The following is a 72089-nucleotide window of genomic DNA, read 5'->3' as shown; positions in this document are numbered from 1 at the left end:
GGGAGATGGTCCCGGTCAGGAGGGTGTATCGATTTACATAGCAGCAAGGAGTGATCAGGAAGCTATATCAACTGTTTGAGCCTTAGACACCTCTCAAGGTGTCTCAAGGAGGATTTCATTGCCTTTTATGAGGAAAGCTAGGCTAGTCCATGGTGACAAGGATATTGCCCTGTGAATAAGTGTGAATGGGCCCTTGTTTAGTTCCCCATCTTTAACATGAAACCCTCCACCCCAGACATCAAGCTAATGCCCTCACCCTTAATCTTTGTTTGGGGAGGGGGGAAGGAGTGGTGTTGGGCTGGTAGTGAAGCAAACTGCCTGTCATCTAGTGAGCACTTAATAAATGCTTATTGACTGACCAATTGACTCACTGGCCTCTGGTTAAGGGTCTCTCTGGATCACCTCACTCTTAATTCATAATAAGCATTTCCTGTGCCTATTGTTTTATGCTCTCAAGGACAGACTATAAATCAAATAAAGGTTATTTGTTCAATAATGACCAAACAATCCTGGGGTTCAGGGTTCCCCAGTTTTCCAAACTTTAGCCTTCTCCCATCTATGATGTATAAGAGTGAATAAGGAAAATGGACATAGACAAATACCAAGAGACAAGGTCATTGTCTCTTCTACTTAACTACAACCCTAGCCTTTCATTTAAATACATGGTCAGCCAGAGCTTGAAAGGTGCTTTGGGATCACCTTTAGAGGAATTTTCAGGAGAAGGAGAGTGAAGGAAAGTGTTAGTGTGTGTCTATGATAAGGGTGGTAGAGAAAGGATAATGGAAGCTTTGAGTCCTCAAGAAAAAAGGATACTTCAGTAGGCAAGACTCCATCTGAGGGGGAGCATGGGGTCTCAGTAATTTGTAGCCTTCCTTAAGAAGAGCTGTACAGAGGAGTGACAGAAAAATGCTGTTGAAGGTGCTAGATCAGTAACTTAAGAAAGCTGACAACACCTTTTTCTACTGCCTTTTAAAAAATTAACTCCTTTTTAGACTTCAAATAGATAGATAGAGCTTTATTAAGTACTTATTACTTATCAGGCACTGTGCTAGCATTGAGAATTCAAATTCAAGAAAATTAGATTGCTCCTACTCTCAAGGAACTTACATTCTAATAGGGAAAGATGAAACATGAAGAGGAGGGTGGGATAAGGCAGCTGGTGTGGGGGTAGAATAGACTGGAAAGTGAGCAGGTTTGGGGGCTTGTTATATTTCTCTAGGAGACCTACAATCCTTAAGCTGTGTTGCTGCATTGTCTTCTGGATGGATATGATTTGTTTGCATGGAGGTAGTCTTTTAACATTATTTTTTGCTTTTCTCCTTCCAGATTATCTTTCACCCCTATTTATTTGCATTCTCAATCAATTATTTTCTCTTTTGTTTTTTGGTAAGGTTTGCCACCATGAATCCAAGTTTTTCTATTCTGTCAATTATTTCTGCTGTATGGGTCATAAATTCTGCTTTCATAGTTCTCGTTTCTCTTTTAAACCATTTAGAAACACCTTGCTATATTTCCATGCTCTCTTGGGAATCTATAAGGTCCTCTGTTCATCAGGTGTTAATTCATTTTTCTTTATCTTGCAACACTTATCCATTGATGTCTGTACTCTTTTATCTGATCTGGAGGACATATTCCCTTGTCATTAATAACTGTTAGCTTATCTGATTATGTTCAAGGTCTCTAGGTAAGTTTTCTTCTTCCTGAGATATTTGGTAATTTCAGTCTTTCCCCCTGTTATATTCCCTTATTGACCACTTCCTGATTCCCCTTTTCATGGTGTTTTCCTAGCAGTTGGACTTCAAAGTCATTCCAACCTCTTTTACACTGGGCAATTCATGCTTTGCAGGCATCCATATCTACTTAAGTAAAAACTGGGAGGACAAAACTGGTCCCAAATGGATGGTGGGCTCTTTCCCTCATCCTTAAGTGAAGTATCATATAGTCTACAGAAGTGTCCTGCCCTGGTTCTCTCTATGCCTCAGTTTTTGGCTGAGCTATCTAATATCACAGAGCATTGCCACACTGCTGTTCCATTCAGGACAAGCTTCTGTCTTGGTATTTGATGGAACTGGGTGGGGTGGGGGTTATAGAATTGAGTTATATTGCAAGACTGCAGGGAAGCTTGCACAGTACTGCAGGAGTGTGGTGGGCTATAAGGGAAAGAGTGCTGAATGAGAACAAGAGGGGTTAGGGATTAGCCTTCTCTACTATTTGTTCATTTAACTGTTCCTTCTTTAGTGTTCTTGGTGTCCTAGACCATGCAGATAGCTGAAATTGCTTTACACATGATTTACACATGATTCTTATTTTGGGGAGGTTTGAGAGGTTGTAAGGATTGGAGAAAATGTCTAGTCCCTCTTTCTTATGAGTCACATGAACTGGAAGTCTTCAGAAAGAGAGGCTGGGGCTCCTTATGATATGATTGAACCTACAGAGTTCTAATACAGAAAGTACAAAGCCAACAAACCTAAGAATCCCCAAAGCATTTGACATTCAAAAAGTTGATATTCAAAAAGTCATGTGGTAGAGAGAATGCTTGACTTGGAGTCAAAATCAAGCAGCACAAGTGTCAAAATGGCAAAGCAGTAAAGAGCAGAATAGCTGAGTTCCCCTCCACAAAAAATCCTCAAAAAAGATTTAGAAAATTCACCAGACCAAATCTTGATGGGAAAATCCAGAAAGATTCATAATGTGTTGGCATTTTTTCCAGTCCAGCTCAGCATAGAAAACAGAGAGGGAGGTCTGTAGCAGTGACATGGCTCATACCCCAGGAGAGGGTTCAAAGTTCTAACACATACCCAGCCTGCAGAGAAATAACCAAAACAGAAATTCCAGGACAAAGGGGAACACACAATTCTGTCTTGCTGAACCAACAGAGCTTTCTAGCTGGGTGACAGGAATGGAGTCCAGTAGCAGGCTATTATTTCACAGATTCAAACCCAGACCTTAAAATTGCTAAGACCAGGGGGCTGGCAATCAAACTTCATCCTGGATCACACCACTTTTGGAGCACTGGAAGCTTATAGATCCCCCGGCCAGTCCCTGAGATCCTGGAACAACATAACACTCACTACCTTCCTAAAGTGGAAATGGGACCAAGCCAGACCTCCCCTCTAGAAGTGCCACAGAGGCCAGCCTTAATACCAAGCATGAAGTCAGGAAGCAGGCTGGAAGAATGAGCAAACAAGAAAAGAATCCCACAATAAAGAACTATTATGGTGACAGGGAAGCTCAAGGCACAAACCCAGAAGAAGAGAATGATTTCGAAACATCTACAAGCAAAGGCTGAGAGAAAAACATAGCTTGGGCATAAATTCTACTAAAATTCCTGGAAGAGATGAAGCAAGAATTTTTTAAGAGTTTAAAATGGTTTTATAAGTGAAATGAGAATGCCTGATGAAAAAAAAATGGAAAAGAAATGGGAGCTATGGAAGAAAGAATTGGAAAGAGAATTAACAGTCTGGCATCAGAGATACAAAACCTTGCCCAAACTTCCTGAAAATTAGATTAGATGAAATAGGAGCCAATGACTCCAGGAGGCAACAAGGAATATTAAAACAAAGTCAAAAGGCTGAAAATATAGGATATAAGATATCTCATGGCAAAAATAACTGACTTAGAAAGCAGAGCAGGAAGAAAAAATTTAAGAATCATTGGAGTACCTGTGTCATGACCAAAAAAAGAGCCTAGACATCCTATTTCAAGAAATCTTAAAAAAAATTACCCACATATCAGATAACCAGAGAGAAAGATGGACATACAAAGAATCCACTGATCATCTCCTAAAAGGAACCTGAAATGAAAACTCCCAGGAACATTATAGCCAAAATAAATCAACAAGCATTTGTGCAGCCCTTCTTCTGTGCCAAATACTATATTAGGCGCTGAAATAATACAAAGAGAAAACTAAAATGGTTTATTCCCTCAAGAAGCTTGCACTCTAACAAGGAGAGGCAAATATGTATTCATGTTGGCATAAAAATAGATAACTTTGGAAGGAAGACACCAGAAGCTGGAGATATCAACCTAAACATGAGGAGTTTGATTCTAGCTATATCACTTATTAGTTGTGTGACCTTGGGTTTAAGGTCATACAATTAATCTCTCTGAGTTTCAATATCCTTAAGTGAGGACAATAATACCACCTTTGCCTGCCTCATAGGGTTTATTAAGGATAGGGATTTGTTGTTCATCCTTTGTTTTCAAAGAGGACGGATGACATCATGATGTTGGGATAAAATAGTGGATGATCGGTGATTTTGACCTGTGCATGAATTGGATTTAAGTGAGGCAGAGTTACACAGAGTCATCAGCCTCATTCTTTCTTCCAGAGTCATCAGAGCCCAATGACTGGACAAAAGTCAAGATGACTGGTGATGGCCTGGGATGCAATGGATGACCTCGGCATCTGATGTCTGACCACGCTCTAAGCTCTCCACAGCACCTGTTTCTGCTCCCTTCATGGCTATTAAAACAAATTGTTCTCATCTGCCCGTTCTGCTGGGGGAAGTCTTCACACGCTTGGGGCAGATATCTCCTAACTCCCCAACAGGTTCCTGTCAGTTACCCTAAGCCTGGTTTAACCCATCTGCTAAGGTGGTTTACTGGGGTGTGGCCACTGCACATGATGAGAACTGGGTGATAGATGGACACCAAAGGTGGATGAGAGCAGCACTGAAAAGGGTCTCATCGGGTTTATTACAGATAGGGCTTAGACCCATGATTTCACTAATAAAGAGGACACTTAGATGAGGAAACCCACTCCAGTAATGCAGATCAGTACCTTCTCTTCAGTTTTCATCTTAGAGTGCTGCCCAGAGGACTGAAAGGTTAAGCCCAAGGTCTCATAGTTGCAATATGGCACTGACACAACTTGAACCTGGGGTCCTCCTGGCTCAAGGACAGCTACTCTGCCCACCATGCCAGGCTACTTCCAACAATTATCATAAAGGTAAACTAAAATAATGTATACAAAACATTTTTGTAAACCAAATAAAGCTTGACAAATGTAAGTAATTTATTGTTATTATTACTAACAACAACCCTCCAGCTTTTGTTGAAAACCTCAGCAGGTAAAGACTCAGTCAGGGTTGGCCTGATGAGTAAGCAGAGTAGGCAGTAGGCTAGATAGTATAATTTGAGGCTCCTTGGGCTTCCCCTGACCCAAAATAGCTCCTTCATCAGGCAATTCCTGTAGTTGATATGCTACCATTAGAGCTCCATTCCTTTAGTTTAAGAGGATAATCCTTCTTAAAATTCAAAAAATCCAGGAAGGAGTAACCCATTAAATTATTACTTGTCATTTATACTTCAGGGTGATTAATCAAATCCAATTTCCAAGTGATATATGCTTTAGGCTGAAAGCCATTTAGGGGAAGGGAGAGGAGAGTGTGAGGCTGGAAGAACATGGAGCATTGAGTGCTTTTGAGATTGGGTTGGGAAAGAGGTTTTGGCACATAGGAAAGGACTTAAGGAGGAATAGGCTGCAGAAGGGAAGGTAGAAGATGTTGAAAACAAATGTACCTTACTTCATGATTTTTCCAGGGGCTGATTCTTCAGATGTTTTTTTTTTTTAAGTTTGATTATCATCTTCAAATCTTGGTATACTGTGTAAGTTTCTACAATATGCTTCTCTCTCTTTCTCCCTCCTCCATCTGGTATGTGACATTTCCCTTTATTGTAATACATTACATTAATTTAATTAACTAAAATTAATTAATTTGATGGCTAAGGGACAAGTCACACCATTGTTCCATAGTTAAATACCTGGTAATTTGTGTTAGAGTAGATGCTTTGTTAGTGTTCAGTCGTTCAGTCATATCTGATTCTTTGTGACCCTGTGGACCATAGCACACTATGCTTTATCCATGAGGTCTTCTTGGCAAAGAACTGGAGTGATTCGCCATTTCCTTCTCCAATGGCTCTGCTTTTGTCAGAACCCTCCACTATGACCCGTCCATATTGGTAGTTCACAGTTTCCTTGAGCTACGTAAGCCCCTCTGCCATGACAAGGCAATGATTCAGGAGGGGACACTAGATGCTACCATATAGAAAAAGGGAAACATATTTGTTATTGAATGCATACAGCTCTCAGATTTTGTTAAATTCCCCTTCTGCTCTTTAAACTGAACACTTCTGACACCTAAATTGCATCAGAGATAGTCCTTGGAGATAATGGTTTTCTGAGTTCCTTGATGCTGTGCCTGAAAGAAGTTATTTTTTGCATCTGCATTTTATTTCAAGATCAATGGTAGCTGATACATGATGTTTATTCTTAGCCACAAAGTGTTCTTGGAGTTAAAAAGAGTTCTTTTTAACCCTTGTAGCACTGTTTAGTTGGAAGCTTCAACACAGGAAAAAATATCACAGTAAGCTTTCCCGAACAGTAGGACCCATGGGACCCCTCTGTGCACTATGGCCAGTGACATCAGCTGTTCCTCACACAAGACACGCTACCTCCTGACTGAGTGCCTTTTCACTGGCTGGCCCCCATGCCTGGAATTCTCATCTCTGCCTTCTGGCTTCCCTCAAGTTTACGCTATAATCCTGCCTTCTGAAAGAAGCCTTTTCTGATCTTTTTCAGGGCTAGTACCTTTCTTCTGAGGTTGTTTCCAGCTTATCCAGTATAGACTTTTTGTAAATAGCTCCTTACATGTTATCTTCCTCATTAGACTGTAAGCTCCTTGAGAGAAGGGACTGTTTTTGCCTTTCTTTGTATCTGCAAGTGTCTGGCAGTGCTTAATAAATATCTGTCACCTTGACGACTTCCATGGAACCCTAGCATTTCAAATAGGTGCTCCATGAGAAAGAGTTGATATGTAGTAACACATTCTTCCCTCAAATACATTTATGAAATCTATGAACAATGTATGAACAACTTATGCATGGTATTTTTGGTGGGGCATGAGATAAACTTAATTTCCTTTATTCGACGCAATTATTTTCCTTGATTCTCCTTTAGGCTGAAGATATCCCAGGCTGAATCAGCAGTTACGAATCCTGTCAATATCTTTGAAGACCAAAATTATTCTATGGCCAAAGCAGTTTAGAAGATACTGCCTTACAACACTTCTGAAAACGATGCTACCAGAAGGGTATGGCTTTCGGGATGCCTTTCCAGGAAAGAGAATGAGTTTGAGATGAGTCCCCATGGTTCTCAGTCCCATTCGTTTACGAAAGAGTTGGTCAAGATTAGAGACTGCATGGATGATAATGGAACAGAGCATGGCTAAGTGGTTCATATGAGGACTGAAAGGGTTGTAACTAGCAGTTTGGACACCCAAGTAAGCTGAACCTAGAGTCAGGAAGACATGAGTTCAAATCCAGCCTCTCACACTTACTAGGTGTACGAGTGGGCGTTACTTAGGTTCTATTTGTTTTAATTTCCTCATCTGTAAAAGCAGCTACTTACTAGGGTTTTTGTAAGGTTAAAATGAGGTAACATTTGTATAGTACTTTGCAAACCTTAGAGCACTATATAAATGCTTGTTATTATTATTAATACAATTCAGCGGGGCAGGGTATGGAGATACCCCTTGACACTGCCCAGGATGGGGAAAGATAGCCTAGGACACCATGAGGACACTGTTGGGGTGGCTGCTAATGGGGAGCTATATGGTAGAGCAGGGCCAAAGGGGTCTCATGGGGCATAGCTACTGAGGGAGGAAATGTGAACAAATCATCCTTGCTTAGCAAGCTCAGTTGTTTTATACGATAGAATTTAGCTTCTGCTAGCACCTTCTGAGCCCTTGCGCAGCACCTTGGTCACTCCTACCCTGTTTGCTGCTATGAGAATTAAACCAACAAATAACGCATCGTAATCATCCATAGTCAAATCAACTTAAAGGACCAGGCCCAGCCACTCCCCCAAGGATACTAGTGCTGGAATAGGAGGTTCTGTGGGCAACACTGAAAGGACCCCTCAAGGTTGTAATTCATTTGCTGCTTTCTCTTCTCATTCTGGAAGATACTCAGGACTGTGGAGGTGCCATATTGACTTTATTAATCAGGAAGACACCCACTATTAGGGAGGGGGAAGGTGCCATACATTTTCTTTGATTCTTTAATGCCCACTTGCGATCGCTTCAATATGGAGGGCCCTTGCTCACTATCAAACACGTTAGCAAGTGAGATAACGTATATAAAGCACTTGGCAAGCTTCTTTTGGTTGTCTTCGTTCATTCAATTGCATCCAGCTCTCCATGACCACATGGACCGTAGCACCCTGGACCCTTCTGTCCTTCCCTACTTCCTAAAGTCTGTCTAAGTTCATGTTCTGGCAAATCTTAAAGCGCTAGATAAGTACTAACTGCTATTGTCATTATCACTATCCTCATTACCCACCCTGACCTCCACACACAGAGGCTTCATACATACTCATAAATCAACCCACATTTGGTAAAAAAATAAAATAAAATTAAAACAGTATCTCTTCATCAGCTTCTGTTAGTAAAGTATTTTTGGAATTTTCATACTAGTTACTTTAAAAATTCTAAAGGGTTATTTAAATCTAACTGTTATATAGTTTAGCCCAAATCTGCAATGCAATAGTGTGGAAGTCAAATTTCAGCTCCTGGGCTTGTGGTAGATGGTTAGCTGTATTCTTATATTAGACTATTAAAGGAAAAAAAAACCCTTTTTTAATTTGGAATATACAAATTAATATTCAATATAAAAGGCCTACAGAAGGAATACCATTTCAGCTTCTGATTTTGATGGAGAAGGACTTAGGGATCTAATCTAGGTGTATAGCCATGTCTTTCAGTCATTTTCAGTCATATCAGACTCTTTGTGAACCCATTTGGGGTTTTCTTGGCAAAGATACTGGAGTGGTTTGCCATTTCCTTCTCCAGCGCATTTTACAGATGAGGAAACAGAGGCAAACAGGGTTAAGTGACTTGCTCGGGGTCACAAAGCTAGGAAGTATCTGAAGCTGGATTTCAACTCAGGTCTTTCTGACTCCAGGCCCAGTGCTCTATCCATTGCACCACCTAGCTGCCCTAGATAGCCATGTCTAGGAATCTGCAAAGCTAGTAGAGGGTGCATAGCACAAATACGTTAAAATCCCAGACAACCCCATATATCAGGTAGCGATAACACACCTAACCCAGTCCTGCGGAGTAAACCTCCCCATTCTTCGTGTTTTCTAGGATGTGAGGGTGAGAGCAACAAGGACTCTACCTCATGGCATCATGGGTAAATTTTATCACACACACACCCTCCTCTCCACCCCCTTCCCCTTGGAAGTCATCCACCCTGGCTCTCCTTTGCTCAGATTAAAAACGCTTACACGAGGTAAATGATATGAGATCTCTTTCGTGTAGTGTTAAAATGGGGCCAGAGTTCAAGTTACTCCCTCTCACTTACCAAATATAACTGTTTTTTTTTGTTTTCCCAATTAAGCAATTTCATCATGCCTATTGATTTGATCCCTAAGAAGAGCAATTCAAAGTATGGCCTCCTGTGAGTTAGCAAGCCTGCTGCCAACCTCCTGAGTGACCTTGAGTCAATATACCATCACTCTTTCTGTTGTGTCTTTTGAGTCAGTGAAATGACGGTAAAACTACCTTTGAGCATCTGTGACAGTCCCGTCTTAAGGTGGTAAGTGCATTGGCATGTTTCCTTGGGAGGCCAATTTAATGGAGGAAGAGAAGTCCACAGTAACACACGGGCTCCACACTAAAATGACGGGGATGCTAATGGATGAGCTGTTCCTTTTGTTTTAGATCAAGCAGAGACTCCATTAACCTGTCATTAGGAGATGTCACTTCATTGGCTTCTGTGCTATGAAGGCAAATGACTAAAAGAATGGCACATTTTTAATAATGTAATCTATAATTATAGGACCTATTTTCCAAGGCTGACATCTGATCTTTCTTTAAAAGGGAGGCATTTCTTGTCATAGAACCACTTTTAGGCTTGAGAAGAAATTTCTCAGATTTCATTTTCCTGTCCTTCAATGAGGAAGTAGAAGCAAGCATTAATTCAAACATATACATTTAGTTTCATCTCTTAATACTTAGCCATTTCTGGAATCTTTAAATGTATTATTTTTTTTTTTTCATATTTTGAAGGACCATCCAGTGAAATTTGGCTCTTCCCTTCCCATGCTGTTCGGGCAACCAGGTGCCTCCTGGTATTGTACAGGATTATATTTCTAACAAAATGTTTGCATTACTAATAATTATCCTTCATATGTTTTATTTAATCATTTTTTCAGTTGTGTCTGACTCTTCGTGACCCCATTTGAGGTTTTCTTGACAAAGACACTGGAATGGTCTGCCATTTCTTTCTCCAACTGGTTTTACAGATGAGGAAACAGGCAAACAAGGTTAAGTGATTTGTCCAGGGTCACACAGCTAGGAAGTGTCTAAGGCCAGTGGTGGGATTCAAATAAATTAACAACCGGTTCTCTGCCCTAATGACCGTTTTGAGTATACAAAAAGATATATCAAAAGGTAGTTTAATATTTCACACATTTAGTACTCAAGAAGAATAAAAGAAGTGCATAAAACTAGATTATGTTATAAGAAAGAGTTTTAAAATATTAATGAAAAAATATTAAATATTACCTCACCAAAAATGTATCCTTATGGAGCAAAAGCAGCCACGTGACCACAGCAGCCAATATTGGAACATGTGCAGAACCAAAATTCATTCTACCTATTCTAACTCTTTTTTTTTCTACTTCTATGGCTTCCAAAATACACGATAAGATTACCCTTGAAATCTATATTTCTCGTGGTTCATTGTGTCCCAGCTTCCTATTGATTTCACCGTTCAGGGAACACCAGTGCACTCATAATATCTCAGGGGAATTTGGGGCGTAACACAAAGCCAAAACAAATGACAGCTTGTCACCCCCTGGTTGTCTGGCACTTTTTCTCTTTCTTTGTATGTGTGTTTACTGAAGTAACAAAAATGAGGGAATTAAAATGTAGTATTTCATCAAAGGTATAATGAGTTTTAAGAAATGAATAAATAAATATTGCAAGTATAGTTCTGTCAATTTTTCACCTATGGATGGAATGAACATTACTAACAGGCGCTTAGAAAACGTTGTTGCACAGATGAACGTTAAAAAAGAGTAAGGAATGTAAATTTGTGATTTCCACATTGGGCGGCTGCCCAGACGCCCACCTTAGAGAGAGCCCTGATTACAACTGCCACTTTAACAACCAGTTCACTGAACTTGACCTAAAATTAGGTATCGCTTCTGCCCGACCGGTATGAACTGGGCTAAGTCTAGATTTGAACTCAGGTCTTCCTGCCTTCAGGCGTAGTGCTCTATCCGCTGCGCCACCTAGCTGTCCATCCTTTGTATAGTCACTGTAAAGTTTCCAAAGCTCTTGACATACATTATCTCATTTGCTGCTCTCAACGACCCTGTGAGCTAGGTACCAAAGTTATCATTACTCCCATGTTACAGGTGAGGACACTGAGCTTCGAAGAAATTCAGGGACTGGCTATCATCTATTCACATACCCCATCCATTCTGCCACATTGTTTAATTACAACGTACTGCTCCGAGTTATTGTTTTATCATAGAGTTGTTGTTTTATTATAAATATGTGATTTTTAAGTTTGCTACCTTCTAAACTGTGATTTTTTTTTAACCGTCATCTCTTGAGTCACTATTTTTTTCCTGTGGGAATATATCTCTGAAGTTATAATGGAAACCTGAGAGAAGATCCAAATTCATTTTAATTTAATTCTGTGGTGGTTAATGTTGTCTTTCTAATTAGACTGTAAGCTCCTTGTGGACAGGATGATGTTTCTATTTTTCTCCTAGGACCTAGCACAGTGTTAGGTACATAGTAAGCCCTGAATAAATACTAGGGATAATTAGAAAATATATCCTCAGAAAATTGGGGAGGGAGAAGAATCAAACCTCCTAATCTTTGTTTCTTTAAAAACCTGGCCTGAACTGGGGTGGGAAAGGTGGGATTCCCTATAGCTTTAACTTCCTCATTGTATGTGTAAATAAATGAAATTCTCTTGGGGAGCTTCACCTTTAATGGGCCCTCTTCTCTTGTTCTGAGCTCTTTTCTTCTTCTTTCTGTAAATTCCCCTTGGTGATCTCATTTCCTTCCATGTGTCCAGTTATTATCTCTATGCAGAGCACTGTCAAATCTACACAGTCAGGTGTAATATCTGTCCTAAGCTTCAGAACCACATCACCAACTGCCTGCTGGACATTTGCACCTAAATGTCCTGCGAGTATCTCAAACCCAATATGTCCAAAGTGGCACTATCTTTCTTCATAAACTAGACCCTCTCACAAATTCCCCTGTTTCCACTGAAGGCATAATCATCTTCCCACTCATCCTGCTCGTCTTTACTCTTCCCCTTCTCTCATTTTACATTTTCAATCTATTGCCAAGTTCGGTCTTTTCTGCTTCTGCAACATCCCTTGTATTCATTCCTTTTTCTTCATTCATGCAACCATCATTTTAATTCAGTTCTTTATCACCTCTTGTCAACCCTATTTGTTATTGTTCAGTCATTTTCAGTTGTGTCTGACTCTTCATGGTCCCATTTGGGGGTTTCTTGGCAGAGATACTGGAGTAGTTTGCCATTTCCTTCTCCAGCTCATTTTACAGATGAGGAAACTGAGGCAAACAGAGTTACATGACTTGCTTGGGGTCACACCGCTAGTAAATGTCTGAGACCAGATTTTAACTCAGTAAGAAGAGTCTTCCTGACTCCAGGCCCAGTACTCTATCCATTGAACCACCTAGCTTCCCATCAAATCTATTTTAATGTCCTCAGTTTATCTCCCCACTCTCTCCAATCCATCCTCCCCATAGCTGCCAAAATAATCTTACTGAGGTCCAGATCTGACCAGGCCATTTCTCTTCTAAAAAACTTCAGTGACTCCCTAGGGCTTCTAGAATAAAATATAAACCTCCCAGCTTCACATGTAAGGCCCTATGCCATGTCATTGCTACTAAGGACTCCAAACCCTGATGTTCCATCTTCTGTCTCCATTCATTTTCATTTCTTTCATGTCAGTTAGTCGATCAATAAGCATTTATTAAATATATACAACGTACTGGGCTGGAGAAGGAAATGGCAAATTACTCTGGTATCTTTGCCAAGAAAACACTAAATGGGGTCACGAAACATTGGACACAACTGAAAACATACTGAACAGCAAAAGTGTACCAGGCGTTGTGCTAAGTATTGGGGATACAAAAGACGGTCCCTGCCCTCGAGGAGGCCACAATCCAATGGAGGAGATGATAAGCAAAAAATAACACTTACAAACAAGCTACATACACGATGTACTCCTCGGTTATACGCCTGGCTGATCACACAGGGTCATGCCTTAAAATAAGTAACATAGCTCATGTTTCAATAGCACTCTGCAAATATTTTCCTCACAACAACCTTGTTAAGTAGGGAGTGTAAGTACTATTGCCTTCATATCACAGATAAGGAAAGTCAGGCTCAAGGTGGTTGGAGTTTGCCCACAATCCCGCAGCTAGGGAGTATCAGAGTCAACTCATTTAACTTCATTAGTTTTGGTTTCCTTATCAGTAAAATAGAGGAGTTGCCTTAGATCATTTTAAAGATTTCTTCCAGTTTTAATATTCCATGATTCTTAGCAATTCTGCCAGGTAGCTGTATAAGGGGAAACGAAGGAGCCCACAGGAACATCCCACAGAAGCTATTTCGAGGCGTCACTAATGGAATCTTGAAAAGGAGGATTTCATACAGAACGACTCTAGATGCCACATTACATGTGACATTCTTTTAATACCCAAGTTTGTGAGTCTGAAGGAAGTTGTTCTGACAGGCTAGGAATGCTACTCCTCTTTATATGAATGTCATACTCAGTACCACCATGACATGAGGCTAACTGGCATTCCAAGTCAATGAGTGAATTGGTATTCATCATTACCCGTCATTGCGTTGCTCACAATTATGAAATCAGAGATTAGCTATGCGGTGGTGGAAGGAAATACAGACATCTGAGCTGGATAGTTCAAAGAAAGGAAACGAGACTTCCTGCTGATTTTAAGTCACCAAGTTTAGAGAAAAAAGAAACTCAGTTGAAAGAAAAGAGATTTTTTCCCCCCTCAAGGACTGATCAGAAGATTCTGACTATCCTGGCAGTCTCTGTAGTAATAGTAGTAGTAGTACTAGTAGTAGTGGCAGTAGTTGTAGTAGTATTAGTGGCAGTAGGAGTAGGAGGAGTCATAGGAGTAGTAGTAAGGTGTTGCTGTTGTTGTCCAGCATGTGTATCTTAGAATCAGGGTCTCTCCTGTTGGTCCTGTCCTAGGGAAGACTTAAAGTCTGGACTCAGCATTTCTGGAATTATTTTTAGCCCTCTTAGGTACGATTGGTCCAACTTGTATATTCTTTGCCCCAAAGAAAAATCTGTAAATATTCTGAGGCCACATGAAGACAAAGCCAGAAAACCCTGAAACATTCTTAGAGGTCTGGCAGCATTCCTTGCTCTTCAGTTTTCTCAACTGCAGCTTTTTTTACCTTAGGAAGATGAGCACAATTTTCTGTCTCAGTTTTATTCAACTTTCAATGAAAAAATAATTCATCTAGAAATAAGATTCAGAAGAGTTTTTGTTTTAAAGTGGAATTTAAGGTCCATCAGAATTAACCTTGAATAGGGAGTCCATTGTCCTATAGTCTAGTCACTACTGATTCATGGGTAATATTAGGCAAATCATTTTAGTTCGCTTTACTTCAGCGTCCCAAGTTATATGTTGGGAAGATGATTTTTGTCTCCTTCTTATGATATTGTGAGATTTCGAGAGATAACATCCATGAAGCACTTGAAATTGCTTGGAAAGAAGGTGTTACCACGTGCATTCTACCACCCATCTCCCCTCAGGTTATGAATTTATTTCGGTTAAAATAGAGGTTTAGTCCTTTGTTCAGGAGAAGATACTGCTTTCTGAAATACAGAGGGAAAGTAGTTCTGTGGTAATGAACTGCAGGATATATGGGGATCCAGAAAAGATAAATAAAGCTGATGTTAGACCTGCCAGCCCTAAAGTTGATAGGGTGGCATCTCAAGAAGGTACTTGCATCAGAGATCTAGGCCCAAGTCTGTCTCAAGAGATCTTGTCATCACAGACTTGCCTAATAGTAGAAGACTACCCACAAGCCAATGGTGAAATACCAAGTATAACCACAATGAGAGAGAGAGAGAATTATATGAAGTTATATGAAGAGAGATTCAGTGAGTCTTTATGACAGAGAGATGGTGAGTGGTAGGATAAGTATAGAGCTGATGGATCCTACCTGCACACTGAAACATCATATAAGAAGGATTATAAATGGGAGTCTGTTTCCTAGTTCCTCTTTTCCTGCAGTACATACTGGCATGGAACTGATGAGAGGTTACTGACTTTGATTTGATATAGATTATATCTGAATCAGGCATTTTCTAAATTCTCCTAGCAGGGATGAACTAGGGTATGGGGCATGCCTTACTGGGAACAAGTTTTATGATACAAGTTTTGTGATACAAGTTGGAAAAACAAACACACTTGTCTATCCTGGCAACTTTCTGAGGCTGATAGCCTAAAAAACACATGGTAATGTCCCCACGTCATAAAAGCCTCCTGAGAATTCCAGCAATGTAATGATACTCTTCATCAACTCCAGAGTCATCTTCCAAAGATACCCCAAACTTTTCTGTGTTTCCACATTAGTCGTTACTCTGACTACCCTCAAGGGCTTTGTTCCCACTCTTCTTTCTCGAATTCTGTGCTACATATTGGCAGTGCAATATAGCTTAGCTGTCCCTTGCAAAGTGCTGACTTGGCTCAGAGTTCTCAGCCTCCTCATCGTCCCTAACTAGGCTCCTAACAGATAAAAAGTGGATGTACTATGAAAGACTATGGGTATTAGTGAGTCAGTTTATTTTCATTTTAATATTTTACTCAACGTAGTTGAGCCTCACCAGTCCAGATATGGAAAGTATTAACAAATTGATAGCTCTTTCTTGCTTGTGTGGGTGGTTCTTAGTTGCCAGTCTGACATGTCTGACTAATTCCTATTTGCAAACTTGGTTTCTCTATGTACACCCCCTCGCCAAATCATATGACCGCCATATAGCGCTTTCATCTCATTCTAAATTCTTACCACTTAAAATCACATCGCATGATCTCACCCAAGGGAAAGTAGCAGACTTGAACTCTTCCCTATTTGTTGTACACCTGGGTCCACAGGGGCAATGGGAGAAAAAGTTATCTAGAAGGTGGGAAGATGGAAAGAAAGGACAGAGAGGCAGAAGCATGGTAGAGTGAGACCACAATGACTGAAGACATAGGAGGAGACCCAGGTCCTTGTCCAAGCCCTGACTCTAATTAACTATGTGTCCTTGGATAGGTCACTTATCTCTGAGCTTCAGTTTTCTTATTTGTAAAATGGGGAGTTTGAATTAGATGGCCTTCCAAGACCTTTCCAACTCTCAGTCTAAGATCTTGGAATCCATTCTAGTTCTGAAATTCTATTAAACTTTTCCATAAGGTAGGGGGAAGAGCGACTGTTAGCAAAAGAGACAAAGGTATGAGGAAAAAGACATTCTGCAAATTCCTAACCTGGAGGGCTGCTTCTGCAGAATCCCTCACCCTTTGATATTTTGGCTGTTCTCACTAGAGAATGCCAAAAATGTAAAATCCACTTGAATAAAAGCCAAACCACAGGTACTGTCACAAAAACAACTTGCAAAAAATAATACTTGGAAAGCTAATTACAGTGGAAGTGCCCACTAAGTCTTTGAAAAAGCTTTGCCATTGCTACAGTATGTGGGTGTGAACAACAGTGCCTGGCTCCTTTCAAAGTATTCATCTTTGAGAAGTAAGGTGTAAGTCTGCATACAGGACTTTCTAACCATTCATCTTCGTGTACAATGAGTTACTCAGTCATTTTGGAGCTGGGGGAAATCTCTTGGGACTGCTCCATAATTAGCCCTTAGGGTTAATTTCTGAGGAAGTTACAATGCAGTGAGGCGGGTACCGAGATGTGAAATTACAACCAGACCCATCCCTTTGGAAACCGATGGGCTCAGTTCCTGCAGTGCTGAGTCACTCTTTGCCTCTTGGGTCTGCATCTGTGTGTGTTGCCCAGTGTGTGCTAGAGTGAGTAATCTTCGGGGGTGGAAGGAGATACTCAAGAAATGCTCAGGAAAACAGCAGGGCATTTACCAGCTTCACATTCATTGGCCAAATGAATTGGACCTACCATTGGTGCTGGTCATGCTTTAGAATTTCCTAATTTCTTCTAAAGCTATGGTATATAACGCTCCACTTATGAGACCAATTACATTTGGGTAAGAGGCCAGCAATATCTCACTCTCAACCCCACGCACAGCCCAGGTCTCCTCAAACCTTCAAAGTGGGTTTGCTGTGATTTCCTCCACGGCTAAAGGATGATCTCAGTCTACTGGTGAAATTACCATCCTTTCCTCACAGTAGAATAATGAAAGGGAAGAAGGAAAGATGAAAGGATGGAAGAACCTCCCCTGAGACATGCCCTTGTAAAGTTTCAAATATTCTCTATCTTTAATATGAGGGACTTGGACTAACTGACGTCTGAGGTTCAGTTCAGGTCTGATCCTCTGACTTGGCTCTATTTTGAGAGCGGTCTCCTCTAGGCTAGGAATGATTTTCTCTATTTCTTGTCCTCTTTAAACGAAAAATGAAGATTGTGTGATACAGCGGACAGAGCACCAGATTAGACATCAGGAGACCTTCGTTGTTGTTCAGCTGTTTTCAATCATGTCTGATTCTTTGTGATCTCATTTGGGGTTTTCTTGGCAGAGACACTGGAGTGGTTTGCCATTTTCTTCTCCAGCTCACTTTACAGAAGAGGAAACTGGGGTAAACAGGATTAAGTGACTTGCCCAGGGTCACACAGCTAGTAAGTGACTGAGGCCAGATTTGAACTCAGGAAGATAAGTCTTCCTATCTCTAGACCTGCCACTCTATATACTGCACCACCTAGGTGCCCCATCAGGGAATCTAGATTCAAATAAAAACTCTGCTAGCTGTTATTGGGGTAACTTTGAGCAAGTCACTTAACTCTTTTGGGTTTATTGTCCTTTCCTGTAAAATGAAGATATTGGATTGGATGATTTCTATGATCCCTTCCAGCTTTAAACCTATAAACTTCAGCGCTTGCCTTCTAACAGGAGCCAATACTGTTCTTCCAGTCCATTTCTTATCTGGTCACTTTGCGCAGAACTGATCAATAGGAGAATGTCAAATTGCATTGGGGGAATTCCTCAATGCTTTTAATGATCCTAAATTCTTCCTAGAAACAAAAATCTTGTCTTTTTTGAACACTATTATCCTTCTGGTGATTCTCTAGGACTGAAGAACATGGAATTCCACAGTCTTCGAAGAATTAAAGTTTCAGGTCCAGCAGTCACTAAACATTTGTTAAGTGTCTGCTATGTTCCTGGGCCTGCGTTAAATGCTGGGGAATCGGAAAAAAAGGCAAAAGACAGTCCCTGATCTCAAGGAGCTCAAAGGTACAGGGGGAAATGCAGGGTGAGGATAAGGAGTTTCGAGCTTATTACCAAAGACAAATTGCACAGTGTATTAGGAGGGCAGAGTTTATAATCTCAAAGAGGATCATATATATGTCTGAAAGGTTCGGAACCGCTGGATATAAGAAACTCTCAAAGTAGAAGGCAGAAGAATCAAAACATATATTTAGGCTCCCCAGTAACTAACCCATGAACCAGCAACCCCATTTTGATATATTGATCAAAAGCTTCCAGGCCCAATAAGTACACCTTGAAAGAGTAACCAGGAGGCTACAGAGAAGCATGATTGCGTAAAGCAAAATCATGCTTCCCCCTCTATGGTAAAAAGATTACCCACTGGCCTGAAGTCCTTGTTCAGCTTCCTCCTGTAGGTCAGCTCTGCCACTGGCAGCTCCTGCTTCAGCTGTGGCTGTGGCCTCTGGCTCCAACGGGAGCTGCTTTTAACCATCCGGCTTCTGCGGGGGGGTGTAAGGTACGCCAGGGAAAGCACAGGTTCTTTCAATCTGCTTAAGCAAGGTGAAGGGGTTGACTGGGAAAGCACAGGTTCTTTCCATCAGCTTAAGCAAGGGAAGCAAGGTGAAGGGGCTGACAAGCTTACTCCAGTCCAACATACAAACAGTATTCAGTTCAGGGGAAAAAGCCAAACTAGTCAAGGGCACTTGTTGACTAAGTGCTAAGGAGCCCATTTTTGGTTGCCAACACACACAGGACAAGTGGCATAAAATAGGTTATCAAGTAATCAGAAAAGGCAGTGAGATGGTCATGTAGAAAAAGGGATAATCAATAGTTAATAGTCAATAAACATTTATTAAACACTTACTGTGTGCCAGGCACTGTGCTAAGTACTGGGGATACAAAAAGAGGCAAAAGACAGTCCCTGCCCTCAAGGAGCCTGCAATCTCATGGGAGAGATGATGTGCAAACAAATGTGTACAGACAAGCTATACATGAATAAATAGGAAATAATTAAAAGGGAAAGCACTAGAATTAAGAGAGGTTGGGGAAGGCTTCCTGTGGGAGATGGAATTTTAGCTGGGATTTAAAGAAGCCAGGGAAGTCAGTAGTTGGAGTGGAGGATGGAAAGCATTCCAGGAATGGGGGACACTCTGAGAAAATGCTCAAATTTTCAAGATAGGGTGTCTCATTAGTAGAACATCCAGCACACCAGTATCACTGGATTGAAGAGTATGTGTTGGGGAGGAAGGTGAACAAAGTCTGGAAAGGTAGGAGGGGGCTAGGTTATAAAGGACTTTGAGTGCCAAACACAGCATTTTGTATTTGGTCCTGGAGGCAATAGGGAGCCACTGGAGCTTATTGAGAAGGGGAGTGACCTGGTCAGACTCGTGCTTTAGAAAAACCATACTGGTGGCTGAATGGAGGAAGGACTGGAATGGGGAGAGACTTGAGGCAGGCAGACCCACCACAAGCTGCCACGATAATCAAGTTATGACGGGATGAGGGCCTGCACCAGGGTGATGGCTGTGAGATTGTTTGCATGATCCACTGGTATTCATGTAATGTCAAGAGGTATTTACTATAGCAAGATTAATACATGTTTCAAGAATTGAATTTGATAAAATGCGCCATTCCTTGAGTGCTTTAGCTTCTCTTTTCATGGTCCCACCCCTAAACTTGTTTAAGTATGTGGAGATTGTGTTCCTAAATGACAGAAGTCAGGCAGTTCTATTTTTCAGATTTAACTCTGTTAACCTTTTTGCATTTGTTCAGTAATGAAGCATATGAACAAGACCATCTTACTACCCTGGTATCAAGGAACTATAGGAAGAAGAGGGGGAGACACCCCTCTGAGGCTTTCTTATATCATTGCCCTCTTTGGCTCAAGATGAGGAAAGTCCTGTAAGCCCACAGAGCCAAGTTAATTGTTCATCTGAAGTATCTGTCTAAGGCATGTGTATTGAAGTATGTGTTCCCACTCAATATGAGACATAGAGGAAGGTCCCCAGCAAGTTAGGCAGACCTCTCCCCCTTGGAAATTATACTAGATAAGATAGACAAGAGTCAGCCAATCAACAAGCATTTATTAAGCTCCTGGTTGGCTGTTGTCCTTCATTCTCGAAGAGCAGTAAAAGGACAGAGACTCCTGACATAAAGAGAATGATAAAAAATAGTATTATGATATATGTTGAAATTATTACTTTAAATGTAAATTGTTACTCAGAAAGTATATGTGTCCTTATGTTCAATGTAGAGTTTCTAACAAAAAAAGTTAATTTAAAAAACCCTTAAAAGCAATTGCAAGATTAAAGATAAAATAAATAGGTATGGGCAAGAAAATATAGATATTACTTTCAGACAGAAACAGGATTGAGAAATAAGGAAGAAGAAAAGCAATGCTTTGTTTTGTTTGATCATACATATTTGTTACAAGGAAAGGTTTCTATTTGGAGATGAGATGGTGAGTTATTGATTAATTGAAGGAAAGAAAGAAAGAAAGGAAGGAAGAAAGGAAGGAAGGGGGGGAGAGAGAGAGAGAGAGAGAGAGGGAGAGAGAGAGAGAGAGAGAGAGAGGGAGGAGGGAGGGAGGAGGGAGGGAAAGAGGAAGGAAGGAAGGGAGGAAGAAAAAGAAAGAAGGAAAGAAAGGAAGGAAAAGAAAGAAGGAAAGGAAGGAAAAATGCATTAAGAAAACATTTTTGTGATGCATAGAAGAAAACAAAAAAGAAATACAGAGGGATACAAATAGCAATTTGGTTACTACTTTGTTAAGTTTTATGTTTTCTAAAAAAACAGCAGCTTCATGATGGAAATTTGCTTTCTTAATAGACCTCTTTCTTGTTCATTATTGTTGTTGTTTTGCATATTGACTGTTTGTGATTGTTGATGATGGAGAAATTCAAAATTAAAAAAAGAAAACTTAAAAAAATACAAACAACAGATTTGTATTAATCTTTAAAAAATCCAAACCACAGAAAGGAGTACTTTGGTGCAGGTAAAGTGGAGAAATGGGGAATTTGGAGCTAGCCAGCAGGAAGAGTAGTTTCCAATGTAACAAGAACAAGATTGGCCAAGTCTTTTGCAGATTGGAAGGTTAAAAAAGGATGGCAGCTGCTGCTTATGGAGAGAGAAACTGTCACACAAAGGGGTTAGTCAATCTACAGTGTGCTCCTGGCCTGGGACCAGCAGCATTTCAGGAGACAAAGTGAGGCTTCTTTACTAGGGCAAATTCTATAAGGATAGAAGGGGATGGATGAGACTTGAGCTGTGCAGAAAGATTTAGGTCTGGAGCAGAGTAAGCCAGCAAATGGAAGGTTAATAAAGTCCTGTAGTGGGTTTAAGTGATCTCCTCCCCCTTCCTCCTTTCTCCTTTTCTCCTTTTTTCCCTTCCTACTCATCTCCTTTAAAATGGTTTATTTGAAACCTTTCAGTCCACCTCCGTTGGCAGCAGTCAGACAAAAGGCCTCAGTTTGGCCAGTGCCAGAGCCGGCGCACCTGCCCGCTGCTTTGTGGGGTTCGCTTTCCATGAAATAGCCACCAAAGGAAGGCCAGGGGTTCAGAACGACACTTCTTATCTGGCAAGGAGTGGATGCAGGAGAGTGGAAGCCACAGGAAGGCTTTTTCAACAAGCAAACAAGCCAGCCATTCAGAATTCATGTTTTATGCCGACTTCATCACTGTGGTGGATTGTCGGGGGAGCAATCTTTGTTGCTGCCCTGGAAAGGTCTCCATATCAGGGAGCACTAAGACAAAGTGGAGGAGCTGTAAAATAGAATAGAGGGGAGATTTCAGACTGTTTCGATCTTGAGACCTTGAGATACTGTCTGATTTGTTTCCCATACTAAGCAGGAATGTACCTAACACTTTAAAGAGGGTCCTAGGAAAAAATGTAAAATTTCTCTTTCCTGTCCTGTCATAATCCCAATTATACCTCTCAATATTCCTGAATCTCTTTTCTCCTAAGGTCTCTCACGGAGTTATACTAGGGTGGGGCAATCAGGACTTAGTTTCAGGGCATCAAATATGAAGGGTGCTAACAAAACTTATACTACTTCTGCAGCAGAGTAACAACTGAACAAGACTAATTTGCTAAAATTGGAAAGTAGCAGATGGTTTCTTCCTCCCTCCCCTCCCCCAGTGGCTATTTTTCCAAGAAAGGTTCTCCCTAGTCTGGCACCCTGTTCTGTCCTGGTCTCTTCCCCCAAACCCCTTCACTGAATTTAGCTCCAAAAATGCATAAATTTATCTTAAAAAGCACAAAATTTTTTCATGCTGCCCGCTGTGGGAACATTTTTTGGTTTTCTCAACTTGTCAAAATTGCTAACTGTGGTTCTGCCCTATCCTCTGGCAGGCTTTTGCTTTCAGCTAGTAGTAAAGCAGGCTTCTCCCTAATAAGTTGAAGAAAGCCCTGATAAGGCTTACTGCTTCCCTAGAGTATCTGCATTTTGATGGAGAATCTTAAAGCATTTGAGACTCAAAAGTAATTAAGCTATAATTCAACAAACATTTATTATGTAGTAAACATTTATTACTTTCCCAAACCATGATAGGGGTTGTGAATACCAACATTAACAAAGAAATGGTCCTTGATCTAAGGGCTTATATTCTGCTAGGGGTATAAGCAGGTATACTAATAAATAAAATACAAGGAAGTTTAAGAAGAGAGAATACATTAACAACTGGAAGTGCAGGAAAGGCTTCTCAGAGAAGGTAGCCCCTGGGCTGAGTTTGGAAAGAACATAAGAGAGAGAAGAAAGAAGATGAAGAGAGAGTGAATTCCAGGCATAAAGGATGGCTTGCCCAAATTTGTGGAGGCAGGAGATGAAAGGATGGAGAAAATGAGTCGTAGAATCTCAAAAATGCAAGAGAGACCTCAGAAGTCATTTATTCAGATCCATATTGGAATAGCACTTTTAGACATTTCCGGTTGTTAAATTTTTCTTTATATCTACATGAAAATGTTTATGATTAGATATTTTAGGGCTAAGGGGACTTCTTCAGGGACCCTCCCCCCCGGCTATACTACATAAATCACTTACAAACTCATCGGCTCTCATGCATTCAATTATCATTGGCTCAGAGTGAGTGTAAATAGGAATTGTTTCTGTTCTGGCCAGAAACTCTGAGGGTCTTCCCCTCTCAGATTGATTCTTTCATGAAGGAAAACTAGGCCATATTTTGCCTCAATTCTTACCTACCCTTTAACTACTGAATGGGTGTTGCCTCAGACAAACTGGGACCTGAGAAAGACCTTAGCTTAAAGAGGCAAAGTTCTTCTCACTGGATCCGGGGCCATAGCCAGTTGTCCTGACCTATGTCTTGCCACTGGACCATGATGAATCTAGAAGACAGACTGAGGCTGACTTTGCATACCTCTGCCTCACTTAAATCCAAATCATTTTCCAATCAAGACATCACCCTCTTGATGTCATTGGTCCTCTTTGAGAATGAAAGATAAACAACAACTGTGCAGACAAGTCTCCTAACCTTTCTCTCCACTTCCTACCTTGCATCTCCAACTGCTTTTTAAACATCTTGAATTGGATGTCCCATATACATCTTAAACTGAACTCATTTCCCCCCCAAATCCTCCCCTCTTCCTCACTTTCCTACCACCATCCTCCCAATCACTGGGGCTTTCCACCTCAGTGTCATCGATTTCTCACCCTCTGTCACCTCTCTCCCCTTACTCATCGCATCCATAGGGGCAAACTTGCAGAGGAAGAAGAGAGGAAAGCCAAGAACGTAGCCTTGGGAACACTCATTCTTAGAGGCTGGAGGAAGGAAGGGGTGAAACAGTGAGAGAGCCTAGAAAGAAAACCAGGAGGAAGCAGTGTTATGGAGGCAAAAGGAGCAGCTTCAAGGATTGCTTAAAAGGTCAAGAAAGATTAAGATAAAGAAAAGGGGCACTGATTTGGCAACGAATTCAATGACTACTTTTTCAGTTGAGCAGTGGGCACAAAAGCTGAATTCTATGGGATTTGGGTTCTGAGTGGATGGTCAGTAAATAGAGAGGGATGTAGAAACTAACTATTCATACAAGTCGTAAAAGAGAAGGTTAAAAGAAACAAACGTTAAGAGAGTGTCAGAGTGAAGGGTTTTTGTTGATTTTATTGATACCTAAACATGTATGTAGGTGGAACAGAATGAGTCAGTAGAGAGGGAAAGAATGTAAAAGAGAGAAAAAGAGGGGATGATCAATGGAGCAAGGTCTCGAATGAGATGAGAGAGCAGAGCAAAGAACTCCCCCAATGCTTCCATTTAAAGAGGGCTTCCACACCAGCCATCTCTTCATATCCCACCCAATTGTGCCCCTTTCAACTGGACTACATCATGCCCCTATCTTCACCTCCTCCCCACATTTCAGATTCTTTTTGTGTGTTATCTTCTCCCATTAGATTGTAAGCTATTTGAGGACTTTCTTTTTCATATCTTTCTTTTTCATATCTATATCTCCATCACTTAGTACAATGCTTGGCACATAGTAGGCACTTAATAAATATTTGTTGACTGGCTAGCTGATTGAGACTGGAAGAAATGGAATCAAAAGTATACTTAGAGGAAAAAGAGTTACTTTTAGCAAGAAGAAGGACCAAAACAATCACAGAGACTGGAGGGAAGCAGGCAAGCATGGGTTAGAGGTTAGAAGGTTTTTCACATGTGGAGGAGGGGAAGGAATTCATGACAGATGTTCTTAATCTTCTCAGTAAAGTAGGAGGCAAGGTCATCTGCTGAGAAAAAGTGGGAGGAGTGAGGAGAGATAAAGGGGCTTGAACAGAGAGATTCGTAACATCTGCTGTGGGGAACGTAATAGGGAGTCTATCATATTTGAACAAAAGGATTTGGTCCAGCTAGGAGAGCCAAGTTGAGTTTAAATGGCATGAATTTGTAGTGGACCCTATCAATATAATTTTGTTTCTCCCTACAGCAGCATTTGTTGTTTCAGGATTAGGAGCAGAGAAGATAGATGACAAAGTCATAATCCTGACCTCATTAACATTTTGCCATACAGCTATGGGTTTTTGTTGTTGGTGGTTTTTGTTTTGCCTTAGACAGTCTCTCATAATCCCAGCCAGTAGACTTGCAGAGGTCTACCATTGGTCTCAAAGGTCAAAGGTTGAAATGTTATAAACAGATTGGGCAAATTCATTACTACTACTGGAAGAAACAATTCCAAGTGAATGCCCTACTGATATAGTGGGCTAGGAATGTCTGTTCCTCAATCTCTACTGCCTGAACTATTTTGATAGTCTCCTTATTGGTATCTGAGAATGAAGTCTTTCCCCTCTCTAATTCATTCACTGCATAGCTACCAAAGTAATTCTCCTAAAGTCCAGGTCTGCCCATGTTGCTGCCCTCCTTAAAAAGCTCTGGTGACTTCCTAATGCCTCTGGGAATGCCAACCCCTCTTCAGGGTGTTTAAAGTCCTTCCCCATCTGATGCCAGCCAACCTTTTCAGCCTTTCAGGCTTATTACATACTACTCCCCTTTACAGAATACAGTCTAACCAAGCCTGTCTACTCACCATTCCATCTCCAGGCTCTGGGTGCCTTTATACCCCCTGTGCCTGTAATGTGTTACTCCCTCATTGCCACCTCATTGAACCTCTAACTCCTTTCAAAGCTCGGTTCAAGTACTATCTCCTCTTTAGAAGGCTTTTCCTGATCTAGCCCCCACCCCTCAGAAGTCACTTCATATCAGTTTTGTATGTATGTGGTTATCTGTGGAGATATCTACCCACAAGCTCCTTGAGGACCAGGAGTTTCAGTTTTTGTCTTTGTAGCCCTAGGACCCAGCACAGTGCTCACAGGAGGCCCTTTGCTGTTGTTCAGTTGTGTCTGACTCTTTGTGACCCCACTTGGGGTTTTCTTGGCAAAGATACTGGACAGATTTGTCTTTTTCTTCTCCAGTTCATTTTACAGATAAGGAAACTGAGGCAAACAGTTAAGTGACTTGCCTAGAGTTGCATAGCTAGTAAGTGTTTGAGACTGGATTTGAACTCAGGAAGATGAATCTTCTGACTCCAGGTCCAACACTTTATCCACTGAGCCACCTAGCTGCTCTAGGAGGCACTTAATAAATGCTTATTAATTAATTGACTAAATGACAGAATATTTTAATGTAGCAACCAGATATGTTCACTTTAAAGGAAAGACAGTCTTTACTACAGTAGGAAGAATGTTTTTTCTCCTTGAATTAAAAAGCAATGACCTCTCGCACTTACAGCCACACTTTTTTTCCAGCCTTGGAGTTTCTACCAGCATAGTCAGACAGGGACAAAGACAGAGAAAGAGAGGTAGAAACAGAGAGAGACAGAGACAGAGAGAGAGACACAGAGAGACAGAGCAAGAGAGAGAGAGACAGAGATAGAAACAGAGAGACACACGTACAGAGGGAGAAAGAGAGAGAGAGAGAGAGAGAAGAGGGGAGAGACACATACATGCACAGGATCCATTCTTGTTAAACAGATAGGTTTTTCTCTCCAGGTTCCTCCCTTGTCTGCTGCTTTGATTCTCAACAGCTGTATTGTTGGTTCCCCTGACCTTTCATCACTTTTGTCTTTTCTTTTTCTTCCATATAAAACTCATTGGGAGGTAAGGCAGTGAGTCAGAAATCAATGTAACCCCTGGCAGAGAACAGAGCACAAGATCACAGAGACCGTGAGAAAAATGTCAAGTAGTTAGTCTGACCAGACATAACCTGACTGTCCCAAGGGAAAGAAGTGGACCTGGCAGTGGAGATGTTCTCAACCTTTCTTCTTGAGGATTATTGGTTCTTTTCAGTGATTAAGGAAGCTACAATTCAGAAAAAAACGGCATTTACTCTGCTTCTGGAACCTTACTCTAACATCTGTTTTTCGTCTCAGTGCCTCTTACTTACAATTTCTGCTGCACTCACACCATTTTTTAAAGGGCTCTCCTGATCACAGGTGAAAGATTGTAAGTAATAGGTCTTGACCTTTTGTGGTAGTTATTTAGTTACTACACTTCTTTGGGTTAACCGTGTGTTTTATACCACCATAATCTACTATTGAGAAGGAGCTCAGTGTTGAGGCAGCAGGACAGCCCTGGTGTCTGCATGCTGACTGAGAACCCCATTAGGACAAGCGAAATAAAGCTGGCAGCACAGTCTTTTTACTTGGGCTCAGGGGAGAACTGGAGATACAGGAATACTCATGGAGAGTGTTAGTGGTTCTCCTTTCTTCGTGGGTTGTAAGATATGAGTGAATACTTTCTTTCCCAAATGTTTCCTTGTGAGACCTCAGGAATGTACTTTTAGACACAAGTCTATGGATTAGGCTGAGTTCAAACTGGTAACTTGAGCATCTTAGAACCCATCTCTGAATCTCTCCAGCCCCAGAAAGAGCTCCAGAAAGGTTAAGACTGTTAAAAAAACCAAAGCTCCACTTTCCTAATAACACAAAAACTTAAACCTATCTTTCCTGGACCAAAGCCCAAGAGACCATTCCTGAAAGAAACCCACAGACTCCCAACACAAGGGAAATGAAGCCTAGTCCCCAGATGCTGCCCAGGTAGAGAGAGCTCCATGTTAGAGTGGATCCAAACACTAACTTCTCTGGGGCTTTACCCTTAAGGCACAATGACATATCTAACAGGCTAGAGAAAAACCTGGTTCTTGGTAAGGGAGAGGAACAAGCATTTATTAAGCACCTACTGTGTGCCAGGCACTATGCTAAGCGCTTAACAAACATCATCTCATTTGATCCCTACAATAACCTTATGAGGCAGTTGCTATGATTATCTCCATTTTACAGTTGAGGACACTGAGGCAGACAAAGGTTAACTGACTTGTCCAGGGTCACAGCCAATAAGTGTTTGAGGCTAAATTTGAACTCAGGCCTTCCTGACTCCAGGCCTAGCTCTCTATTTACTATACCACCTAGCTGCCTCTAAGAAGTAGGGAAGGGCATCTTGTACTGCATCTTAAATGTACTAACTACCACACCATCACTTTCAGACAGGTGAGACTGCTTTATTGTAGGAAAATTAGACCCATGAAACATGGAATAAAGTGGTAGTGTCAAACTCAGATAGTAACAGGGGCCACTGAACTGTCCATACAGATCTCTGCATACCACATGTTGATTAGAAAACCCATGTTAACCTTACTTATTACATTTTAATTTATTTTGTTAACTATTTCCCAATTGTATTTTAATCTGGTTCAGCACTCTGGACTGAAAGAAACCCTCAGGCTCTGTCTGATACCCTTGGTTTAGAGCACAGGCAATCATGTCCAAGCCCTAAGGTACATGCAACAATTCTGTGCCAAAACACAGAGCAGCCATTATGACAGCTGCAACTATCCTCCCGGACTGGGACTCCCAAGATAGGAGAAGATACAGAGTTGAGCAGAGAGAGACAGAGAAAGAGACAGAGTGCAACAGAGAGATGTAGAGAGAAGGAAAGAGATAGAGATAGATAGATGGACAGAGAAATAGACAGGGAGAAAGACAAAGAGACAGAGAGAAAGACTGAGAGGGAAACAGAGATAGACAGAGAAAGTGAGAAAGACAGAGACAGAGAGAAAGACAGAGAAACAGAGACAAAGAGACAGAGATAGACAGAGACAGATCAAAGACAGAGACAGACAGAGAGAAAAGAGACAGAGATATAGAGACATAAAACAAAGAGACAGAGACAGACAGAGACAGACACACAGAAACATAGATGGAGAGAGAAACAGAGACAAAGAGACATAGAGAAAGAGAAACAGAGACAGAGAGAACTGGATAGGAACTCTACTTTCTTGCCCACTGTAGGTAATAGCTAAGAAAAACCACTCTACTCATTCTACTTTGAGGCAGTTCCCATGGAAACCCAGGATCCTGCAGTTTCCAGTTAGGACCAACTATAAAAATCCACATCCATATGACTAGAGCAGCTCCTTCATTGGTCTCCCTGTCTTAAGTCTTCTTCCCTCGATCCTTTTCGCACCCTCCTGCCAGACGAATCCTTCTAAATTCTGCTTAATTCACGTCACTTCCCCATTCAAGAACCTTTGACAGCTCCTAAGCCCACTCTCCTTAAGGATCTGAGCTCCACCACCTTTCCCCTCTCTCTGTGGCCAGTCTTCCCTGATGCTGCCCTTACTTCAGCCCAACTAGGCTCTTCACCCTCCATACATGTTCCTCACACGTCAGACTCAACCTGGTTTCTGCCCTTTTGCTCATGTCACTTTCTTTATCTGAAATGTTCTCTCCTCCAAAAACTTTGTCCAGATCTCATTAGCCCTTCAAGACTCCTTTCAGCTAAGGGCCTTGTGGCCTAATGGGAAAAGCCCTGGCTTTGGTGTAGAAAAAACTGGACTCCAAGCCTAATTCTGCTACTTCACAGTTGTGCGACCTTGGGCAAATAATTTATCCTCTCTGATCCTCATCTGTAAAATGAGAGTGCTGGATTAAATGATCCATTGGACCTTCTAAATCCTATAATCTTTAATTCTCAATTCACAAACCCTCTATCAATACCCACCTATCCTTTTTTTGGCTATCTATTGTTGATTCTAGATATTTTTTTACATAAAATTTGATAGAATTAGTAAACTTTGAGAGGTAACATGGCTGAATGGGGTTAGAACTTGGCCTTGGAATTAGAAAGACCAGAGGTCAAATCTTACCTTTGACACATCTTGGCTGTGGAACCCTGGCTAAGTCCTAACTTCTCAGTGCCTCAGGAAACTCTTTAAAATTATAGATTGAAGAGTAATCGCTAATAACTTCAATAGTAGAGTGATTTTCCTTACCAAGAGTTCCCTGAACCAATGAAAACACAGGTTAGTAACAATGATGGTAACAAAAATGGCATTGTATGACATTTTTTATCATTCTCTAACAATTTTATGAGCATACCACTTGTCTCCCTACTAGACTGCAAGCTCCTTGAAGAGAGGGGCTACCTTTTTTCTTTAATTCATACAGCATATACTCATGGAATTAAATTAAATGTTCTTTTCCCATTAGTAATATTGACACTTAAAGGTGACCATAGGAGCATCAAGCGTCTGAGCCCAAAGCCTTACCAGTGCAGCTGAATCCAAAGGAGATATGTATGGCCTATGACCGTGCTAAGTATCAACCCAAGGCATGGTCAGGGAATATATGCCACCATGATAAAAGGCCACAGTTTTGCAAAGATGAGTTAAGTTATGCCACTCATACAAGTCACACATCAGTTATATCAGTGATTTAGTGCCCTGAGGCTTAGATGTGGTTGGTTCTTGCCCTTCATTTTCAAAGAGGACCAAAATGACACCACTCTGATGGGGTCAAGGTACAGTGTGTACAACTGTGGCTGATCAGACCAATACAAGCTGAGAAGGCTCTACCGCAGGTCAGGCACAAATAGTCCATGTGAAAGTTTGGAGTGGAAAGGTCTATAAATCTGTGCCTCATGTTTCTTTTGAGCTCCTGCAATTCTGCTTTGCTCATAGAGTACAGTGCCTTCTTTGAAGGGGGCATGCCATGCTGGGCGGTCCTGTGCCAGCATCTCCCATGTCTCACAATCATTCCAAAGTTCTTCAGAGAGACTTTGAGAGTGTTCCTGTATTGCTTCTTCTGATCACCAGGTGAGCACTTGCCTTCTGTGAGTTCTCTGTAAAATAGCTTTTTTAGGCAAACATATGTTTGATATCTGAACAATGTGACCAGCCCAGTAGAGTTGTGTTCTCTGCAGTAGAGTCTGAATGTTTGGCAGCTTAGCTGAAGAAAGGATTTCAGTGTCTGGTACCTTATCTTGCCAGGTGATCTTCAGGATCTTCCTAAGACATTTCAAAAGGAAATGTTTCAGTTTCCTGGCTTGGTGCTGGTAGACTGTCTGGGTTTCACAGGCTTACAACAATGAGGTCATCACAATGGCTCTGTAGACCTTCAGCTTGGTAAGCAGCCTGATATCTCTTTTCTCCTACACTTTCCATTGGAGCCTCCCAAACATTGAGTTAGCCTCAGCAATGTGTGTGTCAACCTCATCACGTGCGTGTACGTTCCTGGAAAGTATACTGCCAAGGTAAGTGAACTTATCCACAGCATTCAGAACTTCTCTATTTGCTGTAATAGATCTTAGTACGGTATAACTAGGTTCCAATTAGTACGAATAATTAATTCCTTGAAGGGGTCACATGTATTCAGATTTACACTACTTGAAGTTATAATTATATAAAATGTGGTAATTGGTTTCAGTCCACTGGAAATATGAAGCACAATTTTGAATAATGCATAATGTGTTGAGGAAAGAGATATTTACTAGGGTCTCAGGAAATTAGAATGAAGCTCTGAGGATGTGATAATACTCATAGTTGTTTTGCTCCTCTGCAAGGGGCAGCCTTTAGACTCAGGTGTTAGTTTGAGTAAATTAATAGTGGAATTAGCACGTGGAACTGTCCTGGGTGGGAAACACATCTCCCATAGCTTCCTGGATCAGAGTGAGTCATTTAGGGAACACTACTCTTAGGGATCCTCCTCATTTGTAAAATGAGGAGGTTGGACTAAATGACCTCTCTAGTCCCTATAAGCTCTAAATGGTGTGGGATAAGGTGACCATTCCTTCTGGGATGTGCTAAAATTCCTGATTGACTGATGTGAGATAACCTTAAGATGTATGTGTGCATGTGAGAGAGACAGACAGGCAAACACAGATAGAGACTGAGACCAAGACCAAGAAAAACAGAGATAGAAAGATGCAGATAGAGAAACAGAGACAGGGAGAAATGAGCCCCAACTCAGGAAGAGAAAGAGCCACCTGATCTCTCCAACAACAGCAACAACACAAAACCACTCTTCCTAAAACAAATAAAAAGCAAGAAGAGAAAGCCTGTCTCTGCTCAAGTTTAATACAATATTTTTCAGAAGACACAGTTCTCACTGGTAGCTCCCTCCTTTCCAAGAGTAGGGATACATTACAAGCGTTCTTTGTTGTTTCCTATCTCTTTCTGTTTTATCTGGGCCTTGAAAATGTTTGTTTCTTTTTCACATAAACCAGTCATCTAGCTGCATGAAAGATCTACAGATAGTAGTATATAGAAGTATCTTCTTCAAGGACCAGAAAAACTCCCATGGAAAGAAGAAAAAGATTCTTTGTGGGGATGCTCTATGGCCTGTATCCTGCCAGATTCTCTTCTAGGAATCAGACTGACCTTGCAATTTTGTTTTTGTTTTTTAATTTTTTGATACTGAGAGTTTGGGTTCCTACATTTTCACATGATGCAGTAGATTTTCATGCTACACAAGAGGTAAAATAGTCTGGCCCAGGGGTGAGGAACCTGTTCTGTGAAGTTTGGATTTGGTCAAAGGGCCACACTTGAGGACCTGGAGGGCCACGTGTGACCTTGAGGCTGCAGGTTCCCCACCTCTGGTGGCCCGCAGTCCACCAGGCAAGGTTTCCTCCTTTCAAGGGAGAAAAACTATGGGGTCTTCAGAGAAGTCCTGCCAGGACCTTTGTAAGACCATTTCCCCAACTCTCACCACTGCTCCTAGGTACCCACCTGAAACCGATTCAGTAGTGAGGTATACTCTTCAGAACTACTGTTATTGCTTCAGAGTGTCTTCATGAGCACTTCAGTAAATAAATAATTTTCTATTATTGATAGTATGTCTGTCACTATCGATAAAGGGAAGGAGAAACTCTTCTTCCTCCTCTCTTTCTATGCCTGGATAAGCCACTTCTTAACTCCACTCCATGGTCTATTTATTTCTGACTTTTGAGATCAAACTACCATGCCCCTTGGTTTTAGGAATACCACCTATAGTGGTCATGGGTTTCTCTTCAAATTTTGCGAGGTTGATTCTGGTCAGGAGAGAGCAAGCACTTCAGAAATGCTGCACTACCCTCATGGTAGTCAAGATGACTAACAAGTTCCCACTTTGATCTGGACCAACGATCCAGATCAACACCTTGTTTCCTAAGTGAGAGAAAATTGCAAGGTACTTAACCTGAATATAACCAACCCTGTTCTCTCTCAATACAGATGGGGATCAGCAGACAAATGAAGCATCTTCTAATCATCTTATGAAATTCAGGGGTGGTCATTTTGCAGTTCCCCTATTGCCAAATGCTTGTCTAAAACAGATGGATGCCACATAATCTCCAGCCAGACTTTGTCTGCTCAGAGAGCTCCCTTCCCAGTAACAGGGCTATTGGGATGTATCTATTCTGATTATGACAAAGAATTTGTTCCTCCATAGACCATAGGATTTGCTATCAATCTAGAATCAAGAGCTCATATCCAGGCAGGAGAGGTCTACTCATTGGAAGGCCAAAGAGTGTCCTTAGGGGAGTTCTTTGAAAACAACAAAAAGACATTATTCTAGTCCTTCACCTTCCCCCTGCAGAGAACTAGTATTGATCATTAAAAAGAAAAGCAGGCAATTATGATTGACATAACTGTCAAAAAAGGTCTGAGTGCTATCACTACCCAATCCCTTCTACCCTTGATACTTGACCTAATGGACTGGTAGTAGCAGTGATATTCATCAGCCTGGACCTCTAGGGAGCCTACAACTGTTCTATATGTAAAGGAAATAATGAATGAATGAATGATGACCTTTCAGACATGGTACAGCTTGTATGAATGCTGATTATGCCATTTAGTGTGTATAGCCACCTTGCAGTTTTTCATATGTTTATAAATCCAATATTCATCTGTCTAGATGCTACCTTCATCCCCTTCCAGGATCCTACCCATCACCCATAGTGAAATGAGCTATTGGTCAAATTGAAGGAAATCTCAACTTGAAAAAGATATGCATGTGAAGAAGATGAGATTAAGTTCCCAGAACAACATTCTGTTGCCTTGCAAGGAATCCTTACGGAACTATGTGAAATGGGAACTGTTCTTCCATGGACATTCTCATATCTGTGAAAGATGTTTTTTAGGCAGCTAGGTGGTACAATGGATAGCACCTGACCTGGAATCAGGAAGACCTGAATTCAAATCTAGCCTCAGATAGTTTTGCATGTGACCCTGGGTAGGTCACTTAACCTCTGTTTGCCTCAGTTTATTCATCTGCAAGATGGGGATAATAATAGCACTTACCTTCAGGGGTTGTTATGAATATTAAATGAGATATTTGCAAATTTCTTAGAACAGTGCCCAGCACATACCATGCACTATATAAATGTTAGCTACCATTCCTTGTTTTGTAGGATACTAGAACCTCTTCACCACCAGGTTCTCTGCTCTAATGATGCCTCTTACAGATATGATCAGGGCTTTCTAGTGAACACCAGAAGTAGAAGATATGTTTATTGAACTAAAAAAAAAGAAAGGATTGAATTCAACTCCATGGCAAGTCACTTCAATCTCTCTGGGCCTCAGTTTCCTCATCTGTAAAATGAGGAGGTTGGACTCGGTGACCTCTCTAGTCCTTTCAAGCTCTAAAGCTATGACTTGTAATGTAACCACAGCAAACAGTTTCCTGAGGAGTCAGACAGATGCCCCTAGTATTCTCACTGAGGTCGTCCTTTACCACACTCTGGTCTTCCATTTACTTCTGCAAGTTAACCAGTTTAAGAAAAATCAAATCAAATCTGAACAGCTAGAGTCAAAGTCATGTTCTGAGTATGCAGCTGCCATCTTGAGAGACTCATTAACATTAAGAAAGAACTAAGAAACCACTGGTCTTAAGATAGCTTAATCAACGCCAGGTCTTCTGAGCACCATTTTTCTGTATGCTCCACTTAAGTTATGATTCATGTTCGTGAACATAGGTATGCCCCTGAACATAATTTTTGGGCATATATGCTACCATAAAAGCCTGAGTTTGGGACCTGATCAATTCTCCCCATCAGACCCTTCTATAAACATTATCACTGCTAAATTTCAAATAGACTTCCTTCAGTTAATCCATCAGGATCGGGTACAGGATGCCTACATTCAGACCCAACTGTCCAGTCTCCAAATGGATACACAAATCACTCAAAAAATACCATTTCATTTTTTCCTGTCTGCCACCTCAGGATTCACTTAAGTCATTTCATATACAATGCCACCTCACCTAAGATGCCTGACTTCCTCACCTGTATTGGCCTCCCACCGTGACTGAAGCTGCTTGCTTTTTCCAGCATGAAAATTTCAAAATTCTTAGTCTTCCTTCCCATATTCCCCTCTGTTCATGGTCCCAAGTTCTTAATCTCTAAGACAAAAGTCCCACTTTTCCACTGATATCACCCCCAGTCCACTAGATAGTTGAAGTATATGAACCAAACCCTGGGACAATTTCTCTAGGTAGAAATCTCTTACTGGGATGATGACTGGATCAATATACCCAAACACAGAATTTTGTTATAATAAACTTCACATACTTGCCTGCCCAGAACATACGCTTTTATATGTGAACAAGGATTTTTTCCCTTTATGTATATTACATGTGTCAATATACATAAAAGAAAAACTAAAGTCTATGACCATTCTGGAAAGAGTTAAAAGGTATGCAGGATGATTTGTAGTGCACTCTGAGTAGATAAAGCAGAATTAAAAACATGGACTAACTGGAATTGTACTCTTGGAGACTTTGAGCATAACGGACTTGGTCTGGTTATCTTGTTTAACCACTACACTGGCAGACCTTCCCAGCAACTACCACACCATCACTAAGATAGTAAATCAAGTAGCCTTCTGCTGGGGTTACCCTCCTCATTCTATATGTGTTCTATACTTCCCTAGGCTTTATCACAATAAGCTCATCTCAACTACAAACTATGATCTCTACTTCTTTTCCCATCATTACTAATGTGGCGAGGCAAAAAAGTTGAATATAAGGATTTCAGAGAAATGTGGGATGATTTGTATGAACTGATACAGAAAAAAGGCACCAACAAAATAGTTATCACAATTACTACAACAATGTTAATGAATTTTTAAAAGATTTTTTCTGAACTTAAACACCAAATAAAATGATTGTTTCCCTTCACATAGTGGAATAGAAAAAGAGGAAAATATATGAAGCTTCAAATTTCTGCCATGGACTACTTGTTTTTCTTTTTTCAAACATAGCAAATTCAGCATGTAATTTTTAAAGATGCCTTGTATGTCTAATTCTTTCTGGCATTTTTTCTTTCTATTCTTTTCTATTAACTAAAATAAAAATATTCAATGACCCTCTAGGGGCAACCTGTCCTTCTTCCCTCTCTCAATATCACCCCCAATACAAGAAAAATGAAAAAGAAAAGCCTTGTCACAAATATGCATAATCAGGGAAAGCAAATTTCTACATTGGCTATGTCCAAAATTATATGTCTCTTTCTACACCTTGAGTCTATCGCTTCATGCCTCATCACTGGTTCTCTGAAATTATGGTTGGGCATTGTATTGATCAGAGTTACTAAGTCTTTCAAAGTTGCTTTTTTCTTTACAACGTACAGCAATATAAGTAAAAAGGTCACTAAAATAAAGTTGAATTCTGTGTAATGGATACATCAGAGATGGTCCTGGAAGAAATAGAATAAAACATATCTACTGTACTCCCCCCACAGCAGAGGGATAGGGGACCTCTTGTACAGAATATTATATACATTGTTGTATATGCAATTTAGGTTTGAAGATCTTTACCACCCACTAATAGGCCATGTGACCTGCTCACATCACAGGAAGCCTGTTACATGTGGTGGGAGGAGCTTCCTGACAGGAAAAGGAAGTTATGTCACAGAAAATGGGGAGAGAGAGAAAGAGAGAGAGAGAGAGAGAGAGAGAGAGAGAGAGAGAGAGAGAGAGAGAGAGAGAGAGAGAGAGAAAGAGAGAAAGAGAGAAAGAGCACAATTATGGCTGAAAGGATTAGCTTGCTAGTGCTCTCTAACACCTGCCTTAAGATCAAGTACTATTCAGTCTGGCTTGACTCTCTCCTCTTGCTTCCAGCATCATTTCAGCTGTTCAGAGAAACCAAGATTCTTGACCCAACCCAGTCTTTGTTTTATGTTCTCTTGGATCCTGATTTTGACCTAACCTTCTCCCTTCCCTCTCTACCCTTGTACCAGTCCTAGCTTAGCCCATACTAAGCTTCTCCACAGACTTATGCACTAAAACTAGAGCTCATCCCTTTCAAAAGTTATGATACCAAAGTTAGGAAGATGGTGGTTGGGGATTGGGGAAGGAAAGGGGAAAGTAGGGATGGACCAGAAAGAGCCCTGGCCTCCAGAAACTGAGACCTATATTTACTTTAAGCACATTAAGCAAAGAATGATGACTATACAAGACTTCTCCATGAACCTTCTTCATCTTTCTGAATGGTCCATCATACGTCATTTCATGTAATGTGAAAAATATCAATAATACCCTGCAGAAGACCTGAGTAGCCAAATCTTCAGAGATGACTGCAGGATCATTTATAAAGTCAGAGATGAAGCAGGTAGGAACTTGAGAAAGATTAAAGGTAAGTGAGGTGACCTGTCCAGAGCTTGTTGTGTGACCTATTGACATTGAACTGCCCCATTATTTGGTGTTCAGAAGGTCAGCTTTCAGATCAAAGACTTCTGAATGTGACAAACATAGTCTGATGAGGAGGCACTTCAGTACTTAGATGACTTTGCAACTGCATTTTATGGATGAGAGAGCTGAAATGCATATGGGACACATGGCTTCAGGTCATGAAATAAATTCAGGACAAGATGAGAAAAGGACTCTCAGGACTACTAATTCTGAAACATCTTTTCTATCCATTACTGATGTCCCTACTGGTGGCTTTTGAGCATTTCTGCTTTTCCTTTTCTCATTCCACCGAATGAAACTGATTCTTCACAGGAGAACTGAGCAGTAATAAGTGGTCCTGAGATAACACTTTGAAATATTAAAAATGCATCCTTTGCACCAAACCTGAATCTGTCCTGCCCTGCCCTGCCCTGATTATCAAAGACACTCCCTATAATACATGTACTGTACTCCCTCAAAGCGAGGGATGGAGATATTGTAAAGAATATGGTATATACTGTCAGACAAGGTTTCTATATTGGATGTTTTTGCTTCATCATTTTTCTTTATCACAAGCAAGGGTTTAATCTGAAGTGGAGAGGGAAATGACAGTGATATAGAAATTAGATGCACGTCTTATCCGTATCTTCTTTCCTGAAGCTCTTGGATTATGCCTAAGAACCAGACCTGGTAGGGGGATGGGGGATCCAAAGGACAGCTGGATAGAGTTGAAAAATAGAACTGGAAACACTAAGTGCTGGCAGAAACATTGGAGAGAGGAACTTTGAAGAGCAGAAACAGAGATAAAAGATCCTGGAGTTCTCCAGAAGATAAGCAATTGAACCAAAGAGAGTAAGGAAAGAAGCTAATCCCCCCCCCCCCACCCAATGTTTATTCTATAACACAAAGAGAGGAAAAGAAGGAACCAGTGCTTTGCCCAATTATACCTTCATTCTATGAGTTTCCCAGCACAACCAGTTCTAAGAATGACAAGTGCTGTCTCCTGGAGTTATCACGAAAAACACACAAGATGGCATCAAAAACAAAAGCTGTCAAAGAGAGGAAAGGAGCCACCCTAAGGAGGGAGAGGAATGCGAAGTTGAAGCAATGGGGCTAGTATCCTGTAGGTAATGGGCTCATGGTGAGAGCTGGTGGGGATGTTTCCTTTCCCCAGCATGTGGACAGCCCCTATTGATATTGGCTAGAGATCATATGCACAGCCTTATGGAAACATTCTGTTTGGAATATTTTCTTTTTCATCTGTTCCTCACAGTACATGGTCAACACAGGAGATATCTCTAACTAGATTGTTGATGAGGCATGGGGTTTCTGCAGCTGATTCCTGATTGGGTGGAATGGTTGCTACCCCACTGAGGCGCTAAGGACAGACGGCAAACCCACACATGGTCAGCACATGGAAGGTGGGCGGGAGGATGTCTGGGTTGTTCAGCAGTGGGGGGAGGAAAGCAGCTCTGAAACTGTAATTTGGAAATAATAAGCTGATGTCACTGTGACATTGTGTGCCTCCAGCCCCACTGTGCTGCTGAAGCCAAATGGGAGTAAGGGAACTAGACTGTTTCTGCATTTGTTTCTCCTGTTTAGAGTCTGAATTTCTACTGCAGGAGCATGGAAAGACAGTTCTTGCTCCTGGCTGAGAGAGGGACTGATATAGTGCATAACAGGAAGGAAAAAGGGTCAGGGTGTTAATAAGAAATCACCTCTGTGTATAATGCCTTAACAGATGCAAAGAACTTCCTGCTTATGTCCTTTAATTCTCACTACAACCCCATGGGGTAAGCAGTGCAAGTATTAGGGTTATTTTATAATTGAAAAAATAAGTCTTGCAGAGATTAGCTAACTTACCCAAGGTGGCATTAACAAGAACTCGAACCCAAGTCTTCTGAGTCCAAGGCTAGAGCTCTGCCCACAGTACCCCCTCCTTCCTCCCTTATAATAGAGAACTTACTAGATAAACATTTTTCAGTTATCTTCACACCACTGGGTTATGACAGGATGGCCCATAGAACCCTAAAGTCATCGAAGATGGCACATCACCATATCAAGGACTCAGGTGGGTGTACCCTGCCGCCTTTGGTAGTGTCATGATAACCTCTCCAAGTTCTATCCACCTTGAGAACAAATTGGGGGAACCGAGCTCAATAGCAGAACTTATCAATTTCTGTTGAGAAACTGATCTCTTCGGTTCTCTTCCCCCTTTTTTTAGGTTCTTGTTTTCCTGACCCTTGGCAGATGTATTGTAATTTACCTTTGCAGATGCTCTCTTTGAAATATGCCTGGCCCGCCGCGCTTTAGTGAAAACTTTTGTCTCATCCATGAATTATTCCACCTGAGTGCACCATGAACCTAGAACTTTGAAGAGGGAGGATGAATCTGTAGGAGTCTGGCTGGTGCCCTTTAGAAAGTAAACATTGCTTGGAGTTTCTCTACAACGGGCAGAGAGCAACACAATTCCATGGCCCGGACAGGAAAAATCTGGCTTCCTCTCCTGTTTCCTTACACAGCACCAGCTCGAAGCAATTTAACAACTCAGTCCCTGGTTGAAATCACAACCTTGCAGAATGTTTGTGACAGATTTGCAGTTTTTCTGTAGAAGGTCAAAAATAGGGTCAGCCCCCCCACCACCACCACCAAATAGGGGCATCTGGATGATAGCTTTTGAAGTAACCTGCATTTTTTTTTCTAAAGATGGGACAAGAGGTTAGTGGGAGGGTGGATGATTTAGTAGTATTCTAATTCTAGGCCTTTAATAGAGTGCTGGGCCTGGAGTCAGGAAGGCCTGAGTTCAAATGTGACCTCCGACACCTACTAGCTGTGTGACCTTGGGTGAGTCACTTAACCTCTGTCTGTCTCAGTTTTCTCAACCATAAAATGGGGATAATAACAGTACCTATCTTTCGGGGTTGTTGTGAGGATCAAATGAGCTAATATTTGTAAAGTGTTTAGCACAGCGCCTGGCACATAGTAGGCACTATATAAAGGCTAGCTATCATTATTATTATTAATTATCATTATTATTATTAATTATCCCCACACCCACTGTGGTCTGTTGTAATAATCCGGTTCAGGGATTGCAAAAAACATAAGCAAACTGATTTAGTGGGTCTATTCAGTCAGAGGAAAAGGGTACAAGGTGAACTTTCCCCTTTGCCATGCTTCTCAGGTCCCTACTTTAGTCTTGTATTGGGGAAATTTTGACACCAATAATGATATTAATGTGTTGCTTTAAGGCTTTTCAAAGTGCTTTAATGATAGCTAACCTTTATATAGCGCTTTAAAGTTTGTAAAGTCCATCCTCGCAGCAATCCTGTAAGGTAGCTTTTATTATGGTTCCCAATTGACAGATGAGGAAACTGAGTCAGAGAGAGGTCAAGGGGCATGCCCAGGGTGACACAGCTAGTAAGTGTCTGAGGCAGAATCCAAAGTTGTTTTCCCAATTTCAAGTTTCTCACTCTATCCGCTAAAACACGTAGCGGCCTTAGAGCAGAATCCCAGGAACAATCTTCAGCTCTAATTCTGGTAGGCTCTGAGGCAATATTCAGGTACACAAGAGGGACCTGGATGCTTCAACCTAGGTTGAGCCAGCTCTACTGTCTAGTAAAATTATCTCATCAAGAATAAAACAGATAAGTTAAAACTCAGGAACTGGCAGAATTCTTTGGAATTAGGAATCATTCCCATGGAGATTCATCATTCTGTTTGTGTCTATCTCCGTAGATCTATCTCCTTCAAGTGAAGGGCCCTGATCAAAGTGGTCCGCATTGTCTATAATCATGAAAACTGATTTTGCTCCCTGTGGAGTTTATCAGGTCCTGTGTCTCTCGTGCCAAGTCTCTGGGGCTGGGAGTGTGAGTGGGGCATGAAGAAAGCAGTGGGGGAAGGAGAGGGGAGGGAGGGCTGAGAACCACAATAGGACCTGGAAGACAATACCAACAGCCCTTTCTGAATCCTCCCATCCATGGAGGAGATGATGGCCTAAGGCTGTGCAGATATCCACAGGGAGCCAATGGTGATGAGAACATGACTGTTATTCAATAATTTATGTATGTCCAGAGTGGGACATGGTCCTCATTTGTAGTCTAAATGAGGAGGGAACACCCAGAGCAGAAAAAAGTCTGGGAATGTGCTCTAGGGGAGTGGAGGTCCCAGGCAAAGATAGAAATCATGGACATGACCAGTCATCAAGTGAGCTTGTCTGCCCAGAGTTCCCAACCATTATATCACGACCTGGTTAATCTGGTCCAGTTTGGTTGTTTTCCCACTTACCTATACTCTTATCATGTAACACTCTTTTGTACTTGTCAGGATGCCTGCTGACAAGGCCTATGATGATGCCCCTTCTCTGATGAGGGATTTTACTGACCATGCCTCCTCCTCCTCCCCACCTCTATGTATGCTCAGGTAATCTCAAGTCTGCAGCAAAATACAGAGTATCTTCTGGGTATGCTGATGTATTCAGTGAGAGAGCATAGGATGAGTTGAATACACAAGGTAAGTCTGTAAACTGTGCCCCACCCCCCCCAAATAAAAATGTTTACATTATGTGAATGTAGGGGGTATATCAATTTGGATTTGGACTTGAAATTTGTGGGTTATATCTCCCCCCACCTCCACAGCTCAGCTTTAGGGGGCAATTCCCCAGCTTGAGCAAGATAAATCTCTAGATACTGTAGTCTTCATCTGTGAAGTCTGATCAGAGGGACTGACTTGAAGGGGTCGAGGGCTCAAGACTGAGTCAAAAAAGAAGGTGAAAAGGGGAGCCAACATGAAGGACAGCGAGTGGCAGGAACATAGGCCAGTTCCTGACTACTGTGCCCACTCCACCCTCAGCTTGCCGACACTGAGGATCTTTCTGCTCCTTCCTCCCCTACAGGCTGATAGCATCGGTGAGAGCAGCGGGAGGGAGATGGAGGTTACTGAGGTCCCTGACAGCCGCTCCATCAAAAATGATTAAGTGGTGATAAAGAATTCCAGGGAGCATCTGGTTCACATGTCAAGCCCACTGTAGCCCAAGTCACCAGCCTCTCAAAAAAAAAAGAGAGAGCTGTGGCTGAGAAATCTCCCTCTTCCCATCATATGAAGGGAGGGATGGGTTTACAAGGAGACACACACATCCTAATTTCCATCTGGAGGACAGAAGCAGTAGGAGAGTTAGGTAAGAGACTGGACTCATAACCGCCTGCCCCTGGTGTTTTGAGAGAGACAAAGGAGCTTGCTTGGGCCACCGTGCAAACACCAGGAATGCTGGTGTACTTCCTTCATGTCCAAATACTAGCTAATAATTAATACTAGTTTAAGCAAATGGCTCTTCTTATTTACTATGGGGAAAGAAGTTCAGCAATTTGTTAACACAGGTGAATCTAGGGAGAAATGGGGAGTTTCTAGTGGGGTGGGGGCAAGGTGAGCCGATGAGACTATCTAGAAGGGAGAAATAGGGGGAAAAATCCGCAACAGGGACTGCATGTATGCCCCCTGTTACATACAGATTAAATACATAAGTGAGGGGGAGGAGTTTGAAGAATTAATTTCATGTTGAAATGGAGTATGGCTGGGAAAAGTTAACACTTCCTAAAGAGATTAATTTAGGAACACAAAAATAGCCCAACACAAGGCTGCCTGGGACTTCCAAGGAGAAGACTGCCATGGGTTTATCAATTCAGCAGACTTCTGCAGTGATAAGAACTGCTTCTGCTAATGCAGACAAATGCTACCTTTGGGAACTGGAAGAGAAGAAGGAAGCCAACAAAACCCAGGCTTGGGGCCAAGTGGGACTTAAACCCGGAACCAGAAAGTGAAATACCACTGCACTTCTCACGCTAACGCCAATGCTTCCTGATTATACCATAGGGACAGGACCTGAATGTTTTGGAGTGCAGTGTTCTTCAATCAAGCTATGGGAGAAGGGCCAGATGGTACATCACTATCCCAAGTGTGCCAGACATCTGAGTTCAGAATAGAGCCCTTCTGTCTCTCCTAAAATCTTGGGTGCTCAGGCAAGTTAGCAGCCACAAGAATAATCAGGATAGGAATCTGTAAAACAAAAGGGTCGAACTAGCTGATCTCTAAGGTTCCTTCCTGTCCTAACATTCTGTGAGTCTGTCAACAAGCATTTACTAAGCACTGAGCGTTCATTGAGCCCCGATTCGCTTCCCTGAAGGAGCTCACTTTCTAATAGAGTTGTTTATGGTTGTTTGTCATTATTCAATCCAACCCTTCAAGATCCCATTTGAGGTTTTCTTAGCAAAGATACTGGAGTAGTTTGCCATTTCCTTCACTAGCTCATTTGACAGACGAGGAAACTGAGGTATGTGGAGTTAAGTGACTTGCCCAGGGCAAGTCCGAGGCCATATTTGAACTCAGGTCTTCCTGACTCCAGGCCCAGCACTTCTGTGCCTCCTAGCTGCCCTCTAATGAAGGCAACAACATGAACATAACTATGTATACATAAGAGGGAGGGTAGGTGGAAGGTAATCTCAGGAGAAAGGAATAAGCATTTATATAGCACCTACTGTATGCTGGACACTGTGCTAAGTACTTTTTATAGCTATTATCTCCTGTGAAGTAGGGGCCATTATTATCCCCAGTTTACAGCGGAGGAAGCTGAAGCAAATAGTGACTCACCCAGGTTCACATAGAACCCTGATCTTCCTTGCTTCAGGCCCCCAAGAGCTGCCTGCATCTCAGGGAGAAGACACTAGCCACTGATGTATATGTGCGTGCATGTGTGTGTGCACATGGGCTCGATCTCTTGGAGGAGGTGGGGTTCCAGACGGGCATAGCAGTGACCAGGTGGTTCTAGGACTGGGATACTCCTCCTCCCACCAGCTCTTCACTTTCTGGACCTCCTAAGCTGTCCTCCTTTCTAGGAGGTGGATCAGAAGGATCAGAAGGCTTGGGAACAACTTTTAAAATTCCAACGCCTCTTTGAAGGGACCAGACCAAAGCGTTTCCAGATGGGAGTGGAGTGCCTTTTCAGCACATTCCAACAAGCAGAGGAATGTGATTAAGTCCGCTGTTAGTCCCTCCCCTCGCAATGTGACAATGAAGCCTTAGTCCATCGAGTTCAAAGTTTGGGTAAAGGGCCCCTTTTTTTCAAGAGACAGAAAGTAGGAGGTAGCTACTCAAAAGCACCAGAAAGTCCGGGGAATGACCAGTGGTGGGGAAGGAGGCAAAATATTGTTTTGCTTTGGGAAGTATTTGATTCAACAAACATTTACTAAAGGCCTACAAAGCACTGGGCCCTCTTGTAAGTGCCAAGAGATACCAAAGACAAAAGTCAAGTCATCCCTCAAGGGGCTTCCATTCTAGGGGAGAAGGGAGGCGATATATTCACAGACAAATGCCAAGCACTTTGAGGAGAGTGGATCAGGAAAGGCTTCACAGAAGAGGAAGTGGAGCCTGAGCTTAGGCTTGAGGTTAAGGATTGGAAGAGGCAGAAGTGAGGGGGAGGGGACATCCGGCAGGGGTGATCACCACATACAAAGGCGTGACAATGAAAGCTGTGTCATCAGGCTTGAGGTACGGTCAGTAGACTATTTTGAGGCACGTATGAAGAGCAGTGGGAGGCTAGGTGGCACCATAGTGCACAGCGCACCGGGCCTGGCGTCAGGAAGACTAGTCTTCCTAAGTTCCAATCTGGCCTCAGACGCTTAGTAGCTGTGTGATCCTGGGCAAGTCGCTGAACCCTGTCTGCCTCAGTTTCCTCATCTGTAAAATGAGCTGGAGGAGGAAATGCCAAACCACTCCAGTATTTCTGCCAAGAAAACCCCAAATGAGGTCATGAAGAGTCAGACATGACTGAAACTACTTCACAACAACAAATGACTAAACGATGACTACGACGTGACTATGACTGTGATAAAAACTATGACTTACAAGACTCGTTGACTGACTGACTGATGTTACAAAGAGAACTCTTGTCCAGGTATGGGTGGAACTAAATGGCCTCGGATCCCTTCCAGCTTTGAGATTCTTATGCGTCTGTGATCCAACTTTATATGTCAGGCCCTAGTATAGTGTTCTTCACAGAAGATGTCCTTAATAAGCGCTTCTTGAATCATTAATAACATTTATTGAAGGCTAAGATTTGTATGATATCTTGTTAGGTACTCTAAAGAGTTAAGCAAAAATGATATGGCCTTTGCCCCACAGAGCCTGGTAAATAGGATAAATTTAGCTCTTCCCAAACACAAAGGAACATATAATTAGGATCTGTAAAGACCATGTAATACCTGCTTCTGTGGAGCTCCATCAGAGTATTTAGGGCTCTTTGAGAGAGAAGCGCTATATAATGGGAGGGTGATATTAATATTCTCATCATTATAATTAGAAGCTGCAAGTAGGATCTTGAATGACATTAATAGCATGTCCTTACTTGTTTAGCTCAGCTTCCCAGAAAGAGAAAACAAAATAGAGCTAGGCGTTAATAATCCAAACAAGAAATAGATGGGTGCCATGTGTCACGGCTGCTGCTCTGGGAATAGTCCTCAGCTCCCTTATTTTAAATGTGACCTTTGGGCTTGGTTATACAGGCCACTTAGAGTTTAAATAGCACCCACGCAGAAGATTTTGCATGTGCATTTCTGGCATTTAAGAAATTTCTAGAAAGGGCCGAAGTTCGCCATTCTTCGTGTTCTGATCCAGGAACGGCTAATCCAAGAGAGGCATTTCTTAGTCAGTGTTTGCTAGTGTCTTAAGAGTACTATAATTACCCCTATTTTATAGCTGAGGAAACTGAGGCAAAGAGGTTAAGTGACTTACTCAGGGTGACACAGCTAGGAAATGTTTGAGACTGGATTTGAACTGAGGTCTTGCCCGCGCCAGGCCCAGTGCTGAAGCCACTGTGTCACCTAGCTACCTTCTTGCTGTGATTATTTCCAATTTATCCTGTATATGGCTTGCTTGTGCGTGGTTATTTGCATATTGTTTCCCCAGTTAGACTGTAAACTCCTAGAGAGCAAAAACTGTCGTATCCTCATCACTTAACACAGTGTCTGGCACATAGTAGGTGCTTAATAAATGTCTATTGTCCGACTGAGTTTATCAATAATGCTCGTAAAGGGTGGCATCCAGAACTGAACGCAGCACTTCCAGTGTGGTCTGACTGAGGCAGCTTTGAGGGGAAGTATGTTGAAACTGATGTTGAAAATGCATTTTGTGTAGTTTCTTGATTTAAATGATCTGCCCTTTCCCCTTTTTCTGTGGCGCTGAATCGTCGATTAGTGTCTGTAGGGCTTGATGACCCAGCACTTAATGTAGTTACAAAAACAAAAACTTAGTCTGTGTAAAATAAATAATTAAGCTATGGTGTGATCGATCCACAGCTTTTGAGGTGGCTGTGGTGCTGAGGAAGGAATGCTGGATCTGAGGCTTCAGTTGTACTCCTGGCTCTGCCTCACACTGCCAGTCCTGATCTATATCTGGCCACTGGACCCACATAGCTCTGGAGGACAGAGTGAGGCTGATGACTTTGCACAGCCCTCCCTCATTTAAATCCAATTCACTTGCAAGTCATGATATGGCCTTCCTGATGTCATGGTCCTCTTTGAGAAAGGACAAACAACAATTTGTAAGTAGTCGTAGTTGTCCCACTGGGGACCCAACTGGCCAGTTCCAGTTGGGCAATGCAGCTCCTCCCTCCCTCCCTTCCTTCCTTCCTTCCTTCCTTCCTTCCTTTCTTCCTTCCTTCCTTCCTTCCTTTCTTCCTTCCTTCCTTCCTTCCTTTCTTCCTTCCTTCCTTCCTTGCTTCCTTCCTTCCTTCCTTCCTTCCTTCCTTTCTTCTTTCCTTCCTTCCTTCTTTCCTTCCTTCCTTCTTTCCTTCCTTCCTTCCTTCTTTTCTTCCTTCCTTCCTTCCTTCCTCTCTCCCTCCCTCCTTCCCTCCTTCCCTTTCTCTTTCCTTTCCATCCTTCCTGCCTCCCTTCCTCTCTCCTTTCTCTCCTTCCCTCCTTCCTTTCTTCCTTCTTTCCTCCCTTCCTTCCTCTCTCCCTCCCTCCTTCCCTCCGTCCCTTTCTCTTTCCTTTCCATCCTTCCTCCCTTCCTTCCTCTCTCTTTTCTCTCCTTCCCTCCTTCCTTCCTTCTTTCCTCCCTTCCTTCCTCTCTCCTTCACTCCCTTCCTTCCTTCCCTCCTTCCCTCTTTCCCTCCCTCCTCTCCCTCTGTCAACATACAGAATCATACCCTTACTTGTGGGTGCTCTGCCCAAAGGAATATAAACTTTGATCACTGAAACCTCACAAGATATCTTGATTTCTTTTCTAAGAACCATGCTTTAAACCCAAAACACTCTGGCTCTCATTGATTGGCCAACAATAGGTCTCAGCCCAAGCTTTACTTGGGCAATGTTGGGGCAATGATGGCTCCGAGTGAGTGTAAATAGCAATTGTTTCTCTTCTGGCCAGAAACCCTGGGGGTCTTTAACTCCCAGATTGATTTTGATTTTGTTTTGTGTTTTTGACTAGGTAAAAGAAGCCATTCTTTGCCTCATTTCTTACCTAGCTTTAACCACTGAATAGGCATTGCCTCAGTCAAAATGAGACCTGGGAAAGACCTCAAATTAAAAAGGCCAAGGTCTCCTATTGCATCTGGGGTCATCTCTAGTCATCCTGATGTATATTTTGCCACTGGACCAGATGGCCCCGGAGGAGAAAGTGAGGCTGGTGACTTTGCACAGCCCTCCCTTACTTAAATCCAATCCCCTTGCATGTCATGGCATCACCTACTCAATGTCATGGTCCTCTTTGAGAATGAAAGACAAATAACAACAAATGAATGAGCTCCATGCTGCCTATGAGAGTTAGGATAAGCCACTGACTCTCTGCAAAATTAGGAGTTTGGGGTAGATCAGGGGTGGGGAACCTTTGGTTTTGAGGCCACACGTGGCCCTCTAGGTCCTCAAGTGTGGCCCTTTGACTGAATCCAAACTTCATAGGACAAATCCCCTTAATAAAAGGATTTGTTCTGCAAAACTTGGACTCAGTCAAAAGACCGCACACAAGGACCTAGAAAACTACATGTGGCCTTGAGCCCACAGGTTCCCCACCCCTGGGTTAGATGATCCCAAAGGCTTCTTCCTGCTCTAAAACTATTATCCTACAATCTGGTTTATTGTCAAATAGTAGATGACAAGGATAAGCCAAAATTCCTGATCAACCAGGCAAGTGAATAATGGTGACATCATTAACCTCATGGCTCACCTTGGCAATGCTGAAATAGGTCATGTTTGTCTATCACCTGCCTTGCCACACCCTTTGGTGCTTCCCATTTCCCATTCCTTGCCCCTCACCCTCTTACCTAGCTTCTCAGAGAATCATCAAAATCAGAGAGTTGTAAAGTTGGAAGAGATCTCACCAACCCAACAGTGCAATCCATACCTGAAAAGGAATCCTAGTCTACAAGTGGTTGATCATCCAACCTTTGCTTGAAGACCTTCAAGAAGACCTCCTCATTGGGCTCGGTTGTTTCTCAGTCATGTCCATCTTTTTGTGACCCACTTTGGGGTTTTCTGATCCTGAGGTGGATTACCCTTTCCTTCTCCAGCTCATTTTATAGATGAGGAAATTCATCAACATCGACAAAGACAATAACACATTTATATAATGCTTACTCTGAGTCAGGCACTGTGCTAAGTGCTTTACCATTATTATCTCATCTGATCCTTACAACAGTCCTGGGAGGTAGGTACCATTATTATCCCCATTTTACAGATGCGGAAGCTGAGGCAAGCAGAGGTTAAGTGATTTGTCCAGGATCACACAGCTATTACGTTTCTGAGGACAGATTTGAATTCATATCTCTCTGATTCCAAGCTCGGCACTCCTAGCTGTACTTTTAGATAGTTCTAATTAATAGGAGGTGTCTACATGGCACAGTGGATAGAGCATCAAGCCTGGAGTCAGGAAGACCTATAACGAAACTCTGAAGATATGAAGGAAAATTAGGATGAAAAATGGGATATGTCTGAAGGTATTGATCTAAATGGGTCAGATAGGTGGCAAAGTGGTTAGAGTGTAAGGACTGGAGCCAGGAAGACTCTTCTTTCTGAGTTCAAATCTGGCCTCAGACACTTATAGCCATGTGACCCTGGCCAAGTCACTTAACCTCATTTGCCCTAGTTTCCTCATCTATAAAGTGAACTGGAGAAGGAAATGACAAACCACTCCAATGTCTCTGCCAAATGGGGTCACAAAGAGTTGGATACGACCAAAACAACCAAACAACAACAAAATTAATAGGAAGTATTTCAAATTGGCTTCTTTAACTTCTACCCATTGCTCGTGGTTCTGTCCTCTGGGACCAAGTAGAACAAATCTAATAACTCTTCCGCATGACAACCTTTAAAATACTTGAAAATAGTCATCAGGTCCCCAGGAGTCTTCTCTTCCATGCTGAACATGCCCAGTTCCAATTAATCAATCTTCACATGACATGGATTCCAGGCCCTTTACTAACCTAATTACCCTCCTTACTCCACAGCTTATCAACATCCTTACTAAATTGTGATGGCCACAATTGGCCACACAGTATTCCTAATGTGGTCTGGCCATGGAAGAGTCCAGTGGGACTGTAGCCTCTCCATTCCTGGAAGCTCTTACCCTCTTAACGCAGCCTGCATTAAGATCACGTTCGATTTTTTTTGATGGCCGCTGTTGACTCGTATTGAGTTTTTTCAATCCATTAAAATCCCCAGATATTTTTCAGACAAATTGATGTCTCCCCCATCTCATACTTAAAAATTTGATTTTTTTTGACCCCAAATATAAGATGTTACATTTCATTTAATTTTGTTCAATTCAGCCCAATGCTCCAGCCCATCCAGATTGTTTTAGATCCTGACTTTGTCTTCCATGGTATTAGCAGTCCCCCCCCCCCCCCGGTTCTGAGTCAACTTCAAAATTGATAAGAATGCTCATCAATTCCTTCATTCATGTCCATTAATAAAAATGACAAATAGCACAGGGGCAAGCGCAGATCCCTGGGGCAGCCCATTAGAGACCTCTGCTCCATTGACATTGAACCATTAATGACTACTCATTGAGTCCAAGTCACTCAGCTAACTTCTGACCCATCATTTAGGACACCTCTTTCCATGTTTTCCGCAATAGTTTAAGTCACTAAAATATGTAGCTAAAATCTCAGTAAACTACATCTATAATGTTCCGGGTCTAATCTAACCAACTCGATAACCTCGTTTAAAAAAAGGACACGAAGTTAGTCCGTCGTGACCTGCTCTTAATGAGGCCATGGTGAGTCATTGCAATCACCATTTCCTTTTGTACATGTCCACCAACCAACACTTCGATAATCCATCCTAGGACTTTCCTAGAGAACCCCAAGCCCATGACTTGTTGTTTACTTGTTTCTCTTCTCTTTTTTCCTCTCTTTCGGTCTCTCCTCTCCCCAAGGAGTTTTGTACATGACTGCCACATTACTATTCGCAGATTTAGAGCTCGAAGGCACTTTGGAGCTCATCAAGTCCAACCCCCTAGTGGTACAGAGGAGGAGGCTAAGGCTTGGGGTCACATGACTAGTAAGTCTCTGAGGCAGGATTCAAACACAGGTCTTCCTGACTCCAAGTTCAGCCCTCTAACCGCTATGCTGCTTCTCACATTATAGAAGCCCTTTAACGTTTGCAAAGTGCTTTATATATCCTATCTCATTTGATCCTCACAAAAGCCCCGCGAGGTAACCGTTATCCCCATTTTTCAGATGAGGAAACTGAGGCTGTGTGATTTGTCCAGAGTCACACAGCTGGTCAATATTGGAAGTAAGACTCAAACTCAGATCTTCCTCATTCAATCGTTCAATGTTCCATTCATTATGCCGCCTAAGTGAGACCTGTTTAAAAAACAAAAACAAACCGCCCTCAACCAAAAACCTTTAGTGGCTCTTGATGGCCTCTAGGATGAAATACAAACTCTTCAGCCTGGTGCTTAAATATCTTCATATTCTGATTCCTACTCACCTTTCCAAAGACTTTTTGTTACCCCTCCTAACATACTGTATATTCCAGCCAAAGCTAATAGCAGTTTTATGAATTTAACTTTTCATTCCCTATTTCCTTCCCTAGGCCTGAAATGCACTTGCTCCTCACTTTTGCCTCTTAAAATCTCTACGTTTCTCCAAAGCTCAATTCAGGAGCTCTGTCCTTTTTGAAGTCTCTTCAAATTCCTCCTAGTTAATGTTCTCTTCCTCTTCAAATTGTCCTGTATTGATTTAACTGTGTACCTGTTGAATGCCCCACCACCACCACCACACTGGAATACACGGATATTTATGCCTGTCCTTGTATTTCCAGTGCCTAGCACATAGTAGGTGTTTAAAAAAATGTTGGTTGAGTTGACTTACTCAGGTGCTCAGGGCCGTCACAAACCCCTGCCCTAGGTACCCAGGGCTCCCATCTACAACTTCTTCCCTTGGTAGTACTCCATTCTCTAGACTTATTTTGGCTGCCTACATCCTCATCAAAACCTATCTGTCCTGTGTCTCATTCTCTAAAGCCTTTCTACTGATGTAATAATGGGTGCCGATGGGATAACACATTACTCCTCCCATGGAATAATAATAGTAATTCACATATATAAAATTTTATGGGGACTTTCTGGAGACAATTTCTCAACCCAAAGAAATGACTGTAATAGTAAAGATGTTGAAGCCTGTGACAAGTCAATAAAAAAAACCAGGCAGCCTTTTTAGCAACATCCCTTAAACTAAATCTACACAGAAGACCAAATGTGAACATAGCAACAAATAAATTATTCCAAAGTGACATGGTTTTTTTTTCAGGATAAGGATGAATCTCTGGAGTATTAGGATTAGGATCCAAACACATTAAAGCTGGAAGAGACCTTGGAACTTCTTTGGTACAAACCTCTTGTTTTACAGATGAGGAAGTGAAAGTAAAGTGACCATGGTCAGATAGACGATTTCCGGCAGAGTTGGAACTAAAATTCAGATCTCTGAAATTGCACTCCAATAGGTTTTTCCGTATTTGCTTAATGAGAGACCTTTGTTCTCTAGCTCCACACCCTAAGTCTGGACATATGCTGCACCTTTGAAATAAGTATGTTTTTATTTATTCTTCCTAATTCCTATTCTAATTCTCCCTTATAGAGAAAGGAACTAATCCCTGGATTACTTAACCAAATACTTTCTTTAAAAAAAAAAAAGGCAGCTCTCATCCCTTTGACTATGTTATTGTTGTTCAGTCATGTCCTATTTTTTGTGACCCGATTTGGGGTTTTTGTGGTGAAGATACTGGAGTGGTTTGGCATTTATTTCCTCCTCCAGTTCATTTTACAGATGAGGAAACTGAGGCAAGCAGTGTTAAGTGACTTGCCTAGGGTCACACAGCTAAGAAGTGTCTGAGGTCAGATTTGAACTCAAGAACCCTCCAAACCCAGTGCTCTATGCACTATGGCACCACCTCGTGCCCACTGTGATTATGACCACACAGTTTTTCTCAAAATAAGATGCGTATTTCAGAGTAATTAAATTAGATTAAATTAAATATTTACAAAGAGAACACCTACTGTCTGCAGAGCCCCCATTTGTCACTGGGTGAGATACAACGTTAACTTCAGCTCAATCTGTCGGGATCATGGCACTTGGAAGGTTAATAATTGTGTACAATTAGCACGTCAGCTGCACGTGGTTATTAGAAGAAGCAAACAGCACAACCCTTCATCTCGTTTCTGTGCCAGATTCAGCCGCAGAGCTTATTGGCAAAAAGCCACTTCATTCATGCTTGAACGACAATTGTTGTGTCACCACCAGCAATGAAGAAGGTAGGTATGATGGCGCTTTTTGCTCACTCCTAGCCAATTATATCTGCATTTAACCTTCATTGGCTCCCTCTTCTCTATTAAATAAAAATGTAAATTTCTCCACTTGGCAACCAAGGCTCTCCACGGTCTGGTGGTAGCCCACCATTTAACCTTATTTCCCACTACTTCTCTTTATATATGTTACTAATCTCTCCCTACTTTTTCTCTGCCTTTTCACCCTCCATACATTTACATACACCCCTCCCCAGCGCCTAGAAAGCCTGGAACGACTAGCGTTCCTCCCCTCCCCCATCCCCATCTCTTCTGGTTGAAATTCATTTCTTCTCTCAAGTCTCAGATGAGAGACTCCCTGTCTTCTCAGGTCTTTCCATCTAAGTAACCTCTATTTCCTTAGATCTTTCAAGTCACTCCGACCTCTCTAATGTCTTTAAATATGTCTTAACTTGCATAAAAATTGTGTCCATGACTCTTCTCCCCTTTTTTAGATTATAAACTCCTTGATAGTAGGAATTATACCACTTTTATGCTTCTCTCTCTCTCTCATACACATACACAAACATGCATAACTTAGCACAGTGCTTTTCACTGTTAACACTCAATAAATGCAATAAATTGGATCATAGAGCATCATAGTTGAAAGGAAACTCAGAAACCATCTGGTTCAACTTCCTCATTTTACAGGTGAAGAAACTGACTCCAAGAGAGATTAGATGACTTACGTGAAATCATACAGGGAAGCAGAAGAGTTTGCTAGGAGTATAAGAGTAAATTGAACTGTTGTATTTGAAAATGCCCTTTACCAGCATCCAGGTTTGTTTTTTTTTAATCCCACCAGATTTCAGCTCTAATATGCCGGTCAATTGGTTGTTTTTCTTCATTTTCAAAGAGGACCAAAATGACATTGCTATGTTGGGGTCAAGATACAGTGTGTACAATTGTGGCTGATCAGACCAATGCAAGCTGAGAAGGCCCTACCACAGGTCAGGCACAAACAGTCCATGTGAATGTTTCGAGTGGAAAGGTCTCTAAATTTGTGCTTCTTACATTTCTTTAGAGCTACTGCAATTCTGATTTGCTCACAGAGCACAGCACCTTCTCTCATGTGGGCAAGCCATGCTGAACCATTCTGTGCCAGCATCACCATGTCACACAAACAATTCCAAAGTTCTTGAGAGTGTCCTTGTACTGCTTCTTCTGACCACCATGTGAACACTTGCCCTGTGTGAGTTCTCCATAAAATAGTCTTTTAGGCAACCATATGTTTTGCATTTAAACAATGTGACTAGCCCATTGGAGTTGCGCTCTCTGAAGTACAGTTTGAATGCTTGGCAGTTTAGTTCTGTGGATAAGTTCACTTACCTTGGTAGTATACTTTCCAGAAAGGACGTCAATGTCTGGTACCTTACCCTGCCAGGTGATCTTCAGAATCTTCTTAAGACAATTCAAACAGAAACGATTCAGTCTCCTGGCATGGTTTCACGAGGTCAGCACAACGGCTCTGTAGACCTTCCGTTTGGTAGTCAGTCTAATACCTCTTCTCTCCCACACTTTCCTTCGGATCCTCCCAAACAATGAGCTAGCTCTGGCAATGCATGCGTCAACCTCATCATCTCTGTGTACATCCCTGGAGAATATACTGCCAAGTTAAGTAAACTTATCCACAGCATTCAATATTTCTCCACTTGCTATAACCAATGGTTCCATATACAGATGGTGTGGAACTGGCTGGTGGAGATCCTCTTTTTTCTGGGTGTTGTTAGGCCAAAATTAGCACCAGCAGCAGAAAATCGATCCATACTTTGTTGCATCTCAGTCTCAGGATGATATGTTGAGCGCACAATCATTTGTGAACAAAAAGTAGAGCATCAACTCTCCCTTCACTTTAGTCTTGGGTTATATGTAGTACAACAACTGATGATGCAAGCTCAGGTGAATGAATCCACCTGAATAAAGCTCATTATAGCGCTCTTCTCATCCTGACCTTAAAAAATCTTTTTGAACCTTTTAAAAGCAGAATGAAATTCTTGGATCCCACTATACACTGATCAAATTACATGAAATTCAAATACCTAATTACTTCAATTAAGCCATTTAATTCTATCTTCACTCTTAATTTACAACTTTAGATGCAATCATGTAACATAAGAGAAAAGAATCCCTCATTATTTCCTTCTACCTGTAAAGTAATGTCAATCAAATACCTATGTCAGGAAATTGAAAAATGTCTTTTTAGAAATATTTATAGAATAATATTTAAAAATCCATTGTCTTCCATAGAAATTAAAGGCAAAATTAATACAAAAATGTTCCCAAAAACAGATCAATCCAACCACTTAATACAATTTCTAATTAAATGACTTTAAATGAGAAGAAACCATCTTCTACTATCACTAATTAGTGCCTCATTAATCCTGAGTTTTGTAGCAATCCAATGAAAAGCACAATCACTGCTCCCTAAGAATTTTACATCATGGTGAAGGACAATGACATCTACCAGCACATTAATTTGTAGACCCAAACTGGGCATATATCAAAAAATAATAATAGTAATTGGGCATATATTAAAAATAATAGTGGTAGAAAATGTTTTTATAGCACTATAAGAGCTTTACATATATTATCTCATCCTTGTATCTCTAGAGCTTAGTATCATGCATTGCATATAGTGAGCACTTAATAAATATCATAGCATAATCAGATTAGAAGCCACCTAGTCTAATCCCCTAATTTTATCAATGAGGAAACTGAGTCCAAGAGATATCACACAAGGAAGAATCAGCGCATTCTTATACTTGCAATACTGATATTAATACTGCCTTTTAAAAAGCAATAATAAAGATACTATACTTTTTTATACTCCTAGGCCTCATCACAGCATAGAAATAATTCTGGGTTTTCCAAGGCTATGCCAGTAGGGACATTCAGCCTGGAAAAGAATTAAGGGTGGGGGGTGGGAAGAAGGGGAATTGCTGTCTTCAAGTACCTTTTATCCCCAAGATTCTGAGATTCTATGAAAAGACGTAATTCTATGAAAGTATTTGAAAGGCTGTGATAGAGAGAAACCAGACATGCTCTGCTTTTCCTCAAAGGCAGACCCAGGAGTAAAAGTTACTGGGAGTCAGGTTTCAGTGAAAGGGAACTACACTTCCTAAAGATTAGAGCTGTTCCAAAGCAGAATGGGCCATCTTCTAAGGGATAGTAAGTTCCCCAGTAACTGGAGGAATTCAAGCAGAGTGTAAGCTCCTTGAAGGCAGGGACTGTCTTTTGTATCCCTCATACTTAGCATAGTGTGGGCACATAGTAGGTGCTTAATAGACAGTTAACTGATGGATTGATGAATACTTATCAGGGATGGTGCTAAGGGATTCATGCTTCAGATTTGAGCTGGACTTGATATCTCCCTGAAATTCCTTCTGGTTATGAGAATCTGTGTTTCTGTTGTCTTACCAAGTTGCAAAGGCTTCAAGATTTGCCTGGCTATGGGTGATATCTGTTGTCTATGGTCAACCTAGATAAGTCAGAAAAGGCTTATGACTGGAAATTTGGTGATAAACTTTTTTTTGGGTATGGTATTTAACTATTGAGGTCTTGTGCTCATTGCTAATGGATGGAGTAAGCATGCTGATGAAATCATAAATCTCTTAGTATATTAAACCTAAGCATGTGGTTTGACGTGGCAGATGGTGGATAATGAAATAGGTGAGGTGCACATTTTCAAAAGCTGAAATTGGGATGAATTGCTTCAAATTACAATAAATTCCCACCTGTCTGAATATCCACAGAGCTCAGCACAGTGTCTGCCATGTACATAGTAAGGTGCTTAATAAATCTTTATTAACTTGGCTTGCCTTGCACATAGTAGGTACTTAGTAAACAGTTGTTTAACCGAACTGAGGTCTCCTCTCTGAATATTTTTTACTTCACCTGCATGCTTTATCGATTATACAATTTTCACTCCTCCTTGCATAGAGCTAGATGCCCAAGTACATCCTGCAGGGGCTACAACCCACTCCCAAACATCTTTTCCCCCAACAGTTCCAACCCACTCCCCATTCTTTCACTCCACTAAAAAAGACAACAGGGCTGCAGCCTGGGGAGTTACCATAGCAACCCCAAATGTCACCTTTTCACCATCCCAGGTGCAGCTCCTAAATCCGTTGCACTAACTCAGCAGGAACTGAAAGAATTTTGAATGCAGCTTGGAGCTGTTATTATTAACAATAACAGTAATAAATATATTTCTGGAGGTGTTTGATGCTACCCTGGACCACCCCCTCTGTGAGCTGTTCTTGCCCTTTGCCTGTAGCAGCGGGGCTACAGGAGGAGGTAGGTTCTAATACAGCCTAAATCTGACTTCATGAGCCTGAACCCTAAGACCCCAGAACATTTTACAGAACCACATCATCTCAGAATTGTAAGGCAGCTCTGCAAGCCATCTTGCCCAACCCACGTCTGGAAAAGAGTCTTTCTCTACAAAGTGTTTGAAAAGTGGTCACTGAGACTTGATTTGAAGACCTCCAGAGAGAGGGATCTCCTAAGGCATTCTTTTAGATAGCTCTGATTGTCAAAGAGGATCTTCTTAAATAATACAACCATCCTAAGTCTTCCTTTGCCATATTCCATCCATTTACTACTACTTCTGACTTATGGAGCCATGAAGAGCGAGTCCAGTCTTTCTTCTACATGACAGCATTTAAATTATCAAACACAGCTATCATATCTTTTCTTCTTCATGCTAAACACCTCCCATTTTTTTCAACCTATTCTTTTAAGGCATGAGCTCTGCACTTACAAGGTTTCCTTCCTAAATGGAACAGGCCACCATTATTTAAATAAGGTCCAGTGAGGGCGCAGGAACATTGCTTCCCTCATTTGGATACACATCCCTTAAGATTTGGGCTTCCCATTTAATAGAGGAGGGACATGAGAGAAAAAAAGTGACAATCCAGGCCTTCATCCTTCAATCCAGGACTCATACTGATCTTGCAATCCACTAAAGCCTGACTCTATGAAGGGAGCAGAACCAGGGGAACATTGTACACAGTTACAGCCGAATTGTGTCATGACTAACTTTGATAGACTTGGCTCTTCTCAACAATGCAAGGTTCTAAGACAACTCCAAAAGGCTCATGATGGAAAATGCTATATACATCCAGAGAAAGAATTACAGAGTCTGAATGCAGATCGAAACATGCTATTTGCTTTCTCTCTTTTTTTGTTTTATTTCTTCTTTCTTGTGGTTCCTTCCATTGGTTATAATTCTTCTTTACAATATGGTAATATGAAAATATGTTTAATATGAATGTATATGTAAAGCCTATATCATATTGCAAGCCATCTTGGGCAGGGGGGAGGGAAGGGAGATGGAGAAAATTTAAAACGCAAAAGCTTGTGGAATTGAATGTTCTAAACTAAAAAGAAATAAATTTTTAAAAATTAGTGTCAGACAAAAAAACCCATTATTCTGAGAAGAGATCCATAAACTTCAAAACAAACCCTGCCTCTTTTTGGGCAAATTGCTAGCCTGTCACTCCTTCTCCATCTTAGACTTGTGAAGTTGATCTTTTGGAGCCCAAGGAATGTCTACTAAATTTCATCTTATCAGATTTGAGGCAATGTCTCTAAATTGTGTAGAGACTTACCCCTCCACCTCATCCATCTGGCCAATCATAGGCTTTGGACTCATACTTTCTTCAGCTGGATGTGAACCAACTTCTCTAGATTTTTGCTCTGAACTCAATCATCTCATCATCTGTAATCCAGGGCAAACACTGAGATGAAAAGAGGGAAAGAATTCACCTTCCTTCCCGTAGTGGATTTTAAATCTTGGTGAACCAGTGTAAACACAAACAAGAAAAACAAACAACAAACAAACAAACCAAAAAAGCAGAACCCTTTTTACGTAAGCCTGAGCTGGAATAGCTATGTCCTATTGCTGATTTCTTGCTCCAGGACCTCCTGTAGCTGTTGCCACAGAACATCAAAATGCTACTGCCCTCAGCACTTTTTGTAGTAGCAGAGAATTGCAAAGATGTCCACGTACTGGGGAATAGCTAAACAGATGACGAATGTGAGGAATTCAGAGAAGCATGGAAAGATCTACATGAATTGATGCACAGTGGGGTTAAGCCGAGCTAGGATGTCAATATGCGCAATGACAGCAACCACATAAATGGACAGAATAATGACGGAACAATCAAAACTGAATTTTGCAGAACTACAAAGAACAAGTTTAACCCTAAAGATAAGATATAAGAAGATACCTTCTGCATTCCTTTGCAGGGGCACAGGACATGGCATGTGTTGTTAGATTGTTTCTCTATGTTGATTGGTATTACTGATTTTTTCTCTTCCCTTTTAAAAAATCTTTATTATAAGAGATGGTTCTTTGGGAAGGGGAAGAAGAACACAGAGGAAAATTTAGGTAACGTAAAAACAAAGGTTGCATATTAAAAGTATTTTTTTAAAAAGAAAATGAAAGTTGCAAAATTACAAAGAACAGGCATGGCCCCAAAGAAGAGTTATGAGAAGATACTTCCCCTTATCTTTTCCTTCTCCCTGCTTTGCAGGGGTGAGAGGTCAACAGGTCTTGTATTGTATCAGAATTTTTTTTACAATGTTTGATGGATTTTGCTAGATTTTCCTTTAAATGATTATTAGTTGTATTAGATGGCTCTTGGGGGAGAGGGATACAGAGGGAAATGTAAGCAATGTAAAAAAATTCAATGAAGTATATTTTAAAACCACAAAAGATATCAATAAAAAATATTTTTTAGCAAATGTGGCTGCCCTCACCCAAGATCCCAGCTAGGTCTCCATCCAAACTCTTCCAGTTCCCTTGCCAACGGCCCTAAGGAACTTAGCTGATTCTAATGACAGCTGCCTTGGAATAGGATGATGCTATTAATCCCCATTTAACAGAAGGGGCACATGGGAGAGGAAGAGTGAAAATCCGGGCCTTCAGATTTCTGTCCCCTCTAGCTTGTTAAGTGTCAGAATTACTACAGTGGAGGATGGAGGAGAGGACCACAATCGATCGAAAACACCTAAGAGGCTCAGTGGAGTTTTAGCAAACACTGTTTATTGGCCAGCAAATACTCTGTACATTAAACTTTATTTTAAAAAAGCTCATCTTCAGGAAGTGGCCCCTTTCTGTCCTTTCCAATGAGTTCATTATTCTGAAGACTGCTCTCCTCAGTCAGCAGCAGACAGGGACATAGGGGAAATTGCTTCTTGGGGCAACACCAAAAAGGAAAGGAGAGGGATACAGGTGCTGTCATTGGACAAGGACACCTACCAGAATTCTGCCTCACAGAGGGCAGGAAGAAACCATAGGATGTTTAATGTCAGCTACAGTAGCAAAAGGCAGCCAGGAATTTAAAACTAATACAAGCCTGGTCACATAACTATTCTTCACAAAAATTTTCAGTGGATTCCCGCTAGCTTTTTAAAAATTCTATTATTCTCAAATAAAACAGAAATTTCTCCCCTTATGATCCAAGAATCCTGCCCCCCACCCACACCCCAGTTTGGCTTCAATTTCTCTTTCCAGTCTTGTTTTATTCTACATCACCTTTCACACCCTATTCCTGCCAAACCAGTCTAGTATAATCTCATCCTGTCCTGTACATGCCTTTGTGCATCCATACCTAGACCAGATACCCCATGACCCCTATCTTTACCTAATGATATCCTTTACTTTCTTCACTTCAGTTGTCACTTTCTTCATGAAACTCCCCATGATCCCTCCGCCCAAGCTGGAAGCCATTCCCACTCTTGAATCTCTCTGTCCCCTGTTTGACCTTTCCTATTCATTTAATCATCTCTTAATGTATGCTATAGTTATTTGTGTATATGTCTCATCTTCCCCCCTCCTCACTACACTATAAGTTCCTTTTTTGTTTTAAATTTTATTTTATTTTTAATTTATGGAATAAAACAAGCATTTCCATGACATGGTATAATGAAAAGATGATTGCACATGAAACTACAAATCTATTATGTAAAACTTGCTGTTCTTTTAAATGCAGAATAAAATTATCCCATGTATTTCTTACTTTTTTCTTTTAGAGATTGTATTGTTTTTCATATTTGTATCCTTGATGCCTAGCATAATATATCAAATGTGTTTTATGCTTGTTAAATTGTTTGTTGAACTGAATAGCTGACCACCATTCTGCCAAGGCCAAATACACAGGAGTGCAGTCTGGGTTCAAGAGACATGGGGGAGCAGTCTTTGATTCAGGAATTTGGGATAGTCATGGTGACAGCAAGATGTCCCAGTTCCCACCTTCTTATATGAATGTCTTTTGGTTCTCTGGGGATCCAGTCAACTTAATTCAGCAAATATTTATTAAGGACCTATTATGAACAATACATTGTGCTAGTGAAAGGAAGCAAAGAGAAAACCAAAAGACTTTCCCCTAAAACAGCTTACATTCCACTAGAAGATGTAACAAACACCTAGATAAATAGCTACGTGGAAATTTGTAGAAGAAGCTAACACTAGCAACTGAGAGTTTCAGGAAAGGCTTCACAGAAGAAAGAGCACCTGAGCTGAGCCTTCAAAGAAGGTAAGGATTATGATAGGTGGAGGTTAGGAAGGAGTGCCCTCAGATTGAGCAAATGTATAGAAGCAAAAGATGGAATCTCGAGTTCAAGAGAAAGTTAGTCATCCATTTGGCTGGAACAAAGGACACATGGAGGGGAGTCGTGTGAAATGAGACTAGAAAAATAGAGCAGAAACGGATTAAAGATGGCCTTAAACACCAGGCTAGAAATTTGCCTTTTATGCTCGGGGTAATAGAGAGCCACTAAAAATTTTTGAACAAAGTCAGACCTGTGTTTTATGCCCTTTAACTTTGCAGCTGTGTGAAAGATGGGATAGGTACAGAAGAAGCAAAGAGACACATTAGGATGTTATTGCGTTGGTCCAGGTGAGAGATGATAAGAACCTAAACTAGACTGTGTATGTACAGAAAAGGGAGTGGATACAAGAGATATCGCAGAGACAGAATCAACAAGACTGGTCAGCTGATTGGACATTGGGGGAGGGAGAGTACAGTAAAGGAAAGGGGAGAGTCAAGAATGATGCTAAAGTTGCTAACCTGGATAATGGGGATGGTGGCAATTACCTCAAGAGAAACAGGAAACCTTTGAGAAAATATGGTTGTAAGGGGCAAGGAAGACAATTCCATTTTGGAAATGTGGAGTGTGAGATACTGATGGAAACTTCAGGTTCAGAGGGACAGAAAAGAATTGAAAATATAACACTGAAGTCCAGGAGATAGATTAAGGCTGGATATATAGATTTAAGTGTCATCCTCATCCCAAGAGGACTAAGAAAAAGTCACTGGATTTAGCAGATAAGAGTTTGTTGGTAACCTTTGGGAGAACAGTTCTGGTAGGGTGATGGCATCAGAAGCCAAGTTATAAGGAGCTGAGAAGTGAATGGGTGGGTGGTACAGAATTGGAGTCATTGTGTTTTAGGTTCACAGGGCTAATTCCAAGAGTTGAGAGGCAACCAGGCTCTCCTTCCCATTTCCCAACATTTAGCAATGTGGCAAATGTTACCCCAACAACCTCTAAAAGGTGAAAACAAAATTCAACACAGAACTCACATATATTCCAGTTAGATTTATTGAAGGATATGTGTTATTACAGAGATGAATTGCAGGCAAGATGGACCTCAGGTGGATATTAAAAACTTATGGGGCAAATGCTACTCATAGTTAGTTACCTTGAGTATTTCCAGATGAGGTACTGGGCTCCTTAAGAACTTATTCTTTGCTCAGATCTCAAATTTGCTTCTAAGTATTATTGTTTTAACTTTACAGATCTTTGGGCCTATAAGTTTCTTCCAGTTTTCTACCGGCCTTCTCCGTACCAACGCAAGTATCCATATCCGTGAGAGGGTATCAGTACGTCTTTGGCAGAAATTCAATTGAGACCTACTTATTTAGTGAAAAAACTTCACTTCTGACATCACTTTTTAGCATGAGGCACTTTGTTCCTCAAGTGTTCTTGAAGATTTATGAGTACTAGCTGGTCAGGTGGCACAAGTTGAAACTTGTGTCCAATCTTTTTTGAGTTTTAATTGGCCCAAGCACAAGAGGCTAATCCATGCATAGTCCTTTCCATACTCATGATTAGTCTCTGACATTCAGGAGCCTTAGATGTAGGCTGCTGTTGTCTAGAGGGGAAACCTATAATGGACTGGTTCTCATAATTAACCCAAGGATGTTGTCAGTATAAGGATTAGTCAGTGACTTTGGGAAGGGGTGTTTATCCCAGGATAAGCAGTGTCCTCAGCTCAAAAACTAATCAATATGCTAAAAGCAACCTTGAAAGAAACTACTGTAATCCTGGACAGAGAAAGGAAAACTTTTGCAGAAGTTAGAGGAAAGAAAAGAAACATATATATATATATATATATATATATATATATATATATATATATATATATACATGTATATGTATATATATTTTTCAATAAGTAAACTTACAAGGCTATAGCAGTAATGCTTCAAAGAAAAGTATTAAATCAACTTTGAAGCAAAAAAAGAATTATAATCAACCCTACTTAATCTTAATATAAGTAATATTAATTACTATTAATAATGAAATATTAAAGGGTCTGCTACTTTGGAAAGCCATCTCCCCAAATGGGGTCTGTGCTTGCAGCTTTGGCATGCAATCATTAATTGTAACAACAGCAAAAACAGTAAGAATCCATGTTTGATCCATCACTTAGCCTCACTTTCACAAGTAGAGATTCATGTCTCAGAAGCATCTTGATGCATGAAGTGGGTCATGGCAGTCAAAATACGGTACAACCGATGGAAAGAGGCCAGCTTGGACAGAGTGAGTATAGACAGGAGCTGGACTGTCAAAAATAGTAGGTCTATAATATGAAAATAGGTTTAATATGAATGCACATGTTGAGCCTATATCAATCTACACACCGTCTTTGGGTGGGGGAGGGGAGAGATGGGGAGAAAGTGTGGAACTCAAAATCTTATGGAAGTGAATGTTGAAAACTAAAAATAAATAAATTAAATTAAAAATAAATAAAAATAGTAGTAAAGGATAATAGTTTGAGAGAATTGTAAGGTGGAAAGTTGTTGTTGTTTTAAGATGAAGAAGATGCCTTTAAGATGAGGTCTCCCTGGGAATGTGTATAGACTGTGAAAAAGGAGCCAGTAAGTATATGGGGAGAGCCTGAAAATGAGATAGAGGAGAAAATAGAACCAAATGTGCCTCTAAAATGAAGGGAAGGGGAAAAGCATTTATTAAGGGCCTATATGTGTCAGCCACTATGCTAAATATACAATAACTATCTCATATGATCCTCCCAAGAACCCTGTAAGGTAGGTGCTATTATTATCCCCGTTTTACAGTTGAGGAAACTGAGTTAGACAGAGGTAAAGTGACTCGCCCATGGTCACACAGCTAGGAAGTGTCTGAGGCTAGATTTGAGCTCAGGTCTTCCTAATTCCAGATCCAACACTTCATCCAATGCAGCACTTGGCTGTCTCTTAGTAAAGGACTTTGTAGTGTCCAAGAGAAGGGTCTCTTCTTCCTCAGAGCCTAGAGCAAAGGAAGTGAGGACAGCAAAGATGTAGAGAACTCTCGAGGTGTGGAATAGGAAAAGCAAGGAAGCTCCCAATGATATGGTGTAGAACGAGATGACCAGCTGAAAGGGAGGGGGCTGAGGGTGGCCTTGACTTGCTCACACTCTCAGGGGAAGGACCTCACATCAGGTCCCTTGAGGGAGGACTCCAGGAGTTTCGCCAGTCTTTTTACTTTTTTTAATTTTTTTGTCCATTTTAAACTGAAATACAAAACAAGAAAAGAAAAAAAGAACATTTCTGTATACATGGCAGAACATAAGAGAGGATTCAATATAAAACAATAAATTTCTATTTCAAGAAAACCTATATAATAAATATTGCACATTGTTTTCAAAACAACCCCTTTTTGTTTGTTTATTTGTTTGATTGATTTTTTGCCTCCTTCTAGGTTTTCTTCACTAGTCTTTTTCTGTTCAGGGTTTAGGGAGAAGCTGGAGCAGAGTCAGGCTCTGGAATCACCAGTTTCTCAGAGTCTGCCCTGTGCCATATACTTGATGCCATCTTACTGAGGTGTCCCAGTTTCCTGAGGAAAGTACCTGTACCAAAGGACTCTGACACCTTCTCTCCTAATAGTGCATCTACAGGTGACATTCTTTGGGAAGGAGATGCCCACTGCCTGACTCAGTCCCAGAGGATTCCTCCTTAGTCCAAATGCCTCTTAGTCAGTTAGGTATATTCTGGGACTGAGAAAAAGAAAAGAGAATCTTTTCCAGGCATCTCTTCTTTTCTTTTAGTTCACATATGCATAACATCCTTAGCTTTGGGCAGCAATTGACTGAGGCCTGCTATGACCAAATTTCTAGGCCTTGGTTCGTGAAGTGTGGAAGATGATAGTATTTATTGAAGACTTGGTTTTGCTCATCCTATCTCCATCCCTTGATGAGGAGAAAGGAAGAGAAGAGAAAGCAGAATACATCAGACTCCTGTAGCTTGGGTTTGGACAAGTGGGAAAAAGCAGGCAAGGCAACAAGCATTCATTAAGCATCTACTGAGTACCAGACACTGTGCTAACCACTGGGCATAAAAGCAAAAAGAAAGATAGCCCCTGCCCTCGAGGAGAGAGTGCACAAAAAGGAGCTGAAAGGGGCATGAGGGGATGAGTGTGTGAAGGTACCAGTTTGGGAACAAGAGCAAAGGAGCTGAGGACAGCAAAGATGTAGAGAGTTTGGAGGCTTAGAGTAGATAAGGCAAGGGAGATCCCAATGGGATGTTGAAGTGTGCAAAGTCAGAAACACAGTCCATAGGGGATGAAGTTTTGCTGGCCTGGGCCCCTGGCCAAAATAGAGGCCCCAGGAGGAAGTCTCCAGTGGGAGAAGGGAGAAGGGGCTTGCCACAACAGGGGAAGCTTCAGGGTAGAAGGCTACAGAGAATGGTAGATGTCCCAAGGTGAGGAAGCCTCAGGCACTGAGAGAGGTTTCAATCAGAAGCAGAAGACCAGGCAGGGCCGTTTCTCCATCAGTCACGGGCCTCCCTGAGTGTAATGGAGGAAACATTTGTTGATCTGAATTAAATAGCACAGCAAAGGACAGTAGATGAAAATGACCAGTTTGTGAAGGAACCTTGAAGAAAATCCCTGTAAAAAGGCATGGTTTAATCAGAGAATCATAGGATCTTATTATTAGTGGGAATCTTAGAGATACTTCAGTCCAACCTCCTTACTTCATAAATTCCATTCCATTCAATTCAGAAAGCATTTATTAAGCATCGAAGAACCACACCGGGTGTGGGGAATAGAAAGACAAGAAGAAAATCAGTCCCGACCTCAAGGAGCTTACATGCTACTGGGGGACAAGCTGGGGACACAACATTTATACCAATGGTATGTAAATATGACAGATCAATCCATAAACATTCATTAAGCACCTACTATGTGCCAGCCACTGTGCTAAGTGCTGAGGATACAAAAAGAGGCAAAAGACAGTCCCTGCCCTCAAGGAGCTTACAGTCTAATGGAAGATCATAAGAGAAGATTCATAGATTTAGAACTGAAAGAGACCTTAGAGGCAGCAAGTTCTTCATTTTATAGATGAGTAAATTGAGGTACAGGGAAGTTAAGTGCCTTTCCTAGGGTCACACAGCTTAGTAAGTATCTGGGGCAAGATTAGAACCTGGGTCTTTCTGACTCCCAGGTAAGTGCTTTATCCATTCTACCATAGTGCCTTCATTAGAGACCAAAGGGTCCTAGAAACTGCCTCAGCCAATATGGCACCTGAGGTGAGCCTTGAAGAAGGATTCTAACATAAAAAGGCACGTGGGACAGACTGGGCAAAAGCCGAGGGAAGAGACGAGAGACTGAGCTCAAGATGAAGAAATAGCCCCAACGAGATTAAATGAGTGTCACAAAGGTAGTCAATTCCTGGTTCAATTTTTTCCATTCGACAAATGTTAATTAAGTGCCTACTATGTGCCAGGAGGGGTAGCTAGGTGACTGCCTGCTCTGGAATCTACCTATGCTATGCCATAATACTCCAGACCGCAATCCTCTGTACCTATACTTTATACCTTAGAGCACCTGGTCTAGAGTCAGGAAGACCTGAGTACAAATCCAGCCTCAGATGCCTACTGGCTGTGTGACCTTGGGCAAATCACTTAATCCTGTTTGTCTCAGTTGACTCATCTGTAAAATGAGCTAGAGAAGGAAATGCCAAACCACTCCCAGTATCTTCACCACAAAAACCCCAAATGGGGTCACAAAAAATAAGACATGACTGAAAAACAACTCAACAACAACAACAGAATGCCAAACAGAGCAGTTTGTATTTTATCCTAGAGGCAAGAGAGAGCTATTGAAGCTCCTTTAGCAGGGGAATGATATGGCCAGACCTATTACCAGGATAATTTAATGCATCACTGGGCTGATCTCCTCAGTAGGGCGCAGGTGCAATGCTTTAGAACCCTTTACAGTGTTAGGACCTTGGACAGTGGCTCATTCATTTCCCCACTCCATATCTAGATTTGAATATAGTAGGACCACTTTCAGGAGAGAAATCGCACAATTTGGTGAGACAGAAGAACTTGCCTCAGTTAGGCAACTAGGTGTAGAAATTACCTGGATATTAAATTGGAAAATTAAAATGCATGAGAAATGAAAATGCATGAGGAAAAATCGTCTCTGTTTTCACGAGAAGTGAGAATGCCTGATTTGAAATCTCCCTGGGGATGAGGGAGGAGGGGCTTTTGCCTATGTTTGTATGAGCAAAAGGTTACCTCGTGACAGGCATTTTCTTGTTAGAACGTGGGTTGACAAGCCACTTCCTTAAGTCTCTCAACACAAGGACAGGCAGGTGATGTCTGCAGCAGGCACCAAATGTTAAAACTATATTTATCCTTATGTGTAGGAAGTGGCTTACCCAGTACTCCTTATCAATGATTGTGGAGAACAGACCCTTCCCTCGTTGTTGGTGGAAATTGTCTGGATTATTGCTGTATGATTAATAAATTATTTTAAATTATAAACCCATAATAGGAATAGTTTAGAAAACTAGAAGAGGAAGCTATTTCCAAGTAGGAGGAAAAGAGAGGATAAAGAGAATGTGAATGAGTTATCAAATGATAAGATGGTAGGAGGATGGGGTTGGTTACCCAACATCTTACCATTCAGTGGACTCAGGACCTGTCTAGCACATTTCATTTCTGAAAATGAACTTAGAATTGGAAAGTACTTCAGTCTAGGAATAGGAACATAGTGGGAGGTTCAAAAGAGTGAACAGAATGTCATAGCTGGGAACAGCAAGCAGACCAGTTTGGCCTTAATCTTAAGGTTAAGGCCATACTGCTATTGTTCAGTCCTACCCGATACATTGTGACCCCATGGACCATGGGGTTTTCTTGGCAAAGACACTGGATTAGTTTGCCATTTCCTTCTCCAACTCACTTTACAGATGAGGAAACTGAGGCAAACAGAGCCTAAGTGACTTGCCCAGGATCACACAGCTAGTAAATATCTAAGGCCAGGTTTGAACTCAGGTCCTTCTGACTCCAGGTGCAGTGTTCTATCCCTGAGCCTTTTAGCTGCCTCTCGAATGCATGTAGTAGGGGTAAGTGTAAAATCAGTTTAGAAAGATAAGTTATGCTATAAGAAATGATAAGCAGAATGATTCAGAAAACCTGGAAAGACTCACATAAACCAATGCAAAGTGAAGTGATCAGAACCAGGAGAACGTTGACCACAGTACCAGCAACATTGTAGGATGAAGGGCTGTGAATAACTTAGCTATTCTCAGCAATGCAATGATCCAAGACAATTCCAAAGGACTAATGAACCAAAATTTCAAGGACCAAACAGAAGAATTTGCATTTTATTCTAGAAGCAAGAGGGAGCCATGAAAGAATTCAGACTTTGAGTTGGAAGAAGTTCTGTCTGCTGGGGCATCCTTCCATAAAACAAATGTGGGAAAAGCAGAGAACACCATTATTGTAGGGGGAGGAAGCATAGCAGAGGGGAAAGAAGGTTGCTCTCAGGGTCCCTGTCCCGGTACTTATTTTCAGTGTTCCCTTAGGCGAGTCATTTGACCTGTGTCTGAGTTTCCTCATCTGCGTACAATACTCCTTGGTTGGTAGCTCCAGTCCTGGCCCTTCCTCTGTTGCATGGATCCTTAGGATTTGGTCCAAGTTAGTTGGTCCCAGGGGTGACAGAGAAGTAGCAGAGAGCACTGAGGTCAAAAGGAATGATGATGAGCATGGTGGTGGCAGTGTCCTTGCTGGATTAAATCAGCAGGCACATTCACCTTGTTCCCTGCTCTCTGAGGCTGAAAGTGCCCCAGTTTGAACTCTGCCTAGCTCTGGATGACCAAGACCAAGAAAAGCACAGAACACTGGCAGCATCTGTTCTTTTCTGTGTCTCTGTCCTCCCCACGTCACAAATCTTGTCTCCACAGTTTTGGCATTTTCATCTAAATGCAAACTTTCCTGGAATCACAGGTTGAACTGAGTTTTTAAGTGGCTGAAATTATCTACAATCCTTGGCCTACTCGGAGGGGACTGGATATGCATTTCCTATGACTCCAGAATTAGAAGCAGCTTCTGTCCTGTCTGGGAATTCCAGGGTCTAGAAGAGGGATGTATGTACAGCCATTCACTGGCTAGGACACACAGTGGATAGAGTGCTGGGCCTGGAGTCAGGAAGACCTGAAGACAAATCTGGCTTCAGACACTTAGTGGCTGTGTGACCCTGGGTAAGTCACTTAACCTTGTTTGCCTCAGTTTCCTCATCGTAAAATGAGCCAAGAGAAGGAAATGGCATATCACTCTAGTATCTTTGCCAGAAAACCCCAAATGGGGTCATGAAAAGTCAGACTCAGTTAAAACTACTGAACAACAATGACGTTTCTTGTTATATACTATTTATTATTTATAGATTCTATGCCAAAAGTAAAAGCACTGTCAACTTCAGTTAAGTACAGTTGTTTTTTTAAGTGTATGTAACTCTGGATTCAAGCCTGGAAATTTTGACATGGTAACATAGCGATAGCTAGAGTCTGTCTCTAGAGTGCTGGACTTGTCTCCTGACCACTTCTGGGGAAGTAGCTCAGTGCTGTTGGGCATTTGGGGATGACAAAGTTGTTCCTTTCGTGGCCAGGGAGCAGGAATGCCACAGACTCAGAGGATCTTTGAAAGGGAGTGACCATGAGTAGAGGGAAGAGTGGGGCTGTCCTCCACATGGCAGCCAGAACATTTGCTCAGCTATACAAGCTGAAACTGGCTTTTCTGCTTTGTGTTTGCTTCTTTGAGTATAGTTAACCAAAGGGAGTCCTGAGATGAATCGACCTTGGAGGCAAGCCTGTCAGTACAAGAGGTCCAGAGATTCTGGGCTAATTGGTTGGGGCTGATTGGCATGGGGGAGTTCCTGTATCAGAGAAGGTGACCACCAATGGGGAAAACCCCTGGTTTGGCTTTCCAGAAGACATCCTTGGGGAGCGTAGTCAGTCCATCAGCTAATCAAAGAATATCTGTTAAGTGCCTACTATGTGCCAGGCGATGTACTAATAGCTGGGGGTACAAAGAAAGACAAAAACACTGTCCCTGCCCTCAAGTAGCCATACTCGTGACTCTACCTTCTCCTTGAATTGAATACATATCAGCGACTTGTAGTCACTAAGCCTGTCTGCCTCAGTTTCCTCAACTGTAAAATGGGGTTAATAATAGCCCCAACATTGCAGGGTGTTGTGAGAGTCAGATGAGATGATATTTATAAGATTCTTAGCACAGTTCCAGGCATATAATAGGCACTTAAAAATGTTTGTTCCCTTCTCCTAGTTCTCTAACAATTGTCTGCAGTACTACTGCAGGATACTCCTGACTCAAAGACCCGGAACTCTACCCTTTAAGCCATGCTGCCTCTCTGGCATCATCCTCATTTTATTTTATTTTATTTTCATGCTCTATTTTAATTTATTTTAAATCAATATTTCACAAAAGTTTTAGAGATTACAGCTCAAAGGCAACAGATATTGCATCCCTCCCCCTCCTTTCCAGCACCTAAGGGTCCTAGTGTTAGACTGTGAAGTCTTTAAGGGCAGGGATTATTTTTTGCCTCATTATGTAGCCTCAGCATTTAGCCTGGTGCCTGGTACATACAAACTACTTTTCATTGATTGATTGGTGGAGAGGTGGTCGAATAGATTTCAGTCAGGATGACCCGAGTTCAAATCCAGCCTCGAGTATTTACTAACGTTGTGACCCTGGGCCAAGCCACTTAATCTCTGTCTGCCTCAGTTTCCTCCTTTGCAGAAATGAGAATAATAGTAGCACCCACCTCCCAGGGC

The sequence above is a fragment of the Trichosurus vulpecula genome, chromosome 3, assembly GCF_011100635.1.
Source record: "Trichosurus vulpecula isolate mTriVul1 chromosome 3, mTriVul1.pri, whole genome shotgun sequence".
In the NCBI taxonomy this organism is placed as follows: Eukaryota; Metazoa; Chordata; class Mammalia; order Diprotodontia; family Phalangeridae; genus Trichosurus; species Trichosurus vulpecula.
Note: the sequence above shows the minus strand (reverse complement) of the source record.